A 72,089-nucleotide genomic window follows, 5' to 3' on the forward strand; every position below is an offset into this window, starting at 1 on the left:
TAGCATTAGATAAACATGGGAATATGACTTCATTGTAGGATTAAGCAAAAAATAGAAACACTCCCAAGAACCCAAACCCCCCAAATCTAGGGAAAAAGCTCTTATACAACCATAAAGAGGGTGTCTGAAATAATCATGAAGTTAATACAGAAAATAACAGGCAATTTAGTGCTTTTATAGTAAAAATGCTCTCTTTTTTTCAAGTTTGTTGAAGTATAGAAGTCCTTTAAAAGAGAGTCTATATACCCCATTAATGATAGCTTGGATTACGGCAGTGCATTTGGTTTGAGTTCACATTTAAAAGAAACCTTTTTGCTCCTACTGAAGCAAGGCACTCAGCCGATGTGCACCTCCTATGCTGCTGAAGTTAGCTGGCTTGACCTGACATATTTTTAGAGAGTACTGAAAACAAGAGAGGAGCAGGTGAGATAGGAGAGTCGGATCAAGGATGATTGTGTTGAGGGTCTAGTAGAAAGGCAAAGGGGGTTATTTCATGTAATTGAATAGCATTGTAACTTACAGGCAGCTTAAAATAGTCATAGAAAACATAGTTGTGGCAAATCACACAGCAACAAATATTACTCTCTATTTGAAAACAACCACAATTCAGGCTAGAGTCAGAGCTCAGTGAACGGTTTTCTAGAGTCTGGAATTCTTGTGAGAGCATCTGATAAGTCAGGGCTTGTCTACATATTGACTTTTCTGGAATAGCTATTGTGCCTCAAATTTGCAACCTACTTTTAATACCAAATAATTTTCAAGTCCAGACAAGAATTCACATGCATTAGGAGCCTGATTCTTCTCTCATATACATCAGTTTTACAATGAAGTATTTTCATTAAGTTCAGTGGAGATACTCCTGATTTAGACTCATGTAACTTAGATCTGAATCATGCCCTAAGTCACAAACAATTTGTCATTTGCCCAATAATCAAAGCGAGTGCATCCAATTAGTCTTTATTCCAAAGAGTAAAGCTTTTTAAAAAACATAGAAAGTCCACCAAAATTCTGCAAAAATCCTGACTGGAATTTCCAACTGTTCTAAGGTCAAGTTCCAATATTGCTGCTGAAATGAAAGGTAATGTTTGGAACATGATCACTGTGTCAATCTCGTTTCAAACAGAATTTGTGTGTGTCAAGCCTGGGGCTGAGCTGATACGCGTCATGGAGCAACAGAGAGGTGCATTAAGCACCAGAAATACTGAAAAGAGCCTTTCTCATCATCTCCTCTGCTAAAACATGATGTACTCCAGACACTTAGATCATGCAGGCCATACACAAGAAAAGCTTCCTTTGATGGATTCTCTTTTCCGCAAACACGTGAAACCCCAATTCATGTAAATACAGTTATGTGTATATATCCAAGGAGAATAGATCTTAATTTATAAAAGAGAAGGAAAAGAGGACGTGGTGGAGTGAATATTATTGAAACCCCAGTAGTTATTTCTTCCTCAGATTGATTCCTTTTTTTAACTGTGAACACTATGATAGCACTGTAGAGCTCCTGCTTTCACTTTTATTAAGGTCAGCTTGGCACACAAAGAACTTTTTTCAAACTTGAATTTGATCTTTCTCATGTCAAGTGAGTTTTCCAAAGATCTGCTCTGAGAGTGGCATTTTCCTCTGTGCTGAGTGGCCAGTGCAAGATTTATGAATTCTGTGAGCCCCTTTGAAGGTTTGAGCTGGATGTAATGTAGGCTCGTTGTGGTAGTCCTGGCACCAAACAGTTTCTTTATGGCGGGAATGGGATGGGGTGTCGGAACCTCGCCACTCTCAAGTTCACGCGCCCGTCTCTCTGTGGGTGGCCAGTTGCGGCCTAATCGTCTTCTTCCACACAATCACCCCTTGATTGGGGTAGTGGGCCTAGCGGCTAGAGTCCGGGTAACTCAACCCTGGTGACCCAATGGCCAGGGTCCATATAAATTGCTCCCCGCATTGGAGCAGTGTGGCCTAATGGCCACAGTCCATACAATCCCCCTCATAAGTGAGGTAGTGTGGCCTAGCGGCCGGAGTCCAAGTAACTCCCCCCAAGTGTCAGAGCAGTGTGGCCCAATGGCCAGGGTCAATATAAATTGCTCCTTGCGTTGGAGCAGTGTGGCCTAATGGCCAGAGTCCATACAATTCCTGTGGTGTGGAGTGGTGGTGGTAGGGGGAGCCAGACCCACCCTCTCCACCAGGTCCAGATCCAGGGTCCTGGTAGTGGCAAGTTCCCATTGCCACCAGCTCGGTGGGGATCTGCCCACAACACATCGAGCATCTGTGCGGCTCTAACGCCATTTGCCTCTAAAGTTCCCCATGGTCACTTCCTACCATAAATGCCAGGTTCTGTGCTTCGGGGGGTCCTCCGGTCTGTTCCCCTCCTGTGACGTACTCCATCTGGGCATCATGTGTGTCCTAGCTTGGCTGGCCTCCAGATCCTGGTGCGCAGGCTGTCCCTCCTCGGGAGCTGGCGGCGTGCCTCCTTCCCCTCTGGTGCTCAACCCAGACTGAGCAGCTCTTCAGGCTTTTATACCTGTTCTCCAGTTAGTGCATGCCAGCTGAGCTTCCAGGGCGTGGCTTCCTCTGCTAGGAAGGAAGGGTTAACCCCTGAGATACCAGTGTGGGGCCACTCTGCCTCATCACATTCACCTATTGGAGGAGCCTCTGAACCCTTTCAGAGGTATCCTGATTAAACAGCCCTCTGTGTTCTTTAAACTGCAAATCTCACGATACAATGGTGGGCACCTGGTAGGATAGGACTGAGCTTCCAGGATCAGAGGCTGCTGCAAGGGGTCAGCAGCACCCATGTTATGAGCAGGAAGCTGGAACAGAGAGCTGCTGCTTCCCTTTGGGTCTGGGCCAAGGAGAAGCTGTGACACAGTCCTGTGGGTGGGTTGCTAAGGTTGAAGACACATGACTAGGGTTAAGACTACACGACAGTTGCATACTTGTTGGTGCTGAGCCCTAGCACTTGGACTCCTCCACAGCTAGGCACGAGGGCAGAAGCTGGAGACTGTCATTTGGGCAACAGATCTGAATTTGCCCTACAAACAATTAAGGAAAAGAGTGAGTTATCCCTCGGCTCTTGTTTTCCAATATAGCAACTGTTACTGCCAGCTAGCACTGTGCACGCTAAGCTGTTAGCAGTACAAAATTGCCTTATTCCTTGTGTCACTCAGACTGCGTTTGGTGGACTTACAGAATGCTGGCCTGAACTCCTGTTCACTCAGCATGCCAATGCAAAAGAGAGCCCAACACTATAAGCTTAAGGGAGGCGACTGAGGCACACCCACAAATGTATACAGTGCCTGTCTTGGTGGAGGCACCACCAACTATAAATATATATAGGAGTAAGATAACTACTGCAGAAGGTGACTAGAGGATTCCATCTAATTCCCCATCTCAGCCAGGCGCCCCATGATCTCTGTTCTCTTTAACGATGCAAGATTCCCAGGCAACAGAGGAGATTGCCTGCTCCCGAGTAACCCAGAGGAAAGGTGGATTACATTAATTATTGCACAGGCTGTGTGCTGGGCCTCTGCACACAGAGGAATTTCACCCAGATTCAACAATCTCAGCCACCAAAAAAATTATCAGATAGTTATGGGTTTGGTCACTCTCAGAGAGGCCACATTGGAAGTGGCATCTTATAAACATTGATGTATGTATTTATTTATTTGTAACTGGATAAGTAAAAGTAAGTAGTCCTATTAAGTAACTAAATGACAATTTTTGAGGTTATAATAATCCCTGATGAAAGTCTTGGCACTAGGAATATCCTTATATATAAAGTAATTGGTTCAAGTTAGCTTATCACTTCTGATGCAGAAGGGCTCATAACACACTGGAATTGTGGCAATTCCAACAGAGCAGATGGAATTGGATGAAAATGGCCTGAAATTCCATTTAATTATATTTATGCCTGTTCTTCCTGTGTCTGAGGAATTAGAAACAAATTAGAACAGTGAGTTCTGTGGGAGATGATCAAATCTGATAATATTTAATTTTAACTAAAGAAAGGATTTCTAAGTCACTTAATTATTGAGAATGATACAATACAAAAGATCGCTCCATCTTGTGCTCCCCTCTCCACCTCACCTGAAAATAAAACATTGTGACAACAGAACCAAGTAGAGCCACACTACAGTAGGCAAGGATGTGTTGCTATTTCCATTCTAAATGTCTGCTTTTTCATGACAGTCTCCTGATCTAGCAGGACTCACAAATCACAGTGCAAACTGAGGATCTCTTGTTTTCCTGAGTAGTCCATAGACTTAAAAACAGTAAGAAAATACTGTGATCATACATTTAATTATTGTGGTAGGTGCTATACAAACATATAACAAGAAACAGTCCCTGTCCCAAGGAGCTTACAATCTAAATAGACAAGACAGACAAAGAGAACATTATTATCCCCATTTTACAGATTTAGAACTCAGGTGCAGAAAGGTGACATGACTAGCTCCAGGGCACACATGAAGCTTGTGGCAGAATTGGGAAGTGAACCTAGATCTCACAGCCACAGGAACCTTTTGGTTGAAGCCTGCAGCATCCACAGGAGGAGGTAACAGCCCAGCATTTTGATGAGCATTGCTATGTCCCAAATTGTGAGGCTTTGTAGCCATGTCCTTAGTTATGTTTGATCATTCTGAATCATGTAAACTATAGGGAGTTGTTTAGGTTTTGTATTTTTGGAGGGTTGGTGGTGGGTATTTGTTTCATTCTTAGCCAACTGGATCTCACACTGTGTCCCTCTGTGCTATTGGCAAGTTATATATATATATTTTTAAATATTTTGTATTTTATTTTACTACTTTTTAAAACTGCATCAGTTGGTGTTTTTTATGAGGGTAGCTCCACTGGTTGCCAGTACATTACTGCACAATTAGATTTGATATCTTATCAGAGGTGGGGAACACAGCAACAGCAAACTTAAAAAGGCAGATTTGAAAACAATGAGCAAAATGGTTAACATGAGGCTGAAGGGCAAAGTAATAAAATTTTAAAACCATCAAGTCAGCCTGGAGGCCATTTAAGATCATTGTAATAGAAGCACAGATGGTGCGCTTACCTCTTGAGCAAGGAAACAAAAACAGGGGAAGTGAAACTGGTATGGACAAATGGAGGATTACATAACTTGATGAGTGTTTAAAATGCAACCTTTCAAAAGTGAAAACCCTGTGCTAACAGCATAAAGAGACTGGAACATGAATTATGACAGGTACAGTAATAATGTGCCAAAAGGGAAAGAAACATTCCAAACAACAAATAGCAAAATATATAAAAATAAGTGATGAAGGATGTAGAGGGAGATTTTCAAAGGCATGGAGGTATATGTCCACACTACAAACAATAAACGCTCTGTCCCCCCTAAACCTTCAGCAGTTAGTCTCAGAACCTGGGACAGGTGATTCAGACTCATGCGAGGGGGCTAAAATAGCAAGGTGGACATTCCTGCTTGGGCTGGAGTCCTGTCTCCAAGCCCAACCCTCTTGCCAGGTTTCAGAGCCCTACAGTTTTTGCTTTTTCCTATGTTGTGTGAGCATTGGGATGAAACTACAGTGTAATAAATTAAGATACAAAAGTTAAAATTTCATTGGAGGAGGCCACTGAATCAATTGCTGTGTCTGGATTTTACTTTTAAAATCAATGTAATTTCATAGTCACCATCAGCAATGTTGCTAGCTATAAAAGTTAAAACAAGATTAACTGGTTCAGAGTCACCCAGGTTTTATGGCACCAGAAAGTTCCCAACAGAGGATAAAGTTGTTTCAGCCATCACTTCTGTTCTTCCGGGTATGATCAACACGGAGTAGGAATAGACTGCCCAAAATGTGGGTGGCACTGGCTGGACATGGGGTGTGAACACAGAATGTCACTTCCCCACTCAACAGCTTCTGGCAGCAGAGATTCCCTAATACCTCCAGTCAGAACTCCAAACCACCTTCTCAGGGTTGAATCATAACCAGGGACCGGCCGTGGAAGGCCCATTTGACTGAATCTGGCTCATCAACTATTAAGCTAATGATTGTGGAAATCAAGAAAGAATTCCTCAACCCCGCGCTTTTGCATAACTGGATAGATGCATTATGGTTTGTGTTCCTGACTTTCATCTAACACATCAAGTTTTAGCCTTTGCCAGTGGTTAGTCTATGACAATTCCTAGTTTCCTTTTCCATTTCCCAGTTACCATTTTAACTTCTTTTTTAAAGTTCCCTCCTCACCAGTTCCGTATTTCCTTTCTCTGATCTCTGTTTGCAGATCCAATTTAGAAAATGTTAAACACCAGAAATCTCACACTTTCTGCCCTCCAGAGGGCAGATTCAGTACTCTTTGACCTAAGAGTGATTTCTTAGTCATGGGGCACTGTAGATGAACTCAGCATGAGGGAGCATCAGGTACTAGGGGAGAAGCAAAAAAAGGTGAGATTAATTCTATTTCATGTTCCTCTAAATATTATGCTGATAGTAACTGACCCACATTCTTGTAGATTATACAAGAGGTTGAGAACCTAGGCAACTACTGGTAAAATTCCTGCTGTGGGGAAGCCCTGCTAGGGTCTGTATGCAATGTACCAGAATAAATAGCTTGTCTTCATATGAGGCCCAGTCATGGTCCCCAATCCATGAGTAGAGGATCTATGGAAATCTCATGCCTCCCATATGATAAAGTGACATAGCCACCTCCACAGCGTCAGTCCCACTTTCACCCTGACTCTGTGGAGGGCTTTCTGCATGTCAAGGGAAAGATGTGGAACCCTTCTTGCAGGTGTTGTCAGCAACAAGGGCCAGGTTCAAATAGATAGGGGCACCTCCTAAAACTAAAACACACCACCAGCTCAAGCCCCCTCCTAGAACTTCAAGGACTGCTAAACAACTTTCCTGGGTACTCTTAATAAGCAATCCTTTCCCACTCACAAGCATTGAGTCTGTGTATGAAACAGGGAAAACTTAATTGGGGAAAAGGAACACAACACAAACTTGGGGAAACAAACCCACAATATATCTAAATGAATGATAAGCAAAACAGAGCTTTTGCCAGTAGACTTAATTCAGCTCCCCATTTGTTGTCCAATATGCAACTATCCCTTTTACCACAACATGTCCCCCTGCTCTATCCTCATGGTCTATGTGTGAGTCAGTAGTGTAGTTTCAGAACACTGAGATGTGCTCAGGTAGGCCTTCCTCACCAGAATTTGGCAAAAAGATCTCTCTGCACTGCACTCTGTCAATCACCCACTTTTGTGTCATCTGCTACAGAAGAGTCCTCCTAATAGATCAAGAAAGGAGAACTAGTAGTACGTTAGAACCTTAAGCAGAGATCTTGCCACTGGGGTACATTCCTTCCCACCCTTTTCCTTAATTTCAGCTCAGCATCACTATCCAACCAATTCCGAGTTTGTGTTTGGCTATGATGACTCCTAAAGTGTTGCTCCAGGAATTCTGGGTAGAGAGCTTATTGTAGTTTTCTTCCCTTTGTTCACCAACAGATGACAGCAGAGAGCTCTTTACCCTCTAAAATTTAAGTCTTCAGAGTTTAAACATTGAAGATCAGGGGTGCTGGGCAAACAAAGTTAAGAGTGTACAGGCTTGGGGTAGGGAGAGGGAGTCTCTATCAGAATGGGTCCAACAGAAAGCCCATGTGGGATGAAAGCAAGAATAGCCCTATGTTCCCCCAGATCCATGAAGTCTGAGATTGGATCTAAATCTCATTCTGCAGTGGATAAACCCTGCCTCATGGTGGAATGCTGGGATACTCCACGAAGAGAACCTCCGAAATATTTCCTCCCCCTTACATGTGTTATTCTCAAGAAGGAGTGATCAAGCCCATATTTATTAAGGCAAATGATCATACAAACCACAAAAATATTTAAAGAAAGTAACAAATACTCTCATGCTGGGAAGCTTTTGGATATTTAAAGTCAAGGAATGGTATTTTGGGAAGGAAGAAGAAGGTTTCACTGAATCTCCTCTAAAAATCATTATCCACTATGCAGATTCCTGCAACATCTGGATACAAAGTAGCAGCTTAGGTTCAGCATATCCTTTCATTTGCAATTTACATGAGGGTTTTTTTTAGCTGAAGTTTTAGAAGGGTTCTGCCACCAGCCTGCCTCTGAATTTTTAAGGTGTTCTTTACAGCTAAACAGGTTTGTTTTCAACAATGTCACTAATTGCTTAACTGCTTCTCAAACATTTATGCAGTTCTATGGAAAAAAATTAAAAGATCCCCATAGGTTTTCTGGGTTCACTTTGATCGTGCAGTGTTGATTACTTGTTTTATTTTTAATAAAACTAGCTAAACATTGATCTGCGGTCATTAGTACTGTTATCTAAATGGATAAAACATAAATCCAATGCAACTACAATATCAGCAGCAAGATAATGTATCTTAGGGGTCAGCAACCTTTCAGCAGTGGTGTGCCGAGACTTCATTTATACACTCTAATTTAAGGCATTGCATGCCGGTAATACATTTTAACGTTTTTTAGAAGGTCTCTCTATAAGTCTATAATATATAACCAAATTACTGTTATATGTAAAGTAAACAAGGTTTTCAAAATGTTTCAGAAGCTTTATTTAAAATTAAATGAAAATCCAGATCTTATCAGTTTAGTGTGATCCTTGCCCTTGCTTTTCCTTGCTGAGTTTTCCAATGTTTGGCATGTATTTGGATACTTTAAGCTGCACACAAGCTTCTGAGTGAACACTTGTTAACCGGCTCCGAGAGGGACAGAGGACAGATTTCATGTGTGAAAATACCTGTTCACAAAGGTATGTGAATCCAAATGCTGAAAGCATTGTAAATGCAATTTTCTTCAAACAGTTAAATTTCACTGGCAGGGACATCCAGCAGGTCAGAATAGAGGCCCCATGATCTCTCTCGATAGCTTCAAGTGCGCTCCATAGATCCACAAACTTTGATGTCCACAATTCTGAGCTTTTTAACTGAATGAGTTGCATTTCGAAATCTTCAACATTCATCTACTGAAATACAGACAAATCCAAGTAGTTTTCGTCAAACTTTTCAGGTTTAATTAGAAAAGAAAGCATTGGGCCAAATCATTGGAAATCTTGAAATCTGTCAGAAAATTCTGATTCCAATTCTTGCATGTACTTTCCGGTCTCATCAACGTTGACAGTGTAATGTATTGATAGCTCTTTTATGAGTTGGAAGTAGTGGAAAGTAGAAGTTTGAATATCCCTGGAAAAAACTGTTAGTTTCACAACAAATGCTTTCCAGGCTTCATAAAGATCGAGAACTGTTTGCCCTGAACCCTGGAGACAGAGATTGAATTCATTTAGGTGAGCGGTGATATCAGTTAGAAACACGAGCTTACACAGACATTTGTCATCATCCAGTTCAGGGTAATTTTGTTCTTTTTCTGACAAAAAGGCCTTGATAGCATCAAAACAGTTTACAAAGTGCACCAAAACCTTGGCACAACGTAGTCACCGAATGTTGCTGTGAAGTGGGATGTCATTATAAGCACTGTCCATCTCTTCTAGCAGTGCTTGAAACTGTCTGTGAGTCGAAGCAGATCGAGCAACAAGGAAATTCACAATTCGCACCACTGTATTCATCACATTATTAAGCTCTGAATTAGAAATTTTAGCACACAGGTTTTCTTGATGGACGATGCAGTGAAATTTAACTGTCGGATGGCCAATTTGATCTTCAGGTAACTTTACAAATCCCTTCTGTTTTCCGACCATGGCAGGAGCACCATGTGTTATCACACAAAATATTTTTCTGATGTCAACTCCTCGTTCTTCATAATGGTTTATAAAACTTTCCAGTATATCTTCCCCCTTTGTTGTGCCATGCAGGGGTTTTAAGCAACAAAGTTCCTCTTGGATTTTATCAGAAGCACAATATCTTGCAACAACTGCCAAATGTGGAACGTCGTTTATATCCACGCTTTCATCAACTGCAACACTAAACACTGCTGTGTCTTTCAATGCAGTCGTCTGCTTTTCCTTAAAGTTTTCTGCCATTTCACTTATGTGTCTTTCAACTGTTCTGGCAAATATGGACAGTTCTTTTATTCTAGATATGATTGTATCTTTATTTGGCAAATCATTGAACAAAATCTCAGAACTGCTGAGAAAAACTTTTTATATATTCCCCATCTATAAACAGCTTTCCGTTTTTTGCAATGTACTGTGCAATTTTGTAACTTTCTTCTGTAGCTTGATTTTTACTTACATTTAAGCTTTTAAAAACAATGCTTTGCTTCTCATAGGCTGCTACTGCCTTTTTGATTGATTCAGTCTCGTCTGCTTCATCAAGAAAGGTTTTCTCGTGCTTCATTTCAAAATATTGTTGAACACTTGATGTGCGACAAACAATACTTTCATAACAGAAAGCGCAAATAGCACGGTCCTTCTTTTCAATAAATCCAAAAGTGTCTGTCCAATCAGGCTGAAATGATCAGACATCTAGCTTTGCTTTCTTTGGAGCTGTCATTTTGTCAAACGTTCCCTTCAACTCTCAGTGGGGAAAAAAATGGCGTTAGAAGGCAGGCACATGGTCAAACGAAGTGTGGTCTGATATAGCAATTTTAAGATGGGGGTGCTGAGCTGCACACCCTCTTGCCTTGTGTGCAACCCTCACTGTCCCAGGCTGGGGACAGTGGGCCACAGCGGGGAGGCTGCAGAGCACTGATCCAAGGCCAGGAGCAGAGCCCAGGCTGGCCTGCTGAGACTCCAGGCTGGAAAGCAGGCTGAGCAAAGCTAGAGATCCAGACCCTGGCTGGCAGAAAGTCAGCCGCTGGAACCCCAGATTGGCAGCTGAGGTGAGTGGAGCTGGCCGCTGGTAGGGCTGAGCAGGGCCAGAGGCCTGGACCCTGTCTGGCAGGGAGCCTGTGTGAGTGGGGCTGCAGTGGGGGAGGGGGCACCCTGGCTGGCAAGAGGCCAGCAGCCGGAACCCCAGAGCAGCAACTGAGCAGCTCAGGCCGCCACCGCTCTGGGGTTTCCACTGCCAGCTTCTGCCAGACAGGGTCTCAGCCCGCTTCCAGCCTGGGGTTTCTTCACCCAGGCCAGCAGCAGGTGCTGAGTGAGACTGACAGTGGGACCTGAGTGGGACCTGTCTGGCAGAAGGTGACAGATTATAACTAGAATGCACTTTTAACAACAGTTAGGCAATTGACCTTGCAAAAAGGATCAGCTACGCAGGCACCCAGGAAGGCAAGATAATCTGTTTGCAGCGATGAATTTAAATAAAAGATATTGCCATGAAACAAAAGGGAAAATGACAAGCATATGACTTTGGAATTTTTAGCCTTTCTCACTTGTTAGGGGAAAGCTGGAGAAGGGGGGCCATGCAGCCCTGAGGCAAGTCAATTGACAATACAATAAATAAGTCAATTTTCTCTTCTCAAAATAAAATGTTAACATCCATTTCTGCAGAGTTTGATTCTTCTGAACAAGAGTGGGTTTAGGGGTTTCATGAAGCTGGGCTAAGTGTTTAGGAGTAACTAATGATTTTGAGTGATTCAGTTTTTTGGGTGATCAACCTGAGATACCCTAAAGGGGCCTGCTTTTCACAAAGTGCTGAACCTACTGAACATCAGATCCTGTTAAGGTGTCTCTAGTGGGGCATCCATAAATGGAGTCACCCCAAATCACTTGTCACTGCTGAAAATATAGACCATAAGTAAGGCTACGATTTAGTCATGGAGGCTGTGGAAATCACAGAATCTATGACTTCAGCCTGTGGTGGTCAAGAGCTGCAGGATCCCCCCCTGCCCACGAAGGTAGGGAGCTGTGGGGTACCCCCACCACCTCTGGCAGCCCAGGGAGCTCCAAGCCACTGCAGGTGGTGGAGGTACCCTGCTGCTCCCTGCCACTGTGGGCAGCGGGAAACTGCTGCAGCTCCTGGCCCTGTGGGCAACGGGGGGACCCACAGCTCCTGGCCGCCATGGGTGGTGGGGGAACCACTGAGCTCCCAGCTGCTGCAGGCCCCTGGAGCTGCAGACAGCTCAGCTCCCAGCAGCACTCCAGTTCCCAGCCCTGTGCAGCTGCCCCTGGGTGAGGACCCAATGATCCCCATTTTGTCCGTTATTTTTAGTAAAAGTCACAAACAGGTCATGGATTCTGTGAATTTTTTTTTATTGCCCAGGACCTGTCTATGACTTTTACTAAAAATAACCATGACAAAATCTTAGCCTTAGCCATAAGTGACAGTAGGAGAAAGTAGAAATGGGTTCAAGAAGGTTATAAGCATCGCCTATCTTTACTATGTTCGTAAGTAAATCTAAAGAGGCACAAGTCTGGACGTCTTTGTTGAAATTTCTTTACAGGACACTGTCATAAACAGATAGCTAAGGGTTAATGTCTCTTTCACCTGAAGCACCTGACCAGAGGACCAATCAGGAAACCGGATTTTTTTCAACTCTGGGTGGAGGGAATTTTGTGTCTGAGTCTTTTGTCTGTCTGCCTGCTTTCTCTGAGCTTTGGAGAAGTAGTTTTACTTTCTAATCTTCTGTTTCTAAGTGTAAGGACAAAGAGATCAGATAGTAAGTTATATGGTTTCTTTTCTTTGGTATTTGCATGAATATAAGTGCTGGAGTGCTTTGATTTGTATTCTTTTTGAATAAGGCTGTTTATTCAATATTCTTTTAAGCAATCGACCCTGTATTTTGTCACCTTAATACAGAGAGACCATTTGTATGTATTTTTCTTTCTTTTTTTATATAAAGCTTTCTTTTAAGACCTGTTGGAGTTTTCTTTTCTGGGAAATTTCAGGGAAATTGAGTTTGTACTCACCAGGGAATTGGTGGGAGGAAGAAATCAGGGGGAGATCTGTGTGTGTTGGATTTGCTAGCCTGATTTTGCATTCCCTCTGGGTGAAGAGGAAAGTGCTTTTGTTTCCAGGACTGGGAACGGAGAGGGGGAGTCACTCTGTTTGGATTCACAGAGCTTGTGTCTGTGTATCTCTCCAGGAGCACCTGGAGGGGGGAAGGGAAAAAGGATTATTTCCCTTTGTTGTGAGACTCAAGGGATTTGGGTCTTGGGGTCCCCAGGGAAGGTTTTTCAGGGGGACCAGAGTGCCCCAAAACACTCTAATTTTTTGGGTGGTGGCAGCAAGTACCAGGTCCAAGCTGGTAACTAAGCTTGGAGGTTTTCATGCTAACCCCCATATTTTGGACGCTAAGGTCCAAATCTGGGACTAAGTTATGACAGACACATTCAAAGTATGTAACATACAGCATCAGAAATGCAAATAGACTTCTCAGTTTAAATTCTAAATGCAATATAAATGCCCCCCTCCCTAGCCCACAGCCTCAGAGGTGGGAATGCTTTGTCTGGGCCAGCAGGGAAAAGAAAACATTTGGCTTTAAGGATTGCATATACTCCCTTCTGGACTTGAGGAGGCAAAGGTGGCTCTGGGGATGATTAATTGGACAGAAGGGAGCAGGATTAGCCAGCCTATTGTGTCCTTTATATGTCCTTCTCCCAGCTGGGAAAAAAGTCCTCCCAAGATCAGAGCAGGATTAGGTTTTGGGGCTTGCCTTTGGGCATCATATTAGTCATATTTTGAAGGCTGAAAAGGGATTTTTTCCCCCCTTTCACCACTAGATTGGCCAGGGTGGGTGTGACATTACTGAGGCTACAATCTGGATTGTTGAACAGCTGCCTGGGGTGCCTTTCACACTGTTTTCCTGTCAGAACATCCACTCCTGGCCTACTCACACAGCCTTCAGCATGCAAATTCATTCCCAGCTGAACACATGAGCACTCTGACCAGTCACTCATGAATTATTTACAGGGCAACACCTGCAAATTCTTAGTTCTTGCCTTGCTCCCCAGAAATGCATGTCTTATACTGGCCTGCACGTTAGTGAGCAATACAAGCTCATAAAAAGTCTGTAATTTCATCAAAGGAAAATTATATATGCACCAGACCTGTTATCCCAAGTCAAGTTTTCCATTCACTTAATCCAAACACGTCGGTTAAGATAAAACAGTAAGATAAGTGTATTAACTACAAAAAGATAGATTTTCAGTGACTATAAGTGATGATGCATAAAAGTCAAGATTGGTTACAAAAAGAAAATACGAGAATAAAATGCTAATACCTAACTTAACATACTAAGTGAAGTTAAAAGTAAAAGGTTTTGTCTCACCACACGCTTTGCTAAATTTCACAGACTGTGTCTCCTTTCAGCCTGGGACGCTTCATCCCTTAGTTCAGTTCTTTGAGAGCCACTGATGTGGCTGAGAGGTGGGAGGAGGAGAGGTGAAGTCAAGTGTTTTCCTCCCTCTTTATAATTAAATTTCTTGTGTTAGAAACATCCTTGCTGAGTCATGTTGTCCATTGTGGTTGTGAGGTTTGAATAGTCTCTGTGATTAAATATAAATTTCTTGTTAACACCTTCCCCTGGGCTGGAGGATGGCTGGTTAAGTAGGTGACAGCCCCTTAACACATTTCCGGGATGCTAGTGTGTCTTTGTCTCTGAAAAAGTGGTTTGTGGGTGTGACCCAGAATTACAATGTAATTCTGTACCAATCGTAAAGTAGAATCTTATAAATTTGCATATAGTGTCACTACACATACTGTAACAGGATAATGATATTCAGCAGATTATGATTTTTCAAATAATGATATCTCACAAGGCATACTTTGTACGAAATGTATCATCATTATGTAAAAGTGGTGACCATAATAGATTGTCACGGGGAAATGGGATTTTTCAATGTCCCTCAACAGCCTAGGGTGCCAGTGGGTAAATTAGGTTGTAAAATTCAGTGTGTCCCAAATTTGCAAATGTCCAGTCAGGTGTGCCAGAATCTTTTTTTTTTTTTTTTGGGAGAGGGGAGGAAGGTGCTGATGATGGAAACCATGTAAATCATGTATTTTCTGTTTGTTATGATCATTTCAAGCCAGGGGGTGCGGCAGCACCCTTAATTCCAGCAACACTGTGTCCAGTGCAGGTAACTGAAACCAGAACTGGAAGTGGACTAGGGGAAGGCCTCTTTTCAAGAAGGTGCAGGTTTGGGTTGGAGCTCCTAATGTCTGATATAGCAAGGATACAACCCCATTTCCTCAGCTTCTTAACCCTAGTAAAAAAGGGAGGGTAGTGGGGTGCCAGCAATGGTACTAGGATCATGTCAATTGGGTGAGGGGCTGATGGCAGCCCTCCACTAAATGGTACAGATTACAAAGGAAGGATGACGTGAACTGCACAAGTAATTGCTTGATAGTCCCCAGATGTGTTACGTCATAATATTGTGGCCTACTTAGACTGCATCCTTGGTGTCTTGACCGTCTTCCTGTGGTGTCTGGGACAATAGGGCTCTCAAGACTCACCCTAGCCTTCCAACACAGAGCCTCCACAATGAGCACCGCTTTGACAGAGGATAAATGGGAAGTGATCCTACTTGCGAAGCATGCAACTCTGGACTGCACTTGGTTAAAAAGCAATCAGCCTTTGGCAAATCTACAGTGTGGCTCAACATCATCCAGGTGTACGAGGCCATTACGAATATCCTACTATACAGGACTGTGACGCTGAGCAGTGGGTAAGAAATAGATGGATTCACAGAAATGGGATTCCTGAACTGTGGTGGGTCAATAGATGGGAAGAATATCCTGATTCTGTACCTGCCTTCATCTCCCGCTCCCCCAATTTGCTTCTTAGTACACAAACAGAAAGGGGTACTTTTCCAGGGTTAAGCAAGCATCGGTGCATCATTGCGGATGTTTCACTGATATTAGAGTTGGGTGGTCAGGGAAGAAGCATGCAGCTTGTATCTTTATATATACAGGACTTTTAGGAAAGTTGCAAGCTGAAGGTAAGATGACTGCAGAGTGTGCATTTGGCAGATTAAAGGGCCACTGGAGCTATCTCGCGATGAGACTGACTGTTGGTAAGTCAAATATCTTTACTGTTATTGCTGCATGAGGCCAAGGGGAAAATGTTACTGGGAGGGGACGGGGTATGCAGAGGCGGAGTGGAAAGACTGTCTGCTGATTTTGAGCAGCCTGACACAAGGGTAATTACCAGAAGCAAACTGAGGTACTGTGTAGCCGAGGGAGACCTTAAGGCTATGAATTTTTTGACTCTTATGAGCACTTATCGATCTGGTGTTTACATTTCTGTACTACAAGACAAAGAAAATAAATCAGAGAACTTAAAAAAACAGAACTGCATTGTGAGGTAATAAACAATGAACAAACTACTGAAAAAGAAAGTGCAAGATTCTGGCTGCTCTGGGCTGCCTCACAGGTCAGTGTATGTGTACTCACAACATAGTCTGCTTGTTGCACATGAGAGACTGAGTGAAAAGGATACTGTTGCAGGAAATTCTGTTGTATATGGTCCTGACTGTTGGCAGAAGGAGTTGTCCATGCAGCATAATGGCTGCTGGAGTGTAGGCCTTTGGATACTGTGCTCCACAGTACTTTGGAGCATCTCAGTTTATGGTCTGAATTCCTGCATGGTGTCTTGGTGCACCTCCCAAAACACCTCTTGCCTTTCCTCCAGCATGCATTCTTTCCATTCCCAGGTCTCACAGGCTCCGCACTCAGAACTCTTAAGCCTCTCAGAGAAAATGTCCTTCCTTGGCCATTTCTTTTTCCACCTCCTTATGGTCAATCTTTCAGCACTTGGTTCTCAAGGATACCCCAGTCAAGGTCTGGTCATCAATAGCCAGCAAGCCAGCCAGCCAGCCACTGCTAGATTTATGAGGTTTGCAGACATGAAGAGATAAGTGGCACAGCTCCTGAAAATGTTTTCCATAAAGATCTGTATCAAAATACAAACAGGGCCACACTTGCTACCACTTGCTTCAGGGCTGTGTAACAGTAGAGAGCATGGTGAATCCAGGAGGGTATTTTTCAAATCCTCTAGCTGTGTGGGGGGAGCTGAAGTTGGTGAGTGACTGATAAGTCTAGGGACAGTGTAGTAAACACAGATGAGGACAAACAGGATGAATGAGTCAAGACAAACTGGAAGCTCCAAGAGTAAAGAAGAGTGGTGGTCACTGGCTAGTTTCCTGAACCAGTCCAAGCCAAACCCCCTGAGCCAGCAACTTACCATTTCTTCCTCTTCACTGACCCTAAGCATAGGTGTAAGTAACTTGTTCTGAATTTGGACTGTCAATCTACCTGGAAAACAAAATATTGTGTTCGGGGTTAGAAGACTTACATTCAGTAAGTTTACAATGATATTTCTGCAAAATCCTGCAGTATAAATGCCCAGTTATTGGATTGTTTGCAAGCACTCTTTTGTATTTTTAATGTATTTAATTTGAATGCTCAGGTGTTTGCTGGTGTGTATTTCTTTTTCGGTTTTGAATGTACAGGAATGTATTTGCATTGTGTTGATTGTATTAGTTCCCACCCGCCTTTGAATGCATCAAAGGCTTCTGCTAAACTATGTATTCGGGAATGCTTTTTGGTTGGTTATAGTTTTCTTACTGTCACTTCCTGACCAATACTGCCAGTGCATTCTTAGAATAAACCAGCCATTAAAAAAATAATTCCTTTGTTCCCTGCCTGCCCATGGTCTGCCATCATTTTGTGTGGGGGTGGGGAAATGGAGAAGGGAAGGATGAAGTTTAGGGGGCTGTGAAGAAAGGAAAATGAAGGCTACGCATAAATGGGGGCTAGAAAGTAAACCTACCTGAGTCCCCATCCTCTCTTCAATGGTTCCCTCTGGAGAAGCTGAGGTGGGTTCAGCTGCATCTTGAAGAGCTCCTGGCTCTCCATAGGCTCTGCATCCTCCACGTCTCTTCCCTCAACAAGCTTGTTGTCTGTGTTCAGTTCTGGGGTGTCTTCCTTTGGATGCTGCGACATGTCCGCTTTCATTTGCACATTGGTAGAAGGGTCCCTGCTTAGTTTGGCATCTAGTGCCACATAGTTCTAGCAGCTGCTCTGGAAGACACCCCCAGACTGTTTGTTGGCCTCCTTTGCCCTGTGGTAAGACTACTGCCGTCCTTTCCCCTTTGCCCAGCACTGGAATGCCTCCCTGTCTTACCCAGCTTCAGCATCACCTCTGCAATGTCCCTTTGAACCTCTTTATTCCTGTGGGACTTCTGCAGATGGGCTTGCGCTGCTCCTTCCCCCACATCCTGAGGAAATCCAGGACTTCTTTGAAGGACTGGGCACGAATAGGTGATTTGCCTGAGGTTCTCATAACTGCAGCTTTACATGTAGCCATACCTATGTGTTCGCAAAGATGTGCTCCTAAAGGTAGGTTATCAGGAAGACAAGAGAGGCATTTTCAAAACACTTTGAAGATTTTAAAGGTGGGGTGGGCATCCAGTCACTGTGACCCCTAGGTATCAGAGTTCAAAAATTCAACCAGAGCAGTCACTGCCGTGGGGAGAGCAGCATTATGGGATTGTTGCTGGGGGACTGATTGAACCAGTACAGCTAATTCAGCATCCACATAGGCATTGTGCTGGCAGAAGAGTGCTGGGAGAGGACTTAACACCACTCAGGGAGCTGGTTCATCTTCCCTGACAGGAGTTCAGGATTTTGCATGTAGAAATCAAAGTTGAGTGTGGACACATGTCAGGTTGTGCTGACAGAAGACAAGTCATACTGGTAAAACTTTGTAGCATAAACCGGTCCTTACTGTTTATATTTTATTTTATTTATTTATTTTTGCAAGCTCAGGACTTCTTGGGATCCAGCCTGGTCTCTGTTTGCCTTCCAGATAGCATTCCCCATGTTGGGGAAACTTTTCTCAAATCTCTATCCTCTACTGGTGCCTGAGACAGTTACCATGGGGAATGGTGCTGCTTTGAGCAGCAGGTTGGACTAGATGACCTCCTGAGGTCCCTTCCAACTCTGATATTCTGTGATTCTGTCTCAATGTTTTTTCTTTTTGTTAGAAGACCATGGTGTGAAGTCTCCTTTTGCCACAGACCAGTTTCTCCCAGTCAGTGAGCCAGGCCATCTAAGGATATGTCTTCTTTGCACAGTTGGCCCAGGCTGTTATCTGGGTTTTAGTCCACCCACTCATCCACACAGAAAAACTTTTGACTTACTTTTGGGGGGTGTTTTAAGCCTGGCATGGCTGGGGAAGTGGGGGTTGGCATGTTGGAGCCTAAATTCTGCTTTAATTCAGGCTGGAACACATCCACTTTGCAATGAAAACATAAGCGCTCATAGTCCTCTAATGCTAGAGGTGGGAAAAAATGCATTTCTGTCCAGCCCGCCATGACTAACATTTCTGTCTGGCTCCTCTGCCCCCTTGAAATCTTCAAGTCTGGACCACTAAAAGTCCCGCGGCACAGCAGGGCACTCAGAAAGGCCCTGCTGTGGCCCCACGCTGCTCCTGGAAGTGGACAGCTGCTGTTGGCATGTGTCTGTGTGCCCATGGCAGGAAGGAGGTGGCTCCATGCAGTGCCCCTACCCCAGGACTGTCCTCACAGCTTCCATTGGCCAGAAACCAGCCAATGGGAGCTGTGGGGTGGTGCTTGCAGGCGTGGGCAGTGTACAGAGACCTGCCACCCCACTCCCCTGAAGAGGCATGCAGAGATGTGCCAGCAGCAACCAGCCACAGCCGCTTCTGGGAGTGGCGTGGGGCCACGGCATGCTGGCAGCCTGTCTCAGCCCTGCTGCGCCACCAGCTGGGAGCTACCTGTGGTAAGCGCCTCCCAGCCAGAGCCTGCACCTTGCACCGCCTTCCGCACCTCAACCCCCTGCCCCAGGTCAGGACCCCTCCTGCACCCAAACTCCCTCCCAGAGCCCACACCCCTCACCCTCTCCTGCACCCCAACACTCTGCACCATCCTGAAGCTCACCACCTGCACCCAAACTCCCTCCCAGACCCTGCACCCCATCCATTAATATAGTAAAAATATGTGGCCCGTAACAACTTACCAAAATTCATTGATCGGCCCCCCTGTGAAAATTATTGCTCACCTCTCTCCAATGCCCTTCTGAAAATTCTCCCCAAAGGACAGAAATTTCTCCCATAACTGACTGGGAAGGAATACTAGAACATCACAGCACAAAACACCATGGGACATGCCCATGACTACACACACAGACAAGTGCAGAAACTGTGATGACACAATAATTCAGGTATGGCTCTGATGAAAGACTACTTATGCCCAGGCTAGATTAAACCAGATGCAAATTACCTGGATTAACTGTGAAGTGAAAACATACTCTTGGAATAAGACCCTCGGATGGTTGCTCCATTGTCTGAGAGACAAGCTAGGGGAGGTAATATATTTTATTGGACCAACTTCTCTTAGTGAGAGAGAGAGAGAGTGGCTTTTGAGGCACCCAGACCTCTTCTTCAGGTCTGTATAAACTAAAAAGCTTGTTTCTTTCATCAACAGAAGTTGGTCCAATAAAGGACATTACCTCTCTCTAATTTCCTGAAACCAACATGGGTACAACAATACTGCAAGCTCCACTGTCTGTCAGTTAGACCCATTCAGACTTAACATATTGCAATCACAAAACCTTGTGTCTGTGGAGAGTGTGTTGAAACCGCATTCCTGCTCTGACATTTCAACATACTGACTCAGAAACCCTATACACAGAAAACATATTTTGGAGTCAGGACTACCATTCATCACCTAGCACTCACAAATATATGATAAAAACTAGGGCTGTCAAGTGATTAAAAAATTAATCGTGATTAATCGTGTTATTAAAAAAATTAATCATGATTAATCACACAATCATGCTATTAGTAATAGAATACCATTTATTTAAATATTGGATATTTTCTACATTTTCAAATACATTGATTTAAATTAGAACACAGAATACAAAGTGTACAGTACTCACTTTATATTTATTTTTATTACAAATATTTACACTGTAAAGAGAAAAAATAAATAGTATTTTTCAGTTCAGCTAATACACGTATTATAGTGAAATCTCTTTTCATGAAAGTTGAACTTACAAATGTAGAATTATGTCCAAAAAAACCCCTGCATTCAAAAACAAAATAGTGTAAAACTTTAGAGCCTACAAGTCCAGTCAGTCCTACTTCAGCCAATTGCTCACACAAGCAAGTTTGTTTACATTTGCAGGAGATAATGCTGCTCAGAGGTAAAATAGAGCAGGAGACATGCAATTCTCTTCTTTTTAATGAGCATCATCAGCATGGAAGCATGTACTCTGGAATGGTGGCCAAAGCATGAAGGCGCATATGAATGTTTAGCATATCTGACATGTAAATACATAGCAATGCTGGCTACAACAGTGCCATGCAAACACCTGTTCTCATTTTCAGGTGATACTGTAAATAAGAAGCGGGAAGCATTATCTTTTGTATGTGTAAACAAACTTGTTTGTCTTAGTGACTGGCTGAGACAAGAAGTAGGACTGAGTGGACTTGTAGGCTCTAAAGTTCTACACTGTTTTGTTTTTTAGTGCAGTTATGTACGAAAAACAAAATCTACATATGTAAGTTGCATTTTCATGATAGAGACTGCATTACAGTATTGTATGAAGTGAATTGAAAAATACTATTTCTTTTGTTTATCATTTTTACAGTGCAAATATTTGTAATAAAAATAATATAAAGTGAGCACTATACACTTTGTATTCTGTGTTGTAAATTGAAATCAAAGATTTGAAAATGTAGAAAAACATCCAAAATATTTAATCAATTTCAATTGGTATTCTATTGTTTAACAGTGCGATTAAAACTGCAATTAATGACAATTAATGTTTTAAATCGTGATTAATTTTGGTGAGTTAATCGCATGAGTTAACTGAGATTAATTGACAGCCCTAATAAAAACAAAAGAGAGAGAGGATTGGACCCATAAAGACTGAGGAGTGCTAGAAAATCAAACCCAAATATGTTCAAACCAAAAAAATATGTTCTTTAATACAACATGCCTATCAGATTATCCAAACAAAATGCAGCTTCCAAACTGTCTTCTTAATCTCCATACCAAATTAAATGAATTGAATCACTTCACAACAGCATGCAAATCAAAACCCAAATAAAATCTTGCAATTGCTGACCATCTGATTGCAGACAACAATGTATTTGACTGACAAACTATTTAATGATGCCTTGACAAGCTATTTAATGATGCTGCCCATGCTAACAATGCACAAGAATTAGAGAAGCCATGTGCAAGACAAGCATTTGCTGATATGTTTATAGCCCTAAATGCTCTTATTGTCATTTTCAGACTTGACACTGGAATCTATCCAAAGTAGATCTTGACTATTTCGGACACAAATTAAATCCAGCTAAGAACTAGATTCTATGAGCAGAGTGTCAAGCTAGATCAGACCACTGGTATTTTGAGTGCAGTATCCTGCTTCTGGCAATGACTGCTGACTGATGCTTCAGGAGAACTCAAAATAAAAAATAAAAAAACATAATTCACTTGCATGCATCTGATGAAGTGGGGCTGTAGCCCACGAAAGCTTATGCTCAAATAAATTTGTGCAGTGCTGTATATAGATTGAAAATTCCTGCCTGACCCCTGCAGGAATAACACATTAGATCTGATTATCCAGGGCGGTAATCATACTTAACTACAAATGTTATTAGTCATAACATTTTTAAAACCAGCTATAGCACATGGCACCTGGAGTTCCTCCAGCAGTGAATTCCAGAAGCTCTGTGAAGAAATATTTCCATTAGTTCATCTTACATTTACCTACCATTAATTTCATTGAGTGACTTGCATTATGGGTACAGAATAAAAGACATAACATCATGAACTGCTATATCATTGTCAAGCCATGCCATCAGCCTAGGTGAACCCCCTTGGCTAGGGGATCTAACTACTAGAAACAAGGGAGAATGTATATTCATTTTAAATGGTCTTCTGAATGTACGGACAAAGTATAGTCCTGAAACTGAAATTCCCTTGACTAGTCCCTAATATACAACCTGTTTGAATTTATGCTTCCAGAAAACAAAATTAAAAAAACCCCACAGTTAACAGGTTTTACTAAATAACTGTAATTAAAGATGGGAATCAAGCTAGGCTCAGATAAATTCAACTCTATAAAAGGGACCTGAAGCTGTCATCAAGGCACACAGTACTAGAATCCTACCTTTGTATTGTTACCTACCTGTGCAGGTTTGCACTGCAGCTGTGCAAAACATACACAATGAAACCCTGAACTGAGAAACTCACTTGCTTTTCAGAGTTGATTAGAAATTCAAACATCAGAATAGGTAAGATTTGTTCGGACTCACAAACTTTTAAAATGAATATGGGTCTATTCTCAAGCAGACCACGTCATTTTATGGTTTTGTGTCAAAATCTTGGAATATTTGCCATTCCACATTATTTTGACCTGAAACTGGGTGAAATTTGGCTGCTGCTTGCTTTTCACTCCTTGAAAGGCAAAACTCAGAAGATGTGAACCCAGGTGGAAAAAAATATACATAGGAGCTGTTAAGATGGAGTTTCACCCAACTATAGATTGTATCACACATTTCTAAAATTAATTTGCTAGTTAGTAAAGGAAGAAAATAATCTCATTAGGACGAAGTAATATATACACTGCCTTCCAGAGTATGAAAAATCTCATTAGGGTTCAATTTATACTGCATTATTCCAATTTTACATCCATGTAAATCTATTGGGATAAAGGGGGTTACACCAGATAGAATAGAGCTGGAATAATTCAATGGTGAATCAAGCCCAATGTCTCTTTCTTTTGACCCACATATAAAACTGACCATGAAAGGAGATGCAACCAATCTAGACTTTATGAAGCACATCTAAAATACTCATTTCCCATCCTTAAAAAGAGATTTCAATTCTATTTTAAATCAGACTTGCTTGGTTTAGGAAAGCCTGATGCATATGTAATATTTTCCTATTAATAAGAACAAATTGATACGAAAAAAGAAAGAAATCAGATGGGTAATAAATTAAGGTGTTATCTTAAGATAATGCAGAACAGGAAATGAACCTAAAGGTTGTTTAAAAAAATTTAGAAAAAGTTCTTTCTGAATATATTTACGAGAGAGGCTGTTTACTATTGCTTCTTAGGATGGTCAGTTCACACAGTGGAACTGGGCCAGTGGTTTCCAAGAAAATTGAGATGCAGAAAATGTTCCATCCCAGAAACAAAAAAACATCTGAGCGCATCTACATGATCTGTGAGATGAAGATTAAGAGGAACCTACATGCCCATGTCGTGCACACATCTCCAGATGGAAACTCTGTCAACTACCTGGAATAAGTCAGAGCTACAGTCCAGCATGGTACTGGAAGCCCGCAAATTCCTGGTCCTCTGTGACCTCAGCCTTCACATAGACAATATCAGTGACAGAGTAGTACTTGATTTCTTGGCCTACATGGAAACCATGAGATTCTCCCAGGCAGTCTCTGAATCTACATATGCAGGCATATGTTAGATCCTAACTTCAGTTTAGAACTGGATATTGGAGAGGTTACAAACATATCACTCTCCTGGTCTGATCACCTCATTCAAACAGAGATCAGAGATTTCCTTCCTTCCTTCCAAGATGGTGAACAACCAAAGACATCTTAACTCCCTTGGTTTTCAACTCATCCTAGAGGTTAACACAACAGTACAGTCACCTGTAGCTCCCTACCCTCTATTCCTGGGTCCCAGGCTGTGCACTCTACCTATGCCAAATGAGACAATCACCATAGTTCACACATCTGGCAGATGACGAGCAGATGCAGAAAGTTAGAATACAAGTGGTGCAAGAAACATCATGAATCCCTCTTCTAGCAGCACAAACCACACTTGCAAGGACTACACTACTACATAAAGGAAGCAAATGAGCCTTCTACTCCTCTGCAATCAATGTGTCAGAATCACAGCCAGTAGAACTGTGACAGATATTACAATTGCATGCAGTATCTCTGAGGGAGCATATTGTAAGTTTATGAATCACTGTGGGCTGGGATGGTATGTCACAAATTGTTACCAGAGCTCCTCTGGGTAAAAATGGTGGAGGTGATTAAAATGAATCACTCAGGTTGTAAACATCTGCAGAGAGGTACCACTCCCAGGGGAGGCTTGCATATTTTGCTTCAAACTGGGTTTTACACAGAACAACAGACAAAGAAAGGTCTTTTGATATAAATAGGCTGGTTTTAACCTGACACAGAACCTTGGTTCTCACCCAGAAAATGGACAGGACTGCCCTCTGTCCAAGAGGAAACCCAACCCTTGCAGAAAGACTCTGGCCTACCAATGCCCTGTAAGACTGATGGATGAGTCCTGCTATGTTTAGTGTATGTTGAAAATGTTTCTTGTTTCTATTATGTTTCCTCTGAAATGCTTTTACCTTAAGAATAAATGTGCTTGCTTTGGTAACTGCTGGAAATATATTGTTCATAGCCCTCAGAGAGAAAGCAAAGCATAGGCCCCAGCCATTAGGCCCACTTCCTTGCTGGGGATATCACATTGTAAGGCAGGGAGACATGCAGCCTTAAGTAACTCAGAAGGGATTTGAACAAGGGTCCCTTCCCAGAGACAGGTGGTGCTGGGAGACCTGAAGGGGCACATATGGAGTGGACCACTGAAAGAGGGGAAGGAGGTGGGGATACAGGCGCAGTTACCTTGAAACTATGACATGATCTATTTCACACAGTGAGATGGCTAATCAACTCAGACTGCATAACTGAGACACCAGACCTAAGCAACAATCACTGTAAAGATCTGTCAGCATATGTCACTGGTAAGATCAAGAGAATGTGTATGGAGATAACTGAGAAAGAAAATTCCACCCCAGACCAGACTGCATTATCTGCCTCACCACCTCTGACTGCATTTGTCCCCATCACACATGCTGAAGCTCAAAAAGTCTTGCAAAACATCAGAGCCACAACCTGTAAAATGGATGCATGCCCTCCTGGTATGTAAAAGCCAATGAAAAATGACAGTGCACATTACTAAGGGAAATAGTCACTGTCTCCTTCCAGAGAAGCACATCGACCAAGCTCTTTGAACAATGCAGTAGTTCACCCAGTCCTCAAGACACCAGAACCCAACCCTGAAGATCTCTCCAGCTACCATACTATCTCCAACCTCCCTTTCTTGGACAAAATGGGAGAAAGTAGTAACCACCAAACTCCAACAAATGACATCAGCCAACATCCTGGATGCCTTACAAGCAGGACCAACTTCTGTTGGTGAGCAAGAGAGTAACTTTCGAGCCACACAGAGCACTTCTTCAGGTCTGTGTAAGCTTGAAAGCTGCAGACATGACTGCCTCATGCCCATGGACACAGGTAAGGTCTCCAAGCTCATACTGCTGGACCTCTCTGTAGTCTTTGATACATTAGATAAAAAGTACTACTAATAAGCCTATATGACATAGCAGAATTAGATTGCCCAGCATACAGTGGCTACAGTTGTACCTCGCTAACAAAACTCAGATAGTGTTGATGGATAACTGTTCCTCTTCTCTGAAAGCCCTCACTCACAGATACTCATACTATTTCCATTTCAAAATCTACATGAGAGCACTGGGAGAGATGGCGAGATGCTATGGGCACAGATGTTAACAGCATGCCAATGACACTCAACTCATGGCTGACTCATTCACAACCATCACCATTATTAAAATGTCAGAATACCTCCAAGAAATTAGCCCTTGGGTGAAGGGCTCTAGCTGAACCCAGGCAAGACCAAAGTGATGATGGTTACAGAGGAAACACTTCAAAGAACTGGCCAAGACAAGCCCCAATTCAAAGTTGTGCAAGGCCTCAGGTTGCTGTTGACTTTTCACTGAACTTGAATGAGCAGGTAAGGTCAGTTTCCAAACATGACTTCTTTCACCTATAGCTTGCTAGGAATACGGTTGCTATCTGTCTGGGTTTTACCAAGACAGTTCATTTTTTGGCTTCTGGGTCCAGGTGCCATTTAGAGTTTCCAGGTGTTCGACTTTTGACTGGAAAGTCTGGTTGAAAAAGGGACCTGGCAACTCTAAATGGCACCTGAATCAAAAGACCAGTTACCCAGAATGGGGTGGGGGAGGTTCCAGCTCATAAACCCACACCAGCCCCTGCTCAGCCAGAGCCACCTCTTACCTGTAAGGCAAACTCCTTTAGATGATCCAGTGAGTGACGGGGTGAGGGGAGGAGAGGAGCAAGCAATGGGGGCGGGACCTGGGGGGAAGGGACACAGAAGGGGGCAGGGCCTTGAGGGAAGAGGTGGAGCAGGGAATGAGTCCTCAGGGGAGGAGGCAGTGCAGAGTTGGGGGCTCAGGGGAAGAGGCAGAGCAGATATGGGGCCTGAGGATCCAGTTACCAGCAATTAGAAAGGTGGTAACCCTAGCTAGGAAATGTCATCCCTTTCCCCTGGCAATGGCCTGGCCACAGTAATGCATGCATTTGTCACCTCCAGGCTGGATTACTGTAACTCACTGTACCTGAAGGTGAATGTGAAGATACTGCACAGGCTCTCGCTGGCATAGAAAGCAGCTGTCCACCTTTTCCATGGCCATTGTGAATACATCATGCTTATGCTCAAGTCTCTCAAATTCAGTCAACTTCTGAGCCCAGTTTAAGGCCTTGATCCTAATTTTCAAAGCAATTTAGAGATCAAGCCACAGCAAGATCAAAGACTGAATTTTGATCAATGAACCACAGCTGTGCTCCTCTGGGACAAGGCAGATCACATAAACTCCAGGATGAAGCCTGCGAGAGATGGGGACAAAGCTTTCTCTTTCAAGGGGCTCTGGCTATGAAACACTCTTCTAGAGAGGAGAAGGCAAATCCAGAGTCTGATCATCTTTAGGAAATAGTTCAACACCTTCCTCTTTGAGACAGACTTACCACCACCAGCAACTCTCAATTAAAGCACCTCCTTCTGTTCCAAAACCCCTGCCAACTCACATATGGCAGTTTGTCTGGAGCTGAGGAAAGCCTTTGGGATGATTCCAGAAGTTATGCTGTAGCTTCCTTCTGAAGTTAAAAATGCAGCAGGAGCAGATGATGGGAAGAGAGGAAGATCTGGCTTAGAACAGAAAACAAAATACTTATAAAGAGCATGGCAGTATGTCACTATTAAGAAAAGTGCTTATGTGTTCTTAATTAGATAATTACAGGAAGGGTTTAAAGCAGGTGAAGAGACCCACTGTAGAACTGTAAATTCATTGATAATCACATGATCTAGGATATAGCCATGGTATAAGTTGTGTTATTAGAATAACATATGGCAAATGAAATATGCAAAAGCAATGAAGGTTACATGTCTATTTTAAACAGAAAGGTGCGAAGGGTAAGGAAGAAGAAGAAGAAGAATGAACTAGAGTGGGAATGTTTCAGACATGATCTATTGTATAAGAGTGTCCAGGGAAAGTTAATTAGGGGATTATGCTGACGCTTCCATTATTTTACATACACATCCATATTCCTGATGATTGCCTGCCTTTCCATATCCTGTTTCACTGCCTCCATCGAGCACAATACCTAGGGTCAGAGGGGTGCAAATGGCTGTAGCACAGCACAATGTGTCACCCTTGACATCTACATTGTAATATCATCCTGACATTTAAAGACAAATGGCACTAATTTCAGACTGACTTTGCTGGGCATCTGCTGTTATATGATCTTCAGTTCTTGTGACAGATGAAAGGAGGAGAGTACTTTAGGTACTGCATGTGCCTCCGGCTGGAGTTTGCCTAAATTATAAATTTCAGTTTCTCTCTCACAGAAGCGACCTGTTAAAAATGTTGCTTTATGCACCCTCTGTGCTACTTTAAGTTTAGTATCCTGCATACCTTTGATGTGCTGAATCAAAGAAAAAAGGCAGGTAGGTTATAGAGACCATAGTGCAATAACTTTAAGAGCACTCATCAGCTAGAGGAAGACAGATAAGCACAGGGGAGTGGGCGGAAATGATACAAAGCTGACTTTGAACTTGGATGTCCCCCCTCCCAGCCCCCACTGCAGTCAAATGCACTCTCAGCCAGATAGTGAGCAAGGAACTGGGTTCTGATGATCATTCAACAGCACAATTATTATACCTGTAAAACCATTTACTGTACCAGTAGATAGGTTTAGAGATAGTTAAGCATCTCTGTCTAGATGCCACTGCTGTACGTTACAGATGGGCCATGAGGTGGCTAGGCAAACCCACCACAAACAAATGTGGAGAGAATTATAGTAGCCCTGTGCGTTCCTTTGCATCTGAGCCACTCTTGACCTTACTTGGTATTCAGCCAGCTCCAAACTATGCAATATATTGTCACAATAGGGGAATAAAGACTTCCCTGTGTCTCTGCTTGGACCTGCTCCAGTTACAGTGGAGAGAGCAGTGGTGACTAACCTGACCCTCCCTACTATGAACAAAAAGGTAGAGAATAGAAGGAGCCCAGCACCCTCCCTTTCCAATTACTTCACTCACCACCTAGAGTAGCTGGTCATCAGCACAGTGGGAGTAAGTTGTGCTACAAAAGTGGGTGAAGTAGTTTACTTCTCCCCACACAGAGCAAAGATGAGCAGGGGAGGAATTGTAATGATGCTACTCCTGAGGCAGTGCAGCTCTGGGGGCTCACTAAGGACAGATGGTACAGTTACAGTCTGGTACCACTATGACTTTTTGCAGCTGGACTCAGATGGTCTATTTGCCAGCACACTTGGAAGAGCCCACAGAATTAACTATAGGCAATTTCGAATAAATTGCCGACTGGAAACAGCAGCACTGTGGAGATTACTGTTTTGCAGCTCTGTCCCTGCCCATTTGATACAAAATGTTTCTTTGTAAAGCCGCAACTCCTTTGCAAAGTAAATGGCAGGGCTTTCCACCCACATTGCTCAGATGTAAATGACTGCACAGGTGCAAGGCAGAGGAGAAGCAGTTCCCACCTGTGCACTATTCTAATACAGCAAAGCCCACTCCCATGGCAATAGTGGCCTGTGTAGCTCCTTTAGCTATCCAAGTGAAATTCATGCCTGTGCAGGCCAACACAAGGCTGATGCACCACTTCAGCCCTATTTTGGTGGGAGAGTTCATTTGCTTGAAAATGGACCTTTTTCTAATTTTCAGAATGGCTTGATCAGCTTTATTTTAACAAATCATTTTACCTGTCCCTACTTAGTTCTTTATTTGTTTTTTAAAAGAGGTTTAATCCTAACTAAAAATTATAATGCAACCAATGAGAATTAGTGAAGCCTAAGGGTTGAACAATCACATACATAAAGGTCAGAAAATTACAACAGTTCATGTTGCTTCGCCAATATTAACTCAGCCATGTTGCTTATCCCAGACTTTTTTACAGCCAAATTTCAGAGAACAAATTCTTATTTGAATCAGAAATTTGGCAATTTGGTATTTAGAAAAGAGTTGCAGCTTTACAAACAGACATTTTGTACCAAATGGACAGGGACAGAGCTACAAAATGCTAATCTCCATAGTGCTTTTGTTTCCAGTCGGCAATTTATTTAAAATTGCCCGTAGAACCCTAGTCTGAAAAACAGTGACTTATCTTATTGTTTAGCTCATATTACTGAGTCATTCGATTATAGACTGAAGTCAGTGGAAAAACATCACTGTAAAACCAGAGTACGGCCCTAGCCTGATTACACGAAGCAGATGTGTAGTTTAACTCACGTTAGTAGGCCTCACAGGGATCACTCAGAACATTTGCTTAAGCATTTGTAGAATCACAACTTAACTGAGGTATCTGATTTAGTTGGTGTTGGTCCTGCTTTGAGCAGGGAGTTGGACTAGATGACCTCCTGAGGTCCCTTCCAACCCTGATATTCTATGATTTTATGATCTGGGGCAGAGAGCGTCTTTTTTGTTCTGTGCTTGTACAGCAGCTAGAGCAATGGTGACCTGGTCTCCGGCTGGGGTACTTGGTACTAACACAATACAAATGAATAATAATTGCTCTGGTGCCTGTTCCTCCTCTGCTTTGCCCAGTTTTCCCACTAAAGAGTTTGGGGGCAGGCCAGGAACATTCACTCCATGCAAAGCTTGAGAACAAAGCCAATGACCGTTTATGTCTCAATGGGTCCATCTACCCAGACAGCGGCAATGAGTCTCCCAGCCTGGGTTGACAGACTCAGATTTGCGGGGCTCACGCTAGTGCTCTAAAAAGAGCTGTGTACACAGCGCTCTGAAGTTGCGGCTCTGGCTCTGACCTGAGTGGGGAGAGAGGGCTTCAGAGCCTGAGCTGCAGCCCACACTGAAGCTTCAAAGCATTGTCTACACAACTATTTTTAAGAGCACGAGCATGAGTCTGCATGCCCATGTCTGTTGACCCAGCCTGGGATACTGGCAGCTGCGGGCTGTGTGGATGTACCAAATTAGTCCAGAGGATAAAGATTTGGGTCAATTTCTATTCAAATCAAACCTGGTCACCTGTCCCTATTGCCTCTCAAGAGATGAGAGGCTCTTCAAATATGAATTCTTAACTCCCCAGTATGTATGCATGTCACTGTCTCACTCATGCAGAATATTTTGGTTTTGCAATTGCTGTTACCAGCAGAGATGAAAGTGATCAACAGACTTAGAGGAGGTCCTTGCCAGGGCTTAAATACTCATGGCTCTTTCCATATTAAGACCTTCCTGCCTCATGAAAGTGTTATTTATTAGTGTTGCTAACACTGGCAGAACATTCAAAGATTATTTTAACCTCTCAAATGGGAAAAAAAAGGTATTATATCATGACTGAACAATATGCGTGATCTGATTCATAATGATTCTTTATTCTTTTTTTGCTTTGTGCATTTCTTTATTGAAAGCTAAAATCAAGACAATGAAAGATGTTAGGAAAGTTGTTTGGGCCTTTCTTTTTTAGTGTCTTTTGAATGCACAGCACACAGCTATCCACTAACCACCTGTGACATTCAGAACTGCAAGAGAAAAATATGATATAAATGCCAGGGGCTTGATCCTGCCCTTAGATAGTGCAAGAGAACATCACTCCTTGTTCTTTAAAATCAGATTCTAAAGGGACCTGCCCTTAAACTGGGAAAACTAATAGCTAGACCCGGAGGCAGCACACATTGCTGCACTACAGGAGGTGTCACTGCACCAGTGAATTGATGCAGGAAATTTTACCTCTATCTGTTATGCCATAAATGGAGTGTTTAGTTTTAGTTGAAACTGACAGAACATGACAATATCCCACCACAGGAGAAATTTAAGAACAGGCGTAACCCGCACCCCCACCATCACCACACTGCAAATAAACTAATTTTTCCCTTTGCAGAAGTAGTGACTGAGCTCAGAAGCTCTTTCACTAGAGGTCATCCCTAGCAGAACTGGGCATTGGGGGGGGGGGGGCGGGGACAGACATGTTTTATGTTTTTCAAGGAAAACAATTTAAAGCAGAATGTAAACAGTTTTTATTCCTAACAGTGAACAATAATTTGCATGCCCTCCTCCCCCCAAATTAGAAAGAGAAACATTAACATTTGCATTCTAATCTAGGTGTAATACACTGTTATGGGAAATGTCAGAATGCCCTGTTATATAATTATCATTAGGCAAGACTGTTCACTCTTTGGGGGACGGAACATCTTTTTGTTCTGTTTGCACAACACCTAGCACAACAGGGTCCTGGTCTGTGACTGTGGCTCCTCAGCACTATGGTAATACAGAAAGCAATGATTCTGTTTCACTAATACACTGATGTGCAGTGGGGGAGGTGGCATAAGGGTTAATGGAACAATCTATCCCATAACAAACCCACTTCAGAATGAGTGTGGGAAATGAAGGTCACTATTGTCTTGCCCTGTCTGGCGGGGAAGGTTAAAATGACTGTGACTCACTCAACGCTAATTGTCTCCTCAGACACAGTGTGATTCCACTGGCAGTTCATCTGATTTTATTTGTTCAGTTTTCTGAGCTGGAGATTCCAGAAATACAGGCCCAATCATGGGCTGCATTAGAGAAGCTTTGGACTGCTCTGTTGGGGCAAAACAGCCTCTTCCCAGCTGCTAGAGCAGACGTGGGCCACATCCGGCCCGCGGGACTGTCCTGCCCGGCCCCTGAGCTCCTGGTCGGGGACCCTAGGTCCCGGCCCCTCCCTCAGTGTCCCCCCCCATCCCTGCAGCCACACCACCACGTGGGGCGCACTCTGGCCTGCTGCTCCCACTGGGAAGCATGGGGAGTACAGCCAGCTCTGGCCAGGTGTTGTGGTTGCGAGTTCCTGCTGCGGGTAAGGGGGTGGGGAATGGAGGGGGAGGGTCAGGTAAGGGAGTGGGAGGTCCTGGGGGGCAGTCAGGGAGGAGGGGGCAGTTGGATGGGGCAGAGAGTCTGGGGGGGCAGTCACGGGGATGGGGAACAGGGAAGGTTGGGAATGGAAGTCCCGGGGGGCCTGTCAGAGGGCGGGGATGTGGATAGGGGTCAGGAGGGAAGTCAGGGGACAGAGAGCAGGAGAGGTTGGATAAGGGAGTGGGATCCCAGGGGACAGTTATGGTTGGGGTTAGGGTTAAGGGACAAGGAGCAGAGGGTGGTTGGATAGGAGCTGGGAGTCCCGGGGGGGGCTGTCAGGGAGTGGAGGTGTGGATGGGGTAGGGGCAGTCAGGGAACAGGGAGTAGGGGGTGGGCTACAGGGCAGGAGTCCCGGGAGGGAGCATCAGGGGACAAGGAGCAGGGGGGGTTGGAAGGGTTGAGGATCAGAGAAAAGCAGGAGTCTCGAAATCCAGGAGTTAAATGTTTATTTAAGAGAACAAGGTACATTTCTGGCTCTTCTGTCCTGCCCTTCTGTCTTTCTTCCTTTCTTTATACATGGTACTCTGTGTCATTCAATGGAATTCACCCAGTGGGGCAGGAAATCCTCAGAATGACACTAGAATTTTAAGACTCCAAGACTATAAACTGAAGATGGTAGGGTGATACATCTCAGCCTTAGGCATTTCTTTCTTGCAAAGCTGGAAGACTGAAAGCCCCTGTAACGCTGGGAATAGTCCCCATACTAGATTATAAATCAGAGAGCAAGCCTCGGAAGCAGGTAGGTTTTCTATAATTATCATTAATTATTTGTATTACAGCAGTGTGTAGATGTATCAACTGAGATCAGGGCACCACTGGATTAGGAAATGTACAAATACATAGTAAGAAACCATCCCGTTCCCAAGGAGCTTACAGTCTAAATAGACAAGACAGATTAAGAGTGGGAGGGGAAACAGTAACACAGTTAGTTAAAATGACTTACCTGAGGTTACACAGCAGGTCAGTGGCAGAACTTTAAAATCAAAATCAAGTCTCCAAATTCCAGTTTAGTGGCCAATCCATTGGATCACGTGTTCATTTAGAACACTGCTTTCTCTGCATGTTTTTAAAGCAGCACTGTCAATTAAAAAGAAAAAGGTAAATAAAGTTTCAGTTACTATACATGCCTCTGATTCCTCCTACCAATTTTGTAGTTTCACAAATCCAAGTCCCTATTTTTCAAAATATTCTTTTCTCCTTTGTTTCTGAGTGATAGACCCACACAAACAACATGGGAATAACCAACTGATTATACTGGGGAAAAAGTGAACCTTTTCTTGTGGGAGTGGGGGCATAGCTGGGCTGTGTGGGTGGAATGAAGGGACAAGGAGGACAGAAGAAAGACAAGAGCACAAATGCAGGTGGAACCAAGTTAGAGAGGGCCTTGAAGGAGAGGATAAAGATAGTAATATGGTGAGTGAGTACATTAATGGAGGGATCTGAAGAGGGGCTGGGTGAAATGACAGCTGCAGGTGAGGTAGGTCTTTTTGCTACACATTTTGGATTGATTGGAGGGATCTACATGCATATCTTGAACGCTAGAAAGAACGTTGATTTCAACAGTTAAAGAAAAAATCAGATCGGAACAAGAGTTTTGGCAGTGTGGATGGAGAAGAATGAGGGATTTTGGAGATATTGATAGCAGTAAGTGGAAGGATTTAGTGCCAGTGCTAATGGGAGAGGAAAAAGAGACAGAAGTAAAAAATTACACTGATTGTAACGCTGTGGAGCTGCGAGGATGGGAGAGTTGCCAACGGTGATGAAGAAGGGGAAAGTTTAAGTGTATGACGTATGAATGAACTGACAGCAAAAATATAAAGTGTCAGCAAGGTCTACGGAAGCAGGAGTCTCTAGTGCATGATTTAACTTGCTGAGAGTTGTCTAAATGTTGTGGTAATTAAAGTCTAAAGTGCTGAGCTTTGGTAACATTTTAGAGAGCCACTATTCTTGCTGTAATCCCTGGTTAGCAAATAAAATTCTGATTTATCTAATAATATCTGGGATTTAGGTGATTAGTAAACAGAGGAGATGGTCATAAACACAATACACTTGAACCTCAGAAAGTTCAGCTTTTATAGTGAAAGCAGCCACTTTACAGTAATCCCACTGGTACTCAGTATACATTTCATCTAATGTCCCCCTCTACCTGGTAACTAATTTTTGTTAGTCTTTAGGTAACTCCTGTTGGTTTCCAACTATCCGATGTCCTTATCTGGAAGGCTGGTCTAGAAAGCCATTCTCTATGTTTGCCATAATAAAATATTTGCTTCTTTTGCCTTTCTTCTAGCTGTAATTGTGAGTCTGATTCCCTCCCACCCCCCAGGTTTGAGTGACTGAGGCCTTGTGTTAAGTAACACTACTGGGTGAGATCATTAGCCTGCTCTGGCCCCTACCTTGTATAAGAGCTGGAGCAGTGCAGAGGAGTGGTTTTCAAAATTTTTAAGCTGAGTACCCCTTTCCAAATAATGTAGTCTACTGCATATCTCCATCTGATAATATATCTATGAAAACATGGGGAAAAGAAGTCTGTAAGGGATAACACAATATGTTATTCACCATTACAGGATTTTTCTCACATACTGCCTAACAAGAACTTCCATACTCTTTGGGGTACATGTATTGCAGTGTGAAAACCACTGTAGAGGGACTCTAAAAGCCTTCATCTGCCTGGAAAGTAGCTTTGGGCAAGTTATTTAAGATCTCTGCCTTAGTTTTCCATTTAAAAACATCTGGATGATAATGTGATGCTGGTAAGATAAGTGCCAGCTCTGGGCAAGGACTAGGTGTCAGCTGAGAACTGACAAACTCACAGCCAGAAGCCAGATCAGCTCACTTGTGTGTTAATATAGTTCAAAGTAGATGTTAAAATGTGTAAGAATGTGTTTAATGTTTAAACTTTATGAAAAACTGGTAGACTGTTACATGCACTCTTTTAATCCTGTCATGTCATAACAGCAAACATTTGCATCATACAGACCCCTATAACTAAGTAACCCATCAAATGAGAAAGAAGCCTTATGTAATCAATAACTTCAACAGGAAATTGCTAACTCCAACGCATGGAAACCAAATGGTCATTGTGTGTGAGATCAAAAATTTTGTTAAGCTCATTCCTTCCCCAGCTCCATGAAGAAGGGACCTGTGTGGCAACAGATGCTGCCAGCTTCGTTTATGTGAAAAGCTATAAATATGGACACAAGGAAAAATTCTTTGTGGACTGTTTGGAGTCTAACAGGGCAGAATAACTGACAGAGAAGATGGAGATCTCCAGAGTTACTCTGGGTAACCCTAAAAGTCTTTTGGAAACCTGTCAGATTCCTACATCTCTGCTACCTTTTGAAATTATAGACTGTGACTCAGATGTACATATATTTTACCTGCTTTAACCTCTCAATAACTCTCATTTCCTTTTTCTTAGCTAATAAACCTATAGTTTGCTAACTATAAGTTTATTACAGGGATCGGCAACCTCGGCCAGAACCGCTTCCTGCAGCCCCCATTGGCTTGGGATGGTGAACTGCAGCCGGTGGGAGCCATGATTGGCTGAATCTACAGGTATGGCAGGTAAACAAACTGGCCCGGCCCACCAGAGGGCTTACTCTGGCAAGCCATGTGCCAAAGGTTGCCGATCCCTGGTTTATTACTTACTATAGAACTGGCTACCAGCATTGTCTTTGGTGTGAGTTTTAGGATGCAAATCGACCTGTGCGATTGACTGGTCTCTTGGGATTGGGTGTAGCCTAACTATTTTGTGTTTTTTGGTATAAGTGATCATTTATCATGTAGTCCAACTTGCCTTGGTTGCAAGGTAGACTGGAGTGTCTAAGGGGACTGTTTGTGACTCTATTATAAGACTCTCGTAGTACTTTTGGAATTCAGATTTGGTACTGGGTTGGTGAAATCTCATTATGGAACATACCACTGGCTTGGGGTGTCTGTTTTCCTTTTGATAGTCTGCCAGCCACCCCAGATAGCGTGACAGAGAATATTTAATTGCTTTCCTCAGAAAGGTATTTTGGAAGATGAGGTATTTAATATTTGGCAAAGCATTTTGCTATGTAATTGCTAAGTATGATTATTTAGCTAAAATAAGAATGCTGTGATCATTTGTAACCATGGGTTTCAATCTGTTTAACACTAGTTTTAATAAATTCACTTTGACAATATTTACACCACCTTTGGCAGTTTTCAAGTGGTCCCAGTGAACATTCTCCAGCATATGCTTCCAACTCAGTCAGAGAGTCTTCTCATCTCCTAGACTGTCAGGCTGCATCTATCAGTGGCAAAGTAAGGACTTATAATTCTTCAAAGGCAGTATCAGTGTTGGAAGTTATAGTGCAGAGAGGGTGCAGGCATTTTTACCACCATGTAATGTAACTTCACCGCTCATTTTAGTAAAAACAATTCTCTTCAAGCATCCATATGACATAATTTATAACGGGAGAAATAAAACCATAATGGGGTTGAGCCACTGCAGGCAATGAAAGCCTTCCCATTGATTTCAGTGGATGTTGGATCAGGTCTTCTGAGCATATTGTCCTCAGACCAGATCTTTGTCCCAAAACTGCTGTTGACATCAGTGCAACTCGACTGTATATGAATAACAAAATCTGGTTCTGTATTGTTTTGCTAGAGATTATTGTGAACAGCAGAATTTGGCTCTGTGCTGAGCTCCAGCTTCTGAGCAACCACACAGTTGAATACTTAGGAATGAAGTCCAAGCCTATCTCAAGTTTAGCACTATTTCTTATTACTAGTACAGGGAAAGGGAAAGGCCTTGTTTTGGCAGTAGTAATACGTTACAGTATGCTGACAAAATAGCAGAACTTTAATAACTAAAGATGGGCCATAGACATCCAGGCTGTCTTGAAATCCAGACCCAGACTTTTCAAAAGTCTGGGTGTTTGAATCCTGGTTTTTTTTGTGTGTGGTCCATTAGAAAGACATGGCAACATTCAGATCAAATTCAAAGTCCAGGGGTATTCAAATCTTTTCTTCAAATGGAGGCTCATATCTACTGTATGCAAAATGTATCAGCCTGTTACGTACATTAAATCAGTATGATGATCTGACATTGCTATCTGTGAAACTACCTGATCGAACTCAAGGACCTGATCAAGAATGAGAAAGCAGAGAAGTGTTGGTTTTGTAAATGAAAACATGTTTTGTTCTAATAATCTCTCTTCTTCCATGTCTCCTTCCCTATTTCTAACAATAAGTTCTACAGTATGATGTGACCTGACTTTCCAGCTGTTACATTCATGATACTTGTCTTACATTTACTTAAGAAGATAAGTAAAATAGCTTTCTACGTTGCTTCCCAAGGAACATGAAAAAAAAAAAAACCAGAAAGAAAGAAAGACCTGAAAAAGGCAGGAGGATGTATTTATACTTCCATTATACCAGTATAAATCAGGAGTAACTCAAATTAAATCAGTGGAACTACACTGGTGTGAAACTAGTGTGAACGAGCTCAGAATCTGGCCCAGGAAGATTAATTAACCACATGCCATTTCCAGCCTGTGGCTCAGCTGCACCTCACACACAGCTCTGCAGTGCTGCTGCTGCTGCTCCTGTAGTTTATGCTGTCAGCAGAACTCTCAAGAGTGAAACACAGCCCAGTGATTACATTCATTATATCTATTATCCTAGATCCAACCAGCTCAACACAGGAAAGGAAAAAAGAAAGGATGCTAATTACTCCCTGGTTATGACTGTTGTGGGGTAACAAATTCTCTCTTATGTAAGAACTCTATTAGCAAAACCAACAGAAATTTAAAAAAAAATAAATTGCTGACCTTTCTCCTCCCAGAAAAATGTGTCGCTTTCAGCTTTTTAAAGATCAAAAATAGCAAAAGCAGAGCATTTCTCCTTTGTATATCTCTGCTTGCCAGCTCCATTTGTTCACTTATGTGCTTGAAGAGTGACTAATGTTGCTTCCAAAAAAAGATTTATGGCTTGATCAGCCTCACAGGTCACAGCCCATTTAGTACTTTTCCAATGGCCCATCATTGTTAGTAAGCATGGGTCTGGTCTGCAAACCCTTGAAATTACAGGCAATCCTTAGATGAACAGACCTATTGCAGTCAGTTCGCAGGCTTTTGACTTCTCCCTCCTCCCCTTTTTGGTTCCATTACACTAAGCTAAGAAAGGAGATTACAGTTGAAGGCCTTGTCCACACACAAAAGTTGTACTACTTTAGCTTTCCTGATACAGTAGAACCTCAGGGCTTTAGGTATGAGGGGAATGCCGGTTTCAGCCACAGCACAACACTATGCCTTAAATGGCTTTTTGTATGTCCATCTCTGTCCTTACATACCAGTTGTGCCCAAGCATATATCAGTGCCAGTGCAGAATTCTCCCAGTGAGCTGGGTGTTTCATGGACCCACAGACTGGCTAGAGCGTGAGTGCACCAGTTACTTGCTAGATGAACTGAACATTCATTGCCAGATTCCTGAATGAGGGGAAATGGTTCAACTTTGGAATTTATTCCATCTCTCTCCTTGTGTGTACTCAAGTGGGCACGGGGAGGGCAGAGCAGGTGCTGAGATGAGTAGAGCCACCCTGGGATGGAGTCCTACTCACCCCAAACAGTCCATGCTTATGAAAGGTGCACATTGTATTGAACAGAGGCTTGGCTGTCTCCTTTGTCCTCCTGGACAGGAACTGGAAGGCACTTAACTCCACTCTTGTTTGAATGATATAAGGCCAGGACATCAGGACTTAGTCACAGTGCAGATTCCATGCAGGTGGAGTCACTCCTCGCCTTCCCTATGAAGGGCTGCTGTGCCCCGTGCTAGCAAAGGAAATCTCTCTCTCTTCCACAAAGAGAGAGGGATTTCCTTTGCTAGCACGGGGCACAGCAGCCCTTCATAGGGAAGGCGAGGAGTGACTCCACCTGCATGGAATCTGCACTGTGACTAAGGCTTTCAAAGCACTCTCTTCCCTTTAGAAATGTTTAACAATGAACACTGCCAAACAGAAACGTGCATGAAATATTCATTTCGCTGCCGGGCATGTACCTGGGCTCAACATAGCCAAAGCACTCTCGATTGCAGGTCACCAGATTCAAAGCACCAGGGGCCAAGGAAGGGCCAGAACAGTTGCTGGCAGCCCTATGGAATCTTGGTAGCTAGGAGCAATATCTGTGGTGAAGGGAGAACCTGCACCATGCACCCTTTCAGCTTACAATGGCAGTTGAAGTGTTTGAGGTGGGGGACTGAGGGTTTATCCAGGTCCTGGCCTACACCAGAACCCCAAATTTGGCTGTTCAGGGTCTTGTGATAGCTAACGAGTTATCTAGGGTGGTCTTTTACTGAAGGTCTGCGGGTCATCTAAGCCCCTATCACGGATTCATGATCTGCAGGATGTGAGATGGTTTGGGCCTGGACTGCTGGGATACAGAGCAATATTAGGAAGCCAGTGATCTTGCAGGTCCTTCAACAATTATTTGAGGTTCTTCCTGGGTTCTACCATTTGGGGGTGTCGGGAGGGGGTGAGGGTGGACACTTCAAGGCAGCTTTTCTATCAGTTTTCTTTAAGGCCTTTCAGCTCAATGTGTTGTTCCCAACAGCCAAGGGAGAGTCTTTGGGATAGGCTCTCAAACTATAAGACAAGTAGTGGTAAGGGACTGTCTACAGCTCAAGATCTGCGATCAAAACGCTATCAAATTGGAGTTGGTAAGGCTGGTGTTCTGGGGCACTGTTCCTGCCATATGTGGCTCAATGGTCACCAGGTGAGAGTCCCCGGTTTGTGCAGGGTTCCTTCCTCACCAAATTCCGGTTTGTGGGTATGTTTAGGAAGAGACTGTCATTCTCGGACCTGCCACTGTGAGAATATGGCTACACTCATTCTGTATAGGGGCCACAACAGCAGAGGTCTAGTTGGCTATAGGGTCCATCAGCAGTCCAGGTTATAGGGCATGGTGATCTGATCCAGGGCCTGTAAGTCTTATATGTGATTGTCTGAGGGAAGACTAATGCCAGTGGTTGGCTGTAAGCACCACAGCTTTTAACCATGTGTGCTTTCTTCTCCATGTCTGTCACACAGAATGTGTCAGAACACAGCTATAACTAGAGATATGGGATTTGAGGGCACAGCATTGTGCACTGAGCTTACAGGAGAGCATGTAGCTCAGCATGCAGCCGGGCCTGAGGCTGGATGCAATTTTGTCTTTGCACAGCTGATGATGCATGTGCTGGGACAAGCTCATTCCTCCTTTGCAGGGCTGGTGCCCCATTATCTACCTAGAGGAGAATAACCTGGGAACACGCTCTGGGCTCTAGCTGATTTGGAAGGCCAAGTGGAATAATGGACTGCTAGTGGACATACTTGTCAGTGTGGGGATAGTATGGTTGGAGAAACTAGCCCACAAGGTGTGGCAGACTGACCTCTGCCAATGAAAAAGGCAGATGTGGGCCCACAAGAAGGCCAACTGGAAAGTAACAGCATGGCTGGAGTCCCAAGGTGGTTCAGTCATAAGCCCAGAGTGCAGCTGAGCTTTATCAAGAGGATGGAGTGCATCTCTCTGATATAAGCACTAATCTGTTCCTTGATAATCTCCAGGGTTGGCTGAACTTCTAGATCGCCCACACTGATGCTAGCTCCTCCTTGTGCCAGCTGCCCAGTGCAGGAACTCACTGATTGCAGCTCCAGATCAAAAAGGTAACATAATGGGAATCCTGAGGTCATCCCTTTACAAGATGGAGCCACTGGGTCTAGCCCCCTGGAACAAATGAGAACCAGGGGCTGGGATACTGCTCAGGTGGACCGCTGCATCAATAAACTTGATGGTGGTGCTGGCTGGGGATCAAGATGCCGTCTCACCTCAATTCCCAAAAGAGGGATGGATGCTACGTGGTGAATGGAGGAGCCCAGAGACCCTTGTAGTGTGATGATTGGCTCCCACTGTGGTGGGAGCCCCAAGAGTTGGCAAAGGACCAGTAGGGTATGTGTGTGTGTGCTGGGCTGTCTTTTGACAGTGTCCCTGCCTGCAGGTATATGGGATCTTGGGGAGCAATTACCACACAGGTGGGGTGCCAATTAATTTCTTTATTAAAGGGAAGAAGAAGTGGTGGGAATTTAACGATGAAATGCGATGGGATGGGGTGTATAAGGTGTTTACAATAGACAATGATGGGGGGAGTTCTTATTGAACAGTGTAGGGAGTTTTAACAGTGGGGTACAGTAAGTGGGGTTCAGCACAATGGGATACAGTACAGTCAATAAGCAACTAAACTTTATATAGGAACTCTAGATACAGTGTGGAGTGCAAAATGTACCCAAAAGAAAATGCAAAATAAAATGGTAGCTTCTATATAAAAATAGTATACAAAGTATATTAGAAAAATGGAGGCAACTAATGGGGTGTTATAACCACAAGTAAAATGTGAGTCACAGTGCAATACAACATGGGTAATAAATGAAATTATGCAATGTGGAAAATTACTGACTTAATTTGTGAGGCTGTGATAGCAAGGGTGTACCTAAAAGCTGGGTCAAGAAACAGGAGGGGGAGGGGAGTGAGTGATTAGTGATATCTGACGAGAGGAGAGTGCAGCTGCAAGCAGCGAGAGACTCTGAAGCCCAGAGCAGTCTTCAGGAGCCTGCGGGCTGGACGTACTGGAGACAAGAGCAGCTGGAGCGCACTTAAGGGGAGTCTGGGAGCAGAAAGAGGGGAGGGCGCTGAACGTGCAAGCGATGGGAAGGCACGTGGAGAATAGGGGACATGGCTGAGGGAAGAAACAGGCTGCAGCAGCGGAGAGCACTTCAGGGAAGTTGCGGAGCAGCGGGGTGAAGACAAACGGAGCAGTGTGATGGCGATCTTTGGTAGGGGAGGGGCAGCGGAGGAGCGGGGGCACGAACACAGGGGATACAGGGAGAGGCAGCAGAGAGGTGTAAAGAAGGGCTAGAGGGACATCCAAAAAAAAAAAAAGCAAAGAAGCGGCAAAGGGTTTGGGAAGTTATACGGGGGGCGGGGTGGGAATCAGCAAGGGGTTACAACAGGGAGACACAGAGAAGTACACAGAGGGGGAGATTGGAGCGGCGGAAAAACAGACACGGGAAAGTTCAGGGAGAGATTGGGACAGTGGGAAGACGAATTCAAGCAGTAAAAACCTTATCTATCCTCTAACTTAAACAAACTTATATAAGTTACAAGCAGCTTATACAAAGTAATAAAACAGGTACAGAATACAACCAGGCAATGGCTTTTTAAAATCTATCTTAATCAACGACTAGGCAAAACAACAAATATCACAATTCTAAGCAAACTATAACAAGCAACTATACAGAGCAAAAAACAGCAAACTATAACAAGGCAGGTGAAATTTACAAGCTCTACAATCTTAGCAAACTATGACTTATTAAACTAAAAAGCAAAACCTACGGTGCACCTTATGCTATGAGGAAGTTACAGAGGGCAGAGTGGTATGTGCCCAGGATACAGCTCCCAAGGCAGCCCCCAAGGAAGCCAAGGGATGGTGGCTGCAGCAGTGGATACAGCTGAAAGCAGGGAGCAGTGCTTAGCAGGGGCACAAGCTTATTTTTAGCACCAAAGCGCTGCGGAGTTTAAGAGAGGTTTTAAGACACAGACCAAAGTTTAGCTGCTGGCTCTGTTTCCCCAGCATACAGACTCAAGCTAAAGTAATAAAATAAAAGTATAGAAAGTTTTACAGAAGGATTCTTACCAGTCCCCAAGGCAGCAGCAAAGGCAGAAGCAGCAGTAACATCAGAAGAAGCAAGGAGGGCTCGGTATGGTCTTGATAATCAGGAGATCTCTCAGGTAGCAATTCATTCTTCCTGGGGAGGGGGCTTAAAAACCTGGGGTACGCTCAAAAATAAAACGAGAGCGGAGAAAGGACCCCCCAAAACCCCTGGCTGATCAGACCAGGCAGCAATGCAGGAACCTTTCTGATGTTTGTTTCAAAAATGTCTGTTTTTAAAGGCAAGCTTAGGCAGTTTCCCGCCAGTGATCCTGATAAGCTCCCTCTGTCACAGGGGAGGAGGCACAGGGAAAAGCTGCAGGTGAGCACAGAGACATGCCTGGGCAGAGTCCTGTGCAATAGGTGACTCAAAAGCACATGAGGCCTATGACTCATGCCCAGGATCTTAAAAACACAATAGGTCTTGCAGCTCTGGACATTGCCTGCCCCACACCAAGCCCAGGTTCAACAAGGTGATAACAGGACTAACCCTTTGAACAGGGCAGTGGTCCCACTTAGCACGCAGCACAAGTGGCCATCCCTTTGAGAAGGGCAATGGCTCTTGGTAAACAACTTAACAGCCAGGGAAGGGCAGCCACAGGAGGAGAACAAAAACAAAATGGAGTATGGGGACAGCTGTAAGAAACAAAACGGAATAGGGGGATAGCTGTAACAGACAGACAAGAACCTTATATCTAATTTGGCTAATAAAGTTGTGTCCTAGCTAAAATCATACTGTGTGCTTGCCTGCTTGTGTGTGAAGCACCTTTGTACTTAATTTAACTGTGTTCACCACAAGGGGATTGTACCTATTAAAGCAGTGCAACTTTAAAGAAGGCCAAAAATTTATACCTACATGGAAAGGGGAATAAACTATACTAGTAAAAGTCATCTTTATACCTAAATAACTATGCCTGCACTAGGGGTTACACTGATATTACTATATTGGTTTTAAATAGCCATACCCCAAACTGACAGTTATAGCTGTGAAAAAAATGTTTAGATCAAGCTGACTATATTCTATATTGTCATCTTTTTGTTGAGCGATATGTATATCAAAAGAAAAAAAATACGGTTTTTGCTTTCTAGTAGCCCTGTGATCAGAAGAACAAAAAACCTGAGATATATTTTTGTATCCCATTGCCTTCCTTACACTTGCTGCGTGTAGTTTTCACATGTGGAGGAAAAAAGACAATTTTGGAGACTGATCTAAAGATTGATTTAAAAATCAATCCACATTCTGCTACACTAAATAAATAAGAAACAATTAATGAAACAGTCATTGCTCCTCACTGAAAAGCAAACAAGTCAAAAATCATTTAATTTATTGTTTGAAGAGTGACTAATGAGCCGTTCCTTTCACATTATTCAAAGTACAAACAAACTAGTTTTCATTATATAATTAAAGTAACAGCAACTGAACTACAGACTAATTTCAGCTCCCCAAATAGTTTAGTTGTATGTATAATACATGTAACAGTGGGCTGATCAAAGGTGCCAAGCAGTCATAAATCCCAATAAATCAATGTTAGCTGCAGGCACTTACCACCTTTCACAATCAGTTTTTCTTAAATCTTTTAAAGGTGATCAGGTAGGATGAAGTGGTTAAAAGTCAGTCAGTCAATATTAAACTAGTATAACAGCAAATATACCTTGCCATAAATTTATACTGTCTCACTTCTGCAATCATTCATTTCTGACACTTGGCAAGAGAATTAACTTACAAAACACTACCCATAGTAGGTAGATGGAAGAATTCTTCTGTTTACTTAGTAACATCTAGATGAGGGCTTAAGTCGGCTTATCTGTGTGTCTCATGGGTGTATATTTTTCACGCTCCTGAGCAACATAGCTAGGTCAACTTAAGTTTTAGGCCTTAGCATCAACTTCAGCTTTTACATGTATATAGTTTTCCATGGTGCTTACAGGTAATAGTTTAACTGAAGTGGAACACTATCCTTAATCCTCCACTGCCATTCTAAGACCTGGTCTACACGACAACATTAGGTCAACATAAATTGCCTTGCATCAACCTAAACGTGCATGTGTCTACATTTAAATTCATCTTCCATCGATGTAAGTTCCCTGCTATGGTGACACAGTAACACCACCTCCATGAACTGCTTTGAGCCATGGTCGATGTACTGAGGTTAATGCAGGGCGAGTGTAAGCATTGCCTTTCCTATATCAACACTAATAGTCCTCCAGCAGCTGTCCCACAATACCAGATATTGACCGCTCTGATTACAATTGTGAACTCCATTGCTCAGAGATCACAGAAACCAGAAGTCGCTCTTTCCCCACCCCTTTAAAACCCTGCAAATTTTTGAAATGCCTTTTCCTGATTTTCTAGCTTAGCAAGCACCCCTAGCAGCTCTCTATTATTGTGTGCAACTGCCCAGCTGACCATGCCAGCTACACACTCTGGCCTGGAGTAGACCAGAGATATTCGATTTCCTGGGGTTGCGGGGAGAAGAGGACTAGAGGTCTGTTGCATCTTACACTCATTTAACATGCACCGCTTTATGCAGTTGGCAAAAATAACAAAAAACAAAACTTAAAAAGAGAAAAATAACAATTAATACTGTACCTGTAGTGCAGGCGATTCTGCCCATTCCACTCAATGTAATTTTGACTATATGCGATTTTCGCTTTATGTGCTGACTGTGGAACATAACCCCAGCGTAAGATGCAACAGACCCTGTATCTGTAGAATTGTGCATATCTATGAGCAGATTGCACAGAGGATGCAGGAGCAGGGGTACAACGGGGACTAGCAGCAGTGCCAGGTGAAAGAAAAGCAACTATGGCAGGCAAACCAGATGGCCAGGGAGGCCAACAGTTGATCTAATAGTGAGCCACAAACCTGCCACTTGTACAAAGAGCTGCATGCCATCATTGGCAGGGACCCCATTAACACCCCACAGACCACAGTGGATACCTCAGAGGAGCCCAAAACTCAGATCTCTGGTGTCAACAGCAGTGCTAAAGAGGATAAGGAAGAGGAGGAGAATAGGTGACATGGAAGGAAGGAAGGGGTGTTCTAGATATGCCATGAGCCAAACCTGTTTGAGACTCCACCTCAGTCCCGGAAGTCGCGTAAGGGTGAGCCTGATGCAGGGAAAACGTGTACAAGTATTTCCTATTACAATCATTAGCAGGACAAAGTTATCAACTTTTCATTAATTTACTCATACTAGAAGAGACAGCTGTACAACAAAGAGGTAGAATTATCTACTTTTCATTCTCATTTCATTGTCGAATATAGGTCTGGGTTGAGGGGAGCATGGGGAGCAGTTTGTCCCTTGAATCCTTCTGACAGATCTCAATGAAACTTTCATGGAGGTACTCTGCAGTCTTTTCCCAAAGATTTCTAAAGATGGCAGCCTTATTTCTTCGTCCATGCTAGGGTGCTTTCTCACCCCAGTCAGTAATAACATTGGCAGGCACCATTGAAGTAAATAGGCTAGCAGCATGCAGGCCCAGGTGGCTTTGGGACGCCAGCAGCAGCGATGCGCTCTGTATCATTGTTACCCTCAGGAGTGAGTTAGCAGCCAAAAATCACCACTGTCTGGGGAAAATGGTGCCAGCATTCAGTGCCCTTGCTGTGTACTCAGCTTCATGAAACCAAGCAATTCCCTCCTCATTTTCCTCATCTCTGGCAGGCCATACTCACCAGGGCTGGTGCTGTGAGTGGTGCCATGCACAAGCACTCAGAAGAAGTGTCAATTAGCCCATGTGACACTGATCCAGAAAGGGTTAAGCAACCAGCAGGCTAAATGACCCAAATTCAAAATTTAAAGACATATTAGGAAAGTATAAATGGTAATTAGGGCTATTCCTTATAAATAGCTAACATAGTAATGTTAGATAGACTAGAGCTTTGAAATGTAGACTTGCTTTGTTAGAGAATTAGAAAAAGATAGTGATTGTATTTGTCTGTGTTTATCTATATTTTTGTTAGAGGTTAACAATATAATCAGATGATTCCTGTCTGTTACTGTATTCTATCAATTCAGAGATCAAAAAGGAATTGTGTAATAATATCATTGTCTTTATTTCTCTTTGAAGTTTGTAGTAAACAACCTATGAAATACTTAAATGAATAATTACCTTTTGCTAATCATTGCAACTAATTACTTGTGTATACATAGGAGATAAAATTTACTTCAAAGCCACAGTGTATATTACTCATTCTTCATCCAATGAATGTCTGCTGTGTTGACTACTGTCAAGAGGCTATCACAGCTTGCCAGAGATCTATAAGAGAACTCTTGGGCCCCAATCCTGTATCTCAGATCTGCTTAAGCTTGGTTAGGGGGAACTTGAGTCACAAGACTGGGGTCTCCAGGTCCAGTCTGGATTATGCTGCTATTTCTCATGGAAGAATTTGTGCAGATTCTGCATATAGACAGTCTACTGGATTATAACCTATGGAATTGATTCTGAAAGAACTTAATGCAACTCACCATCTCTACTATGAAACTGACCTAAAAATTTTATTCATATCAGTATATATATAGATCTTTAATCACAATTCTCTCTCTCTTTTCTTTTCAAAAAAACTTTTAGTTTAGTTAGGAATTGTTAGTAAGCTAGTTAATTTAGTTAGTAAGAATTGGCTGTAAGCATATATTTGGATAAGATCTGAAATATTCATTGACCTGGTGGGTAATGTGTCCAGTCCCTTGGGATTGGTAGAACTTGATATAGGGTAAATAAGATTTTAAAAAATCGTCATCGTATTTGACTTGGCTGTCTGGGTTGCTTTAAAGGAGCTGTGTTTTTGGTTTCTGTGTAACCACTAAGGAATTGTAGAAGCTGTTTTGTTGCTGGCTCAGTGAATCTAATCATTAAAATAACCATCACTTTTGGGGATCATCTGTCCTATTCTTTGCAGTTTGCCCTGATTGAGCAATCTCAGTGTGGTTCCTCCAAGAGCACAAGTCACAGCGTGCCTTGTTTAAAACTTCAGGGAAGCTAGGGAAAGAAATTCTGAACCTTGACTTTCACTTTCCGTTGTTAATATACTGACAATGATAGCTCTGTGTGTTTTATCTGGAGCCCTTACCTTGAGAGGTTCCACACCACACACACAGAACTCCTGCGCCAGATGAGAAGAAAGAAGAGAGTTCAGGATGCCATGTTCAATGAGATCCTGCAAGCCAGTGCTATATCAGACCATGAGCAGAGGGTCTGGAGGGTACATAGTCCATACTGCATGATGAAGGAAAGAGCAGAAATGAGAAAGGCCCAGAGACCCAGCAGGAAGAGGAGAAGGAGATGCACCAGGACATAGTGTGGCTTCTCAGGCAGCAAACACAGATGCTTCAGACTGTTGTGGACTTCAGTTATGGGCTTGTCTCCCTTTTCCAGATTTGTAGATGTACACCAAGCACTACACACTTCCTAAAAGGCCACAAAACTTCAGGGCCAGGAGAGCAATGAAATAGCTAATGATGGTGTCACTGAAATTTATTTAGTTGTTAGATGAGGGAGTGTCTCACACATCTCCAAGACATGTATGCAGCATACAACAACACTGCTTGGGTTAGATTTGAAAGGTTTTTCTTTGCAACCATAAGTAATAGAAACTTAAAACCAAACAGCAGCAGCAAACACCTTAGTTTCTGGATCATGGTTCTGTGCCAACAAGTGGGGTTCTGGAGAAACTTCCACAGTTCCAGCAGACAGTTCCTACCCATACACAAAATATGCAGCTGCATAGGGCACAAAATTTCCTGGTGCCCTGTGCAGCTGAGTGCTGCTCCAGCCCCTGTCCCGCCTCTTCCCCATGGCCCCTGCTCTGCTCCTGGCCTGCCTCTTCCGACCCCTGCTCCGCCCCAGCCCCACCCCCACCCCACCCTTTTACCAAAGTCCCCACTCTGCTCTGCCTCAGCCCCACCTCAGCCCCTTCCCACCCCTGCTGTGCCCCACCCCCCACTCCCCTGAGGACTGCATGCATCAGTGGTGGGAAGTGCAGCGACCCGGCTGCAACCACACCACCGTGGTTCCTTCCTGCCCTCCAAAACAGCCTTGGCCCCCTCCACGGACGTCTGAATCCCCCTCCCCAAGGGGCGGCTGTGTAGGGCCCCAGAATAGCTAGGGACAGCCCTGGTTGCAGAGTCACTCAGTTCTGATCTCATAGTTATGCACCACTCACAGAATTTGACTTACCATACACACAGTCATAGTTTTTTAGAGTCACTCAGGAATGCCTCTCTTATTTCTCTCTCCTTGACTTCAGTAGGAATCTTGTCTGAATAAAATGTAAACAAAGATTTCAGGATCAGGACTGACAAAAATAAGACAAAAAAATAAGAACCATAAATATTTTATAATGTGAAAATTCATAGTACCTTGAAATGTAGTGCCACAGATTTGGGGTTTAAGTATGGAAGTCTATACAATGAGAAAGGTATCGGGAAGTAAACAGTAAATATAATTACTGCCTAAAGTAAAAGATATTAACAAATATTAATAGCGCATATAAACGATTGCTGTCATTCCTTTTGTCTCAGCTTTCCCCATGCTCCTTATTCAGTGCAGCCACTCTTTGTGAGGTCTGGCATCTTTTTGCTCTGTGCTTTAGCTCAAGTATCTTTAGCCCAAGTATCTTTGGCCTCTCACTAGTAGTCAGAAGTTTTACTTGCCTTCTAAGAAACGACAATAGTGAATCTCCTAGGAAGAGCCAGAAGCTCTTGGGGACATTTGTGTTTTTCTGTGGGTGAGATTGTGCAACGTTCTATTACACGGAGTAGTATCTTAGGTCAGGCATAGTCCTACTGAAATCAGTGAGCCTAGAATACTACTCAAAGTTGAGTAAAGGTGGCTGAACCTGGCCCCATGTGTTTGTACAGCTTAGGGTGACCAGATGTCCCAATTTTATAGAGACAGTCCCGATTTTAGAGTCTTTTTCTTATATAGGCTCCTATTACCCCCAGCCCCTGTCCTGATTTTTTGCATTTGCTGTCTGGTCACCCTAGTACAGCTCCAACACAATGAGGCCATAACCATGGGCACTACTATAGTATAAACAGTAAATAATAAGGATGGCAGAAGTAGTTAAAGAGAGAATGTTTATTAGACAACTGAGGAAAAAGCAGAAATCATGAGGCACTTGGATAAGTTAGATTTTTGTTTCTCTGTAGTTCTTCCACACCTTGTTTTCTGCCTGAACCCCTTTGAGGAAAACTTGGGAAGCTTGATAATACCAAAGATAAGGTTTATTCCCCCTTAATTTTTCCAGAGTTCAGATTCTTCCTTTCATTCTCCTCCTCCTACGCTCTCCCCTCCGTGGTGCATCCTCGGAATTATAGTTCCTGGATTCAAAACTACAGGACTACCTAGGAATTAACTTCCAAATACAAACTGGGATAGCCATCTGCACCTAGCTAGATATACCACCATCACACTAAGTAGCATAAAATATATTTAGGTCTAAGACTGCACCCAGCCTCAACTAAGTAGGTCAATATGTTATATGTTATGGTTACAGTTCAGTGAACAAAACATTTACATCCTTAGACTTCTGTCTCTCTCCTGGAGGCGGTCAAATCTTTCTCAGCTTCTCAATGCCCTAGTTTCTCAGACACTGTGGACAAGGGAGTGCCAGGGCTCAACCCTCCCTAGGGAGGAGGGGAGCCACACCGGCCTCATCTCGTCGTCCGAGGGCCTTTGTCTTCGGGACCTCAGTCCTCTCTGGCGGTTCGGGCCCTGTATGCGGGGCCGAACAGTGACACAGTTCAATAACAGGGGAGCCAGCCCTTGGGTCGGGAGGGCCCCAACAAACCTAGTAGTTGATTATCGGCTCTGGCCCTTTGGGGCAAGGCAGAGCAGTGGCAGAGTCAAAAGGGGCCCAGCATTGGTTCGGGCAGGGCACCAAACACAGTTTCAGCTCTGGCCCTTTGGGGCAGGGCAGAGCAGAGCAGTGGCAAGGTGGAAAGGGGCCCAGCCCTTGGTTCGGGCAGGGCACCAAACACAGTTATCAGCTCTGACCCTTTGGAGCAGGGCAGAGCAGTGGCAAAGTCAAAAGGGGCCCAGCCCTTGGTTCGGGCGGGGCACCAAACACAGTTATCAGCTCTGGCCCTTTGGAGCAGAGCAGAGCAGTGGCAGAGTCAAAAGGGGCCCAGCACTGGTTCGGGCAGGGCACCAAACACAGTTTCAGCTCTGGCCCTTTGAGGCAGGGCAGAGCAGAGCAGTGGCAAGGTGGAAAGGGGCCCAGCCCTTGGTTCGGGCGGGGCACCAAACACAGTTATCAGCTCTGACCCTTTGGAGCAGGGCAGAGCAGTGGCAAAGTCAAAAGGGGGCCCAGCCCTTGGTTCGGGTGGGGCACCAAACACAGCTGCCCCCGGGCTACTTCCAGCCTGCCCCCTGGTTCCTACCTGGTCCATTGGGGTGTCCAGTACCATGGGCTCCTCCCAGTCCGGGCAGGGCGGTAGGTCCGGGAATACCTCCGGGACGGCGGACCAGGTCTGGTCTGGCGGCTCTTCGGGGCCGTAGTGGGGACAGGGCAGCTCCTCGTCGTAGCGACTACGGGGCAGCTCCGGCAGCTCCTCGTCGTAGCGAGCGCGGGGCAGCTCCCACCGGCCTCGGGCCTCAGCGGCTTTCCGGTGAGGCGGGTCAGCGGGCATGTCTGCTCCTGCCGGCAGCCGGGCCCGGACTGAGGGCTGAGGCCTGGCTTTTATCCTTCCGGGTCACTGCCTGACCCTTTGAGGGGCGGGACTTCCTCCCATCGGTTCCGCCCTGGGGGGTGACTGACGGGGCTCAACCCTCCCTGGGGAGGAGGGGAGCCACACCACCTCGCTATACCCCCCCCACCAAGTCCGACCCCCGTCGGTCGGGGTCGGACTGCCCCATCTCAGCGAGGCGGGAGAAGAAGTCCACATTGACGTGGTCCTTGCCAGCCTTCTGACGGATGGTGAACACATAGGGCTGCAAGGCCAAGTACCAGTGCATAATGCGGGCATTGTTATCTTTCATCCACATTAGCCATTGGAGTGGGGCGTGGTCGGTGACCAGAGTGAACAGCCCCCCCAGGAGGAAGAACCGAAGAGCCTCGCAGGCCCACTTGACTGTGAGGGCCTCCTTTTCGACCGTAGCATAGCTCCACTCCTGGGGGAATAGCTTGCGACTCATACACAGGATGGGGTGGTCTCCTCCGGCCCCTTCCTGAGATAAGACAGCCCCTAAGCTCACATCAGACACATCCGTCTGAAGGATGAAGGGTTTATCAATGTCGGGGCTATATAGGATGGGCTCCTGGCACAGGCAGTCATGGAGCGTCTTAAAGGCTGCGTCACACTCCGGGGTCCGGTGCACATTTCGGGGGCTGTTCTTTGTCAGTAGCCCGGTCAGGGGTGCGGCAATTGATGCGAATTGGGGAATAAACCGTCGGTAATATCCTACGAGCCCCAAGAAGCACCGTATTTGCCGCTTCGTGGTCGGGGTGGGGCACTCTGCCAGGGCTTGGACCTTCCCCAAGAGGGGCTTTATCCGCCCCTGCCCGACAGTGTAACCGAGGTAGGTCGTTTCCTCCCAGGCTATTCGACACTTCTTGGGGTTCGCCGTTAACCCCATCTCCCAAAAGGTTTGGAGGACCGCTGCGACCCGATTCAGATGGTCGTCCCAGCAGCAGCTGTAGATCACGACATCGTCCAAGTAGGCGGCCGCATACTCCTGGTGTGGTCGCAAGAGGAGGTCCATCAGCCACTGAAAGGTTGCGGGGGTGCCATGGAGGCCGAAGGGCATCCGCGTAAATTGATACAGCCCGGACGGGGTGGCAAAGGCGGTCTTTTCCTTGGACGCCTCCTCGAGGGGGATTTGCCAGTACCCCTTGCTGAGGTCCAGCATGGTGATATAGTGGGCTTCTCCGAGGCGGCCGAGTAACTCGTCGACCCGGGGCATCGGGTACGAGTCAAAGCGGGAGATGGCATTCACCTTTCGGAAGTCTATACAGAAGCACCTGGAGCCGTCCGGCTTAGGTACTAGGACCACCGGGCTGCGCCACTGACTCTGGGATGGTTCAATGACCCCTAAGGCCAACATTGCCCGAACCTCCTCCTCCACCTCTGTTCGCATTCGGTATGGGATCGGCCTGGTAGTCTCCCAAATGACCTTCCCGGGCGCTGTTTGGATCGTGTGGCAAGTGGCGTCTGTGCAGCCCGGTAGCGCCGTGAAGGTCTGATGGAAGGCCTGCAGGAGGCACTTGGCCTGCTCCCGTTGCTCCTCTGTCAGGGTGCTTCCTAATGCAGGTTCTGACATCTCCTCCATCCAGGCCTCTTCCGGACCCAACTCTGACTCTGGCGGGCATGGGTCAATCAGCAGGCCCTCCCGGTCCCGCCATGGCTTCAGCAGGTTGATGTGATACAACTGCCTTTCCTTGCGGTGGCCCGGCTGGCGAATCTCGTAGTTGACGGGCCCCACCCTCCGAAGCACCTCGTAGGGGCCTTGCCAATGGGCCAGCAGCTTTGACTCGCTGGAAGGGAGGAGTAAGAGAACCCAGTCTCCGGGGGCGAACTCTCGCATTTGCGTGTCCTGGTTATAACCCCGCTCCTGCTTCTCCTGGGTCATCTTAAGGTTCTCCCTCGCCAGGACTCCAGCTGGAGTTAGGTGTTCCCGCAGTCGGAGGACATACTGGAGAAGCCCCTGGGTTGGGGAAGCCGACTGCTCCCACATCGCCTTCATAAGGTCCAGGAGGCCCCACGGCCTACGCCCATAGAGAAGTTCAAAGGGGGAGAACTTGGTCGAAGCCTGGGGAACCTCCTGGACAGCGAGGAGGGATCGTGAGCTTAGGGGGCTGGGGTCGTCGAGCCCGACCTTCTTCTGCGCATACCTGCCCAGAGTCACATTCCATCATGGGGCAGTCCCTCTGTAGGTGGCCAGTCCTCCCACACCCAAAACAGGGTCCTATTTCCGAACGGCCGCGCTGGGGCCCGCTGGCCCAGGGGCTTTGGGGGCTTCGGCGGGGCCCGCAGGTGGGGTGGGCTCCGAACGTTGGGCCCGAGGGGCCGGCTCGGGGCCCCACCCGTGACCCGGGCCCCATGTTCCAGGCGGAGCAGACCCTCTTCTCCCTCCATGGGGTTGGTCGGGTCCCGGGGCTGGGGCCCGGAAGACAGGCCCCACTGAAGTCTCTGCAGCAAGGAAATCCTCCATTAAGGAGACCGCGGCCCCCAGGGTGGCGGGCTGATGGCAGAGGACCCAGGCCCGTCCTCACGCAGGCAGGATATGCTAAACTGCTCGAGAATAACCTGCTCAGTTACCTCCTCCGCCGTACGGGTTTCGGGCTGCAGCTAGCGGCGACCGGTTTCCTTCAGGCTTTAGGGGACCAGTTGAGGACGCGCACCTGCCGGATACGTCTGGCCCCAGAACCACTGTCTGAAGGTTTCGGGGCTGACGTCCAAGGCATCAAGGATCGCCGCTTTCACTCGGTCGTAGTCTCGGGCGTCTTCCGTCACCAGCCCGTGATAGGCCAACTGCGCTGGCCCGGTCAGATAGGGGGCCAAGAGAGTGGCTCATTGTGCTCGGGCCCACCCTGCGACTAGAGCGATCCGCTCAAACGTGACCAGGAAGGCCTCCGGGTCGTCCTCCGGGCCCATCTTGGTCAGGCGTAGGGGTGCTGGTGCCCGGGGACCGCCGGCGTCCTCTCCCACGGCTCCGTCGGCGGGTCAGGCGGCAGCCCCAAAGAGCGTCTGTAGCTGGCCCCCCAGCTGCAGGATAAGCTGCTGTTGCTGCTCCAGCTGGGTGGCGTGCTGCTGTCGCTGCTGCTGGAGGATGGCGGCATCTCATTGCTGCTGCTGCTCACGAAGAGCGGTTTGCTGTTGTTGCTGTTGCAGCAGTTGAGCCGTCTGTTGTCTTTCCTGGCTTTCTGCGAGCAGTTGGAACAGCCGTTCCAGATCCATGTTATGGTCCGGGAACCGCTGAATAGCTTAGTGCTCCTATCGGCCCCTCCTCACAGGGGCAAGGGGCTCAGCAGTCCCTGGTCAGGTGACAAATGTGGACGAGAGGGTGCCGGGGCTCAACCCTCCCTGGGGAGGAGGGGAGCCATACCGGCCTCGTCTCGTCATCCGAGGGCCTCTATCTTCGGGACCTCAGTCCTCTCCGGCGGTTCGGGCCCTGTAAGCGGGGCCAGGCAGTGACACAGTTCAATAACAGGGGGGCCAGCCCTTGGGTCGGGAGGGCCCCAACAAACCTAGTAGTCGATTATCGGCTCTGGCCCTTTGGGCAAGGCAGAGCAGGGGCAAAGTCAACAGGGGCCCAGCCCTTGGTTATCACAGTTATCAGCTCTGGCCCTTTGGAGCAGGGCAGAGCAGTGGCAATGGGGGGGGGAGTCTGCCTAGCAGGGGTGGCAGGGGGAATGCAGGCCCACCCACTCCTCTGCGTTCCAGCCCGGGGCCCTAATAGCGGCTGACGTCACTAGTGGCAGTCAGTGGGGAAGGGGGTCCTGCCCGAAACACACTGACATAGGTGCAGGGCCTTCTGCAGCCTGACTATGGTCAGCTGCCCCCGGGCTACTTCCAGCCTCCCCCCCCCGGTTCCTACCTGGTCCGTTGGGGTGTCCAGTACCATGGGCTCCTCCCAGTCCAGGCAGGGCGGGAGGTCCGGGAATACCTCCGGGACAGCAGACCAGGTCTGGTCTGGTGGCTGCTCGGGGCCATAGTGGGGACGGGGCAGCTCTGGCAGCTCTTCGTCGTAGTGACTGCGGGGCAGCTCCGGCAGCTCCTCGTCGTAGCGACCGCGGGGTAGCTCCCACTGGCCTCAGGCCTCAGCAGCTTCCCGGTGAGGAGGATCAGCGGGCACGTCTGCTCCTGCCGGCGGCCGGGCCCTGACTGAGGGCTGAGGCCCGGCTTTTATCCTTCCGGGTCGCCGCCTGACCCTTTGAGGGGCGGGACTTCCTCCCAGCGGTTCTGCCCTGGGGGGTGATTGACGGGTCTCAACCCTCCCTTGGGAGGAGGGGAGCCACACTGCCTCGCTACAGACACCCACCTTTTTTGTACTCTCAGTTACCTTTGAAGATTTGGTGTCAATCCCTGCATTACCATTTTAGCCTTAAAGTCCTTTTTTTATATTATTTCCCAGACAATATCATTTCCTTGATTTCAATATCTCCATGTGAGCTTATCACTCTATTTCCTTTTCTACACATCCTTCTTTTGTACATAATTTGAGTGAGCGCCACCATGTCTTGATAAGCTGTTATCATCTAGTATTTCAAAGGAACTCTCTTTGCATTTGAGAGATGCAGGCAATATCAGTTATTTAATGCTATCAGAAAGTGCACATACAATGGACTGCCTTCCCCACACACTGGTTTATCCCCTGCTGATGACGGCCTCTTGACATTTATATGGCTGCCCTTGTCTCACAATGACATTCATATTCCTTGTCCAAACTCAGGGAGAATTCTCCCACTATTCAGGGCATATATCTCCTAACTGAATTGTTCGTGGAATCAAAGAGTCATTCCTACAAATCCTAGTCTCTTTGGACTGTCAATTCACTTCATCATGCTAGTCTTGCATGCCCTGGTGGGAAGAACTTGGTCACAGTGAAGGAGGGACAAGGGAGTCAGAGTTCAGGTCAGAGGAAGTGGTGAACAAAAATTGAGAAGGGTGGTAGTGAGGCCACTGATTTAAGGCTTGTCTACCCATGGAGTTATCCCAGATTAACCCCATGTGTGAACAATCTTATTCCGGCTTCACAGTGTTAATGAGGGATAATTAACACCAAGTTTAGAAAATAGCATTGCTGCCTGGCCTGATTTTACTGCCTTGCCAGTTAACAGATTTAGTGTGCCATTCCCTCCTCCTATTTGGGACACATTAGAGTGAGCCACAGTTCACAACCTTACTTTGTGATGAAGCGCCATGTAAGAATAAGGTAAGGAAAAAACCAACATAAAATACATGTATTGTATGTAAAGTGGTTTTCTAAAACATGTTAGTAATAATTAACTACAGTTTGTCAAGGTTTTTTCCCCACTTTGAACTTTAGCATCCAAAAAGAGGGGACCTGCATGGACCCTTCTAAGCTTAATTCCTAGCTTAGATCTGATAATGCTGCCACCAGCCAAAAATATAGTGTTTGGCACACTTCCTGTTCCCCCAAAACCTTCCCTGGGGAACCCAAGACCCAAACCCCTTGGGTCTTAAAACAAGGAGAAATAAACCATCCCCCCTCCTTTCTACCCCCCCCCGCGACTTTCCCCTCCCTGGGTTGCCTTGGGAAGCTATACAGATCCAAACTCCTTGGATCTTAAAACAAAGAGGAATTAACCATTCCCTTCCTCCTTTTCCCCCCACCAATCCCTGGTGAGTTCAGACCCAATCCCCTTGGGTCTTAAAACAAGGAAAAAAATTACTCAGGTTCTTAAAAAAGAAAGCTTTTAATAATTTTTACTTTTTTCTTTCTTTTATCTCTGTAAAATCAGGATGTAAAATGCTTTACAGGGTATTCAGAGTCATATAGCCTAGAGGGACTTCCCCCGCCCCACCCCCCTTAGCCTGAGATTTAAAGTTACAGCAAACAGAGGTAAAAATCCTTCCAGCAAAAGAAACCTTTACAAGTTAAGAAAACAAACATAAGACTAATCCACCTTTTCTGGCTAGTACTTACTATTTTGAAACATGAGAGACTGATTCAGAAAGATTGGAGAAAACCTGGGTGTACGTCTGGCCCCCCTTAGCCCCAAGAGCGAACAACGAACAAAACAAACAGCATAAACAAAGACTTCCCTCCACCAAGATTTGAAAGTATCTTGTCCCTTCATTGGTCCTCTGGTCAGGTGTCAGCCAGGTTCACTGAGCTTCTTAACCCTTTACAGGTAAAAGAGACATTAACCCTTAACCATCTGTTTATGACAAGCGTCATGTAAGAATAAGGTAAGGAAAAAACCAACATAAGATACATGTATTGTATGTAAAGTGGTTTTCTAAAACATGTTAGTAATAATTAACTACAGTCATCACTAGGACCCCATTTGTTGATGGAGAATGTGTGTGGCCAGTGGCTGATTTTGATGGCAGGGGACTTGCTGTGAATTGGTTTGTTTGCATCTTGGTAGTGGCAACCCTACTGGACAAGCCCTTATTTTTCAGGCTTGGGGGCAGTTTCCATGTTTTCTCTTGCTTCTATCCTAGTAGTTTTCCTTCTTGAGTAACCAATCATCCAGTCATAGGAATGGAATTGACTTCCAAAACATACAATATTTAGCCTAATAAACACATTTGCCTTTGATCCTCATGGAAAATATATCCAGATACTATATTAAAGAATTACAAATAAAGGCTAGTAATAACAATTACATTTACATTAAATGTGATTTTTCTTTTGTGCAACAACTTAGACTCTCAAAGTAACTGCAAAATAGCTCTATTTAATTAAATGGTAAGAAGAACAAGAAATCTATTTGTAATAGAGAGCTTTAAATACTGTTCCATAAGTGTTGTTCTTAATCACATTGGGCTGTATCTTACTCTATGAATAATCCCACTGAAAATACTACACATGTAATAAGTTACTACTCACCATATGTATGGATGGAAGAATAGGCCCTGGACAGTGAAATGAATGTTTTAGTGTAAATGTATAATCACACTCTGTTATACCACTGAGGATCTAATTGTTGGAAGAGCTTGTTGAAACTTCAGCCTCAGCCCTGAGCAATGGGTGGCATGTAATTATCTGCCCAAGAAAGGGATGCTTATTCAGAGTCACAATTCCTTTCCTACTTCCATCCTGCTCTAAGGGAGAAGTGAGTTATGTCAACCCTTGGAAGGGTTCAGTTTACTCTCTCCCTGCACTTAGCCACTACTCTGGTTAGTGAGTAGGGGGAAAAGAAGGAAGACTGCTCCCTTCCCATCACTCTGTAGTGCTTCAGTGTAGATACTAGTTATGCCAACAGTATGGGTTCCTCTGTTGGCATAGGGAATCCAATTTCCTGAGAGGTGGTAGCTACGTCAATGGAAGAATTCTTTTATCAACCTAGCAGTATCTACACCCAGGGTTAGGGTGGATTTTTCACACTCCAAGAGATGTAGCTATGCTGATATAAGTTCATAGTGTAGAACAGATCTCACACCCAAACTCCACAAAGGCCAAGCAAGGTGATGTGGAAGGAAAATACTCCTCTGCTTGTCTTACACAAGATGATGATGATAATGATGATGATGGTAAAAAAATATCCCCACATTGACAGTAATCTGGGCAGTCCATTAACATGGCCAACAATATCAGTTCTGTGATTGTTAAAGATTGGTCAGAAAATGGATATAGCTTTTGTTAAGTGAGAAATAGTACTTTTCATCTGACCCAACAAAATAATAGACAAAGGTTAACTTGCTAATCGAGAGAAGGCATCTTACTTATTGAACTTCTTAAATTAGGTAGGTATTCTGTCCTACTCTTCTTCCAGTAACTGTGATAAATCTGTGTTTGATCCATACTTGCAAGTGCCAGAGTTCAGTGAGATAATGGATACCAAAGAGGGAAAATCATTTCAGGCATATGATTTAAAAGTAATTACAGAACTGAATCAAGGAGGAATTGTTAGTGAACAAGATCCTTCACAAGTAGTAGTAATTTTAGTTCAAACAACAATCCCCATAATTGCGAAATTATATTACTTCAAAGATTGAAAGAGTTTCTACCGTTATAAAATCAGGTTTTAAAGTTATGGGACTTGATTCCAAAACAGTGAAGTGTGAGGAAATGTGCCTAAAGGATATGGAAAATTTCACCGAGCTCTGTTTGTCTAAGGAAAGTTTAGCTGAAATGAGTATATAAAGTGAACAACCACCCTGGATTAAAAATAAAAGCTATACCACAAACAAAATAAAAGGACAAAAAAAAAGGAGAAATAGAAATAAGGCTAATGGATTTTGTAACAAGATTGGCAAATGCACACATAAGAACATGTGTTAAAGACTGGAATGGGAGTAGTCTGCCTAATGACCAGGTGCTAGTCTGGCTTAGTGACTGGAGCAGAGGTTTCCAGGTCTAACAGCCAGAGCCTGAATCAGGAGCCAAGTTACCAACTCCAGAGAGTGAGCTGGAGCCAAAAGCCAGAGTATCAGCCAGAGCAGGGGCAGGAGCAGAGACCAGGAAGAAGGAGCCAAGCGGAAGAAACCAAGAGCAAGAGCAGGAGCAGGCGCAGGCAAGAAACAGACCCATAAAAACAGCTGATGTGGTATGCTATTGAGGAGCCATTAACTCAGCACTGCTGCAGGGTTTAACAATGTACCTGCTGGAGTCTTCAGCCAATCAGGAGGCCAATTTCATTAGCAGAATCAGCTGAAGGCAATGAGCTGGATCCGCGTCCAGCTGTGGGTCCCTGCCACCTTGGTATATGCATTTAGATATTTGGCACATGAAACAAGCGTTGTTGCATTTATTTCAGCATGTATTGATTTGAATGTATAATCCTGTATGAGCACTCTTTGGTGCATCTAAGGCTCTATTTAGATTTTGCATGCAGGCAACCAGCCTATCTGAATGTGAAATTGTTAGACTGCATATTCAAATATACTCATATCTGTTTCTCCCATGGAAGAGCTGGAATCTCCAGCACTTGTGTCATTTACAACTTGAGTGGGCAAAGCACTGGAATATATTAGAATATCGGGAGTAATCCTGTACTAGCCAGGCAATGAACTAAGTGACTTAACAGGTTGTTTCCACCACACATTTTTAGGACACTGTCTGTTAAAAACCTAACAATGGCTACATGACCCTCAATGGGGTTGCTACCAAAAATGCAATTATTAAAGAAGTTTCAGTAAAGAAAAAAATGTAATAAAGTTGGTTAAGTACTATTTATCATCTTGGTCTGTTTCGCCAGAGGATGAAAATTTAATATAACAAATGAGACTTACATCAGAAAAGAGGTACCTCTGAGATGCATGTCTTGGAAAAAAGGTAAATTTCCAATTTTATCTTTGGTTTGAGATCTAATGTAGGTTGCATCTAATGATTATTGAAGGCTACAGAAAAGGCTTTATTGCACAGAATTTTAATTTATAAACAGGATACTGTAAAGGGTGCCCTGAAGCCTTTTAAAATGAGAATAAACCTCTTTGTTGAAGTTTCATTATTTTATGATTACAGTTGTATGTTTGTCACATGACTTCAAAGACTTTTAGGGGTTTTTCTTCTAAACATCCAAGCTAGCCTGAATGAGGCCTAATCTCACAAGCCCGGCCTTAAAAACCTCTAAAGATGGAGATTCCACCACCTCCCTAGGTAACCCATTCCAGTGCTTCACCACCTTCCTAGTGAAATAGTGTTTCCTAATATCCAACCTAAACCTCTCCCACTGCAGCTTGAGACCATTGCTTCTTGGTCTGTCATTTGCCACCACTGAGAATAGCCTAGCTCCAACCTCTTTGGAACCCCCCTTCAGATAGTTGACGGCTGCTATCAAATCCCCCCTCACTCTTCTCTTCTGCAGACTAAACAAGCCCAGTTCCCTCAGCCCCTCTTTGTAAGTCATGTGCCCCAGCCCCCTGATCATTCTCATTGCCCGCCACTGGACTCTCTCCAATTTGTCCACATCCTTTCTATAGTAGGGGGTCCAAAACTGGATGCAATACTCTAGAGGTGGCCTCACCAGTGCCGAATAGAAGAGAATAGTCACTTCCCTCATTCTGCTGGCAATGCTCCTACTAATGCAGCCCAATATGCCATTAGCCTTCTGGGCAACAATGGCACACTGCTGACTCATATCCAGCTTCTCATCCACTGTAACCCCCAGGTCCTTTTCTGCAGAACTGCTGCTTAGCCAGTCGGTCCCCAGCCTGTAGCAATGAATGGGATTCTTCCGTCCTAAGTGCAGAACTCTGCACTTGTCCTTGTTGAACATCATCAGATTTCTTTTGGCCCAGTCCTCCAATTTATCTAGGTCACTCTGGACCCTATCCCACTTCTCCTAGTTTAGTGTCATCTGCAAATTTGCTGAGGGTGTAATCGATGCCATCCACCAGATCATTAATTAAGATATTGAACAAAACCGGCCCCAGGACCAACCCCTGGGGCACTCTGCTTGAAACCGGCTGCCAGCTAGACATGGAGCCATTGATCACTACCCATTGAGCCCTATGATTTAGCCAGCTTTCAATCCACCTTATAGTCCATTCATCCAGCACATACTTCTTTAACTTGACAGCAAGAATACTGTGGGAGACCGTACCAAAACCTTAGCTAAAGTCAAGGAATAACATGTCCACTTCTTTCCCCTCATCCACAGAGCCAGTTATCTCATCATAGAAGGTAATTAGGGTAGTCAGGCATGACTTGCCCTTGGTGAATTCATGTTGACTGTTCTTGAACACCTTCCTCTCCTCCAAGTGCTTCAAAATGATTTTCTTGAGGACTTGCTCCATGATTTTTCCAGGGACTGAGGTGAGGCTGACCAGTCTGTAGTTCCCCGCGTTCTCCTTCTTACATATTTATAATTCGACTCATGTGAGTCAAATCATTGAGCTTAATGGAATTACTCACAGAAGCAGAATTACTCACATACAGAAGTATTTGCAGGGGTAGGTTCTAATATAACTTGTCCATAACTGTTTACTTATGGAATAACTTTTCTCAGAGAAGAAGGTTCTTCCTAATTGACATCAGTTAGCATTTTGCTTATACTAGAAGCATAAGGGTATATATTGCTTATACAAGTTTTTATCCTTTCTAATTTAACTGAAAAAGGGAGGAGGAAAGTAAGTGTGTGTGTGGGGGGAGAGAAGGATAGAAAGAGGGGGGAAAATCTGAAAAATTTTAATATTGATTTGAATCAAATTAAATTGAAACAACATTTTTCATTTTAAAATCAAGACAACTTTTCATTTCATTCTGATGGGGAAAAATCAATTTGAAAAAATATAGCAATTTTCGTAAGGTTTAAAAAATGATTTATTCCTACCAAAAAAATCTTTGGTCCAAACATTTTGACCAGTTCCAGCTCTAGTTGTTTATATAAAATGTTTAATTCTTTAAAGTATCCTCCTAAACTCGTGGTTTCAATCACCACATGACTTTCACAGATTAATATTGTGTTGTCTAATATAATATTTCCTTGTATCAGTTTTGAATGCCACTTGACAACTTAAGTCAGGATGAATAAAAGTTCCCATCTTTACACCATTAATTATGTTGTACATTTTGATTATATCCTCTTATCCAACTCCTCTCTAAGATAAAGAGGCCTAATTTTTTAAATTTATCTTTGTGAGTTTTTCTATGCCTGTAATCATTCATTCATTCGTTGATCCCTCTCTGTTTCTGCCATATTATTTCTATGATGGGATGACCAGAAGTGGAAGCAATATGCCATATGAGGCAATACTATGAATTTATATAATGGCATAATATTTTCATTCCACCCATTATTAATGTAACCAAATGTTTGCTTTGCCTTTTTTTTTTTTGGGGGGGGGGGTGGTCATCACTGTGAACTGAACAGAGATTTTCACTGAGCCGGCCACAAAGATTCCAAGTCTTTTTGCTGAGTTATTACTTAATTTAAAATCCACCAGTGTGTATGAGTAATTCAAATTATTCCCTTTAATGTCCGCTATCTTGCATTTATCAACACTGAATTTTTCATCTGCCATCATAACGCCCATTTATGTAGATTTGTGAGAGCCATCTCTAGTTCCTTGCAGTCTCCTTTAATCCCTACCTAAACAATGTTTCATCTGCAAATTTTGCCTCCTCACTGTTTGTTCCATTTTCCAGATCATTAACATTATATCTGTAACATTGATACTTATATGTATCCTTGAAGCACCCACTGATAATCTTTTGCCATGTAGAAAACTAGCCATTTATTTCTAGTTTGTTTTCTGTCTCTTAGTTGGTCTCTAGTAGTCCATGATAGTAATCTAACTCCCTGAATAGTTTCTCATGAGGGACTTTTTCAAAAGGCTTTTGAATAATTCCTAATGATTCTAAGATAGATTGAACAGAAGTTAAAAAATCCAAAGCGAAAAGTAATTTTGAATTAGGTCAGCAAATTCTAAACTAACTAGGTAGCTAGAATAACTCACCAAAGACAACTCCTTTACAAGGTACAGAAGAGCCATGGCTGCTGGAAAATGAAAGAGTTTAAGTATTTGAAGCACATATTGACAATAAATCTTTTGTGCTGCAAATCTTTGACCCATTAATAGAAAACACCAAGCTCTCAGCAGATGTTTTAAAAATGAGGGTTAGGTCAGTATTGTTATAGACATGATTCTAAAAGGCTGCCGATAAGGTGCTCTGTGAGAGTCATGACAGCAACAGAGAAAATCAATCTGGAAATTGAAAAAAGATGCTAGGCTTTCTATGACTGTTCAAAGTTTAAAGACCAAACTGACCAGAAACCACTAATTTCAGTACATGAGGGGAACTGGAGAGAATCACTGATAATATAGTGATTATTTCTTCTGATGGTATATAAATAGAGTGACTAGGCATCCTGTTTTTAAAGGCACAGTCCCATTTTTTGGGACTTTTTCTTTTATAGGCACCTATTACCCCCTCACCCTCTGTCCCATTTTTTCCACAGTTGCTATCTGATAACCCTATATATAAATATGATTTGACCTGTGACAGATCAAACTCCCTGTCTGGATCCTGAGAGACACTGGAGACACCTGAAAAGAGTCAGCCTCAAAACCCATCATTTCTTCTATGCTTCTTGAAAGTATTCAGGAACCAGGCAGGAAGATGTTGAGAACCTGGGAGATCAAGGCAACTGGAGTAGAGTATCCTACATACCTGAACCGCCTAGGGGGAATATATCATACCCGGGCTGTCAGAGTCTCCCACGTCTACACTGCTATTTTTAGTAGTAGGAATATCCTACTACCTCACCCCTGCTGGACCCTTTCCGCACTGCCTCCCTCCCCTCCACCAGAGTCTCTTTCTAGAGTGTCTCTCTGCAGCACATAGCTGTGTGCTACAGTGACAGCACTACAGCAAATAGCTACAAGTGTTGTTGTGTCTGTACTCTACGTTGGCGTAAAGGGTAGACCTAGCCAAACAGAGTGAACAATGTGATGGCTGCAACAAGCATGTTAGTTCCATTTTTGGAGAGGAGATGGGTAAAGAGATCAGCTAAAGGGAGAGAAAAATGAAGGGAGAGGAGGGAGGATATATAAGGGGAGAAAAGAATAAGAGAGGGAAGTGTGGAATGAGACTGAGGTGATGAAATAAGGGGGAGGGGGAAAAAAGGGTTGGAGCAGACAGGCAATCAGCTCAGGGCAGAGAAAGTCCAGTCAAACAATTGTACAAAGTTCTCAGAATGTCTGAGGTTCTCTGCTTTGGTTGCTGCTGCTGCTCCTGCCACCTGGAGTCTCTGGTCGGTTCATCTCTGCAGTTTTCCCTCCACCCCCAGGGTCAAAATGCAGGAGGAGAGGAAGCACCACTTGGATCCCAGTTTCCTCAAAGGGTGTGTGTGTGTGGGTAGGTGTTTCAGGGAGAATACTAGGGGGGGGAGAGGTACCCCTAGCTGGGCCCCATATTATCCCTCTCCCCGACCTATGTGCCGCAGTGGCTGCTTCTGCAGTTCCTCATACTGGCTGGAATCCCTAGACTTCCAGTTCCGTGGGACAAGAAATACCTTGTTGATGGAACTGGTCAAAAGATGGGAAGGATTTGTGTGTGTGGAAAATGCATCCTTTTTTCAATAAAACATTATAAAAAAGGAAAGTTTTATGACCATCCCTGTAGTAGTAGTAGTACCATCCATTTTTTCATATCTGAATATTGATGATGTTACAGTAGAAGTAGAATGTTTGGAAGCCTTCTCCATTCATTGCTAGTTTTAAGCACTCAACAGCTGACTTCCTAGTGATCTGCCACACACCATCTATGATCCATCTCCTCACTGGTCATCCTCTACTCCGATGACCCATCACCATTCCTTCCATGATAATTTTCTCAACCTTATTTCCTCCTTCATGGCCCCCTTAAGCGTATTCCATTTAGGTCTTAAGCCTCTAGTTATAGGCTTCTGCCCTGAGAAAGGTGATATTTCTCCTCATCCAGACTGGGGATTCAGGCTGCAATTCCTCCTGCAATTCACTGTGATCAACTCAGTAAGTCTGAATTTAGTTCAGCACCTGCCATAAGTCCTGTTCTCTCCCAGAGACAATGATAGGGTTGACCAGTGACCAGACAGCCTTTAAAAGCAAAGTATTTATTCATTCATATTGAAAGCATTACAGAGAAAACCTGTCTTGAAAACAACAAAACCTGTATGCATACTTACCACATAATACCTATCTACTACATAAGAACGGCCATACTGGGTTAGACCAATGGTCCATCCAGCCTAATATCCTGTCTTCCAACAGTTGCCAACACTAGATGCCTCAGAGGAAATGAACAGAATAGGGCAATTATTGAGTGGCCCAGGCCCAGCTTCTAGCAGTCAGAGGACTTAGAGACACCCAGAACATGGGGTTGTGTCCCAGACCATCTTGGCTAACAGCTGCTGCTGGACCTATCCTGCATGAATTTATCTAATTATTTTTGAACCCACTTGTACTTTTGGTTTTACAACATCTCCTGGCAATGAGTTCAACAGGTTGACTGTGAATTATGTGAAGAAGTACTTCCTTATGTTTGTCTTAAACCTGCTGTCTATTAATTTAATGCAGGGGACAGGGCTAGTTTGTGTAATGAGAAGGGGAAAATAATACTTTCTTATTCACTTTCTGCACACTATACATGATTTTATACACCTTTATCAAAACCCCCCTTAGTCATCTTTTCTCTCTCTCCTTGTATGGAAGTTGTTTCATACCCCTAATCATTTCTGTCACCCTTCTCTGAACCTTTTCCAGTTCTACTATATCTTGTCTGAGATAGGGCTACCAGCACTGAACACAGTAGTCAAGGTTTGGGCCTGGATTTATATAGTGGCATTGGGATTTAGTGGCATTGGGACTGGCATTTCTGTCTTAGCTACCCCTTTCCTAATGGTTTCTAACATTGTTAGTTTTTTTGATTGCCATTGCTTAGTGAGCAGATGTTTTCAGAGAACTATCCACGACTTGATCTTTCTTGACTGGTAACAGCTAATTTAGACCTCATCATTTTGTATGTTTAGTTGGGATTATGTTTTCCAATGTACATTACTTTGCATTTATCCAGACTGAATTTTATCTTCCCTTTTGTTGTCCAACCATCCAGTTTTGTGAGATCCCTTGGTAACTCTTTATAGTCCACTTTGGACTTGCCTATCATCAGTAATTTTGTATCCTCTGCTAACTTTGCCACTTCACTCTTCATCCCCATTTCCATTTTATGAATATATTGGACAGCACTATTCTCAGTACAGTTCCTTGGGGTGTTATTCACTAAACCCCAGTTCAGAGACCCATAATTTATAACTTTTGACCCCACTGATGGATAGTTGTCACTGGGGGAAAAAGTTGAACTGCAAAACCTTTTGCAGCTGGCAATGATGCTGAAGAAAATAACCATGCTGGTTTCCCAGATCCACAGTGTGTCTACGAGGAAATCTCATGAAAGAAGTCCCAGAGATGACTGAGAGAAGGAAAGTATAAAGGGAAGGGTTAGGTTTTGAGATGGGAAATGCTGCACATTGACCAAAGGTTTCAAAGTCCTTCATCCTTTCAGCAAGGCCTGTCCCTCTTGGCTACAGTGATACGTCCCTTATTGGATCTGGTGAGAGTGACCCCCCACACACCCAATATCAGGAAGGACACTTTATACCATTCTCAGTTTGGTCATCTTTAACAAGTTCAGAACAGGATATGCAGTTTCCCCTTGGGGAGGAAGTGAAGCAGAAGTGAGGCTTCCCCAGACTTATTTAACTATGTACGGATTTGCATTAAATTATCCCTAGTGATTTTATTTCCTGACTGGGCATTCATGTTTATGTGACTCCCCCATCACCTCCACTATATTGGTTGCCTTGTTTTAGGGGAAAAAAATAACCCCTTGACAGCTGGTGGGTAACAATACAAGAGGAGAAGGGAAGCTGAGTCACTTTTTTCAGCAAAATAAATCTGATGTTTTCCAATTCTTCACAATCGCACAGGAAAATGTTATCACAGCGGAACATACCACAACTTCATCTGGGATCAAGCACAATAAATTCAAATGTACAAGTCATGGAGTTCCCAGGATTGTAATAATAGCTAACTGACCACAGTTCAAGAATATAAAATTCCTGGATTCTGCTAAAAAACTTTCAACATAAGACATCTGAGCCTAGATATATACAATCAAACAGATGAGCAGGATGTGTTAATGCATACGAGGCATAGTTCATAGAAATGAAACTGCTCCAAAAGTCAGTGGGTGCAAGTGACTATGCATATTTAGGACTACTCAACTACACAGCTGCAATGTGGAAAGTTACCAGCTAAGCTTCTGCACAGTAGGCATACTCAACTATCTGACAGAGGCATAATGAAAGGATGAATAATTACTCTGTGATCTTGGCAAAGAGCTTAAACCAATCAAACCAGATAAAAAATTATGGCAGATGCCCATGACCTTCATCACAATTCAAACAAAAAGACAATGAATTTGGAAAGATGGTCACCTGCCAGAACAAGCTACAGTGATTAAAGGAATGTTACCTTGTGCATATTCAGTGAGCATATAAAGATCTGCTAAATGAAGCTGAGAACAGGAATGAGGAAGAAAATGGGCAGCTAGGTGATAAGAATGATGTGAGAGCACCTACTCCAGCTCAAAAAACTTAATAGATTGATCTGATTTTGTACAATATGTGAGAGACTGAATAGATTATATATATAAAAAAATACCTAAGGGCACTTTGATTTACATTAGATCCAGAAACCAATTAAAGTATCCAAAAAACCAGAGACCAGCTGATAAATGTAACAATGTGGAAGATCTGATTAATTTCTGTGATCATTTGATGGAATATGGAAAGTGCACACACTAAAAAGGAAAGATGTGCTATATAGTATAGAAGTTAAGCAGGATTTTAACATTTATTTAGGATTCTGTGCAGTGACATACTTCCTGTTGATTCATCCAGATTCTCACATACAAGTCCAGACAGACTTTGTTAAAGTGTAAACACATCAGTAATACTACAATTTGCTGTTTCTAGTTTTTTTAACATTTGTATCACAGCAGTACTTAAAGTCCAATTAGGACAAGGTTGTCTAGTGCTAGCTGCTATACAAACAGAGAAAATGATGATGCCTGGCTCAGAGAGTATACAAGCTAAAAGTGATCTTGAAATCTGCCTGAGTCATTAAAGAAATAGAATGTGAAAAACTGTGTCACTCTTTCCAACAGCATTAAGAAAGATCTTCTCCTGCCACTGTCTTCAACAGGATTTGCATAAAAACTCTTCACACCTGTGAATATATACTTAAAATTCTTCTTCCTCCTCATTAAACTGAAAACCTTATGTATTTTCATAAGAGGCCTCTTCACCTGTATTATTTTTCTTCTTTTGAAATGAGGAAACCTCAGCATTGCTTCATTACTTTCTCTAAGCTTTGTTAATTTAAATTCCTACACTTGTCACAAGTTTCTTCTGTTTTTCCCATACAAAGAACAGGGTCCTTTCCGACTAAGACCTTGTCTTCCCACAATTTGGAAGGGTGCAAAGGAATTTCTGTAGGTGTGGCTGGCTGAGTTTCTGCTGTAAGAATTGCTTTAACACTGCTGGGATTTTACTGCATTAATGATGATGTGCTGGGGTGCCTAGAGCCTAGGATAGGTATCTTTCTATTTTTTTTTTAAATCTAATCAGCTTGAACTCAGTTTTAAAAACTAATTTAGCTAAACAGGTGTAAAACCCTGCCTGGGCACTCTGAATTCAACTTAAATCTGGTTTATATCAATTTAGATTCATTTGACTCCTCATCGAGGAATTGACTTAGGGTATGTCTACACTGCAAGTGAAGGTGTATGTGTAGTGTGGATAGGCATACAAACACTAACTTTCATTCAGTTCTGTGGATAACACTAGTAGTGTAGATGTGGCTGCATAGGCTTCAATACAGACTAGCAACTGGAGGACAGGCCCACTGGAGAGCCTGTGCCACTACGGTTGTTACCCTTGCTAACCGTCATACCAGAATTTTCAGTGTAGATATATCCTTAGTTTAACTTGATCATATCAAGTTAGCTTAACATCAGAATAAGCCAGGTTTAAATTCCCTTTCATTGCAACTTTGAATATGATAAAGTCCTACAGTTTTACTTCAGTTTGAAGACAGCAGACAAATACAGAGCAAATGTGAAGTATGAAATCTTGGTCTTGTTGAAGCCCAGGACCCATGAAATGACATATACTGCACCAAGTATCAGAGGGGTATCCGTGTTAGTCTGGATCTGTAAAAGCAGCAAAGAATCCTGTGGCACCTTATAGACTAACAGACATTTTGGAGCATGAGCTTTCGTGGGTGAATACCCACTTCCTCAGATGCATGTAGTGGAAATTTCCAGGGGCAGCTATATATATGCTAGCAAGCAAGCTAGAGATAATTTCCACTACATGCATCTGAGGAAGTGGGTATTCACCCACGAAAGCTCATGCTCCAAAAGGTCTGTTAGTCTATAAGGTGCCACAGGATTATTTGCTGCTTATACTGCACCAAATTACTTTCCCTCTTTGATTCATTGGCTGTCCTGGGGCCTGTCCCAGCAATTTTACAGACAAATCCCCTTGTCCAGAGCTGTTCCTAAAGAGATAATTAAGCCCTTTGCAAAGAGATTCTAACTGCAGCCTCCTTTAAACTTCTCTGCTTGCTCTTACGTTTTCTTTTTGCCTCTCCAACTTACCTGACTGCTTTAGCATCTGAGATAGTTTGTGAGAGACATCGACCACTCCTTTGCATATTCCATTTTGACTAATCCCCCAACATTAGGATCGCACACACAGTTCCCAAGGTGACTGCATTTGTAACTAAATCTATCCAATCTCTCACAGAAAATTATTCATTTTATTCCATTTCTCTTGTCAGGGATTCACTTTGCACCCTTGATGTACAGAATCCCCATTTTGGTACACTAAATAAGATCAAAGTTTACACAGTCTATTCCAGATTAATTTGAAAAAACTAATCAGATCATTATGTTTTAGGTGGCTTAAATCCTGGGAGACTTTTCTTTAGTGAACCATTGTTTTACACAGTTCAAGATCCATTCAGTTAAAATAAAATCAGACTCTTTGGAATTTTACAGCTGGTCCACTTAAAGAGACACACCACACAGGCAATTTAGGGCCAACATTTAGATTTTGTAAAAACAAACCCTTACAAAACAGAAAGCCAAAC

This window comes from Gopherus flavomarginatus, chromosome 1 (assembly GCF_025201925.1).
Source record: "Gopherus flavomarginatus isolate rGopFla2 chromosome 1, rGopFla2.mat.asm, whole genome shotgun sequence".
NCBI lineage: Eukaryota > Metazoa > Chordata > Testudines > Testudinidae > Gopherus > Gopherus flavomarginatus.